The sequence below is a fragment of the Triticum urartu genome, chromosome 3A (assembly GCF_056163025.1).
Source record: "Triticum urartu cultivar PI428250 chromosome 3A, HENAU_Tu73, whole genome shotgun sequence".
Lineage (NCBI taxonomy): Eukaryota > Viridiplantae > Streptophyta > Magnoliopsida > Poales > Poaceae > Triticum > Triticum urartu.
In genome coordinates, this window is record NC_141875.1 from 549,495,593 (window position 1) to 549,567,681 (window position 72,089).

The 72,089-nt window shown below is 42.9% G+C and overlaps 2 protein-coding genes across 2 annotated transcripts; both read right to left on the reverse strand.

Moving 5' to 3' along the window:
* Positions 1-31,357: 31,357 nt before the first annotated feature.
* Positions 31,358-34,450, reverse strand: LOC125548099 (DNA repair metallo-beta-lactamase family protein). Its single transcript, XM_048711781.2, has 4 exons — positions 34,028-34,450; positions 33,721-33,929; positions 32,869-32,976; positions 31,358-32,605 (listed from the first exon to the last, which is right to left on the reverse strand). Exons 1-4 carry the CDS (start codon positions 34,323-34,325, stop codon positions 31,868-31,870), a joined length of 1,353 nt encoding a protein of 450 aa, XP_048567738.1. The 5' UTR covers positions 34,326-34,450; the 3' UTR covers positions 31,358-31,867.
* A 358-nt stretch (positions 34,451-34,808) lies between these two features.
* Positions 34,809-39,682, reverse strand: LOC125543160 (universal stress protein PHOS32). Its single transcript, XM_048706413.2, has 2 exons — positions 38,661-39,682; positions 34,809-35,247 (listed from the first exon to the last, which is right to left on the reverse strand). The coding sequence occupies exons 1-2, from the start codon at positions 39,448-39,450 to the stop codon at positions 35,240-35,242; spliced, it is 798 nt and encodes a 265-aa protein (XP_048562370.1). The 5' UTR covers positions 39,451-39,682; the 3' UTR covers positions 34,809-35,239.
* Positions 39,683-72,089: the final 32,407 nt, after the last annotated feature.

Below are 72,089 nucleotides of genomic sequence, written 5' to 3' on the forward strand. Positions count from 1 at the left end.
CCATTGGAAGAGCCGCCAGACGAGCCGATGCTGATGAGATTCTCCAAAGGGTTGGAGAAGTGACCCGGCGGCGTTGGGACATAATGAGGCGGAGCAGTAATTGTATGGGGCGGATCCATGGCACGCGGCTGAACCGGTGCACCGGGTGTTGTAATCCGTGGTACCTCTGGCAGGTTACTTCCCCTGGCTCCAGGTGTGTGGAAAAGATTCCTAGGATCGAGCGTCAGAGGCAGACGTGATTGGGTTTTCTGATGCCTCCTCCTCATGACCTCGTTCGACGCATTCAGATCCACCGAGAGCCGGAAAGTCTCCGCTTGAAGCTGTTGAGCACGAACGTCCAAAGCCGCCCACTCTGCAGCCATCCTGACTTCCTCTGCGGCCAGATTTTCCTTAGCTTGCACCATCTCTTCACGTACACGTGCTACCGCTGTGTCATGCTGGGCTTTATCTGCTGGCTCCACCACGGCAGTCAACAGGGTCGTTAGTTTATCCATGAGGTCCATCAAGATCTGAGTCGGGGGCGCACGGGGTCTCCTGACCCAGCTGCAGCCAACCCGGTAGCTGTGGAGTTCTGCCCGGGTTGTGTCCCTGCCATGAAGACTCCGGCCCAATTCGGCGGCTCAAGGGGGTCCGAAATACTGCTGCCATCGGAACAGCCCCCAAGCATGCCGTCCTGCAGCTGGTACAAAGAGTCCGTCTCGCCCGTTGATGATGCAGTGTCAGAACAGACAGCCGTCTCACCGCCCTCCACCGATCCTTCCGAGTATTCACCACCGTGGACGCAGCTACGAAAGCATGCTTCATGACAGATTGAACACGGGTGATCCTTGCGCGCTGAGCCGTTTCGATGAGGTTGGTCTGGACGTCCGGCTTAGGGCCTGACTCGCCGATCCGGCCGATGAAGACGTGGATTCCGCCGAATGGGACCCGGTACTCGTACTAAATTGAGCTGGACTCGGGGCTCCAGCCTTTGTCGTCGACGTAGAGTTTGCCGCGACGACTCTTGGTCATCCGGCCCACAACGTATCCCTTGAGCCCTTCGAAGTTGCCCTTCAAGAACTCAAATCCACCATGCGCTGGCCCCACGGTGGGCGCCAACTGTCGTGGAATTGTCACGACAGATGTCCTAGAGCAAGGAATTAGTCGTAGGGCCATCGCACTAGGAAGCTTAAAGGGGTTAATCGGGACAAAGGACATGAGAGAGTTTTTATACTAGTTCGGCCCCTTACGATGAAGGTAAAAGCCTACGTCTAGTTGGGTTTGGTATTGCTAGGGTTTCGATCTCCAAGAGGCTCAACTCGCCGGCTTGGTTATCGATTGGTTGTTTGTTGCCCTAAGCCGCCACTGGGTCGTCCCCTTATATACATGGGTTGACGCCTGGTGGCCTACAGAGTCCCGACCGGCTCATAGTCGTGTCCGGCTCGGTGACTTCCTTTACATGCCTTTCCTTACAAGTCTTTCTTTACATATGGAAGTTCATAATATCAGGCCTTAAACCGCCTCCAGGCCTTTGGGCCTTCTATAAGACTTAATAAACTACAATCTTGAATGTTTACTGGGCTTCTTGCGTAACCCGCCATTGAGGCTGACCCAGCCCCTCCTGGGCGGGTCTCAACTGATAGTAATATCCCCAATAGCACCGGTAGCTATGTGTTTGATCTCTCTCTCGTGTTCTTGAGGTGGTACGATCTTGATGTATCGCGAGATTTGCTATTATAGTTGGATCTTATGATGTTTCTCCCCCCTCTAATCTCTTGTAATGGATTGAGTTTTCCCTTTGAAGTTATCTTATTGGATTGAGTCTTTAAGGATTTGAGAACACTTGATGTATGTCTTGCGTGGGATACCCGTGGTGACAATGGGGTATTCTATTGATCCACTTGATGTATGTTTTGGTGATCAACTTGCGGGTTCCGCCCATGAACCTATGCATAGGGGTTGGCACACGTTTTCGTCTTGACTCTCCGGTAGAATCTTTGGGGCACTCTTTGAAGAACTTTGTGTTGGTTTGAATAGATGAATCTGAGATTGTGTGATGCATATCGTATAATCATACCCACAGACACTTGACGTGACATTGGAGTATCTAGGTGACATTAGGGTTTTGGTTGATTTGTGTCTTAAGGTGTTATTCTAGTACGAACTCTAGGATATATTGAACGGAAAGAATAGCTTCGTGTTATTTTACTACAGACTCTGAATAGATCGATCAGAAAGGATAACTTTGAGGTGGTTTCATACCCTACCATAATCTCTTTATTTGTTCTCTGCTATTAGTGACTTTGGAGTGACTCTTTGTTGCATGTTGAGGAAAAGTTATATGATCCAATTATGTTATTATTGTTGAGAGAACTTGCACTAATGAAAGTATGAACCCTAGGCCTTGTTTCCTAGCATTGCTATACCGTTTGTGCTCACTTTTACCATTAGTTACCCTGCTGTTTTTATATTTTCAGATTACAAAAACCATTATCTACTATCCATATTGCACTTGTATCACCATCTCTTGACCGAACTAGTGCACCTATACAATTTACCATTGTATTGGGTGTGTTAGGGACACAAGAGACTCTTTGTTATTTGGTTGCAGGGTTGTTTGGAGAGACTATCTTCATCCTACGCCTCCCACAGATTGATAAACCTTAGGTCATCCACTTGAGGGAAATTTGTTACTGTCCTACAAACCTCTGCACTTGGAGGCCCAACAATGTCTACAAGAAGAAGATTGTGTAGTAGACATCAAGCTCTTTTCTGGTGCCGTTGCCGGGGAGGTTAGCGCTTGAAGGTATATCTTTAGATCTTGCAATCGAATCTTTTTGTTTCTTGTTTTGTCACTAGTTTAGTTTATAAAAGAAAACCAAAAAAATGGAATTAAGGGTACCTCATATGCTTCATCTTTTTAATATCTATCATGAAAATAAGGATTCCGATAATTGTGCTCAAGTGTTAGAGGAAGAATGCATTAAAATGTTTGGCACTAAATCTTTGAATGATGAGCATGATTGCAATGTTGTTAGTATGAACTCCTTGAATATCCATAGTACTAATGATGATTGCACTAGTTATGATGAAAATGTCTCGTATAAACATGTCAATTTTTGTGGAGTGCATTGGGTTTGCAAGTACACACCAAGTAGGGAAGATAGATATTGCAAGAGGCATAAGCATTTAGAAACTAAATGGTTGCAAGAAAGGCTAAATGTTAGTGCTGAAAATTTAAAATTTCTTTGCCATACTTGTGAACTTTGCAACGAACATGGTCATTTAAATATCAAATGCAAATTGTTTCATGATCGAATCGTGTCCAAAAATTGTGATGACTTGATTTCCCTTGCACATTATAATGAACTTAGTTTGCTTTTGGGTTATGAAGAAATGAAACGTCAAACTAAGATTATTCCAGAATATAACCTCGAGAAATTCCTCGATATTGATCTAGAAGAAATTTATATGTATTGTGCTGTGAATTGCATTGAAAATCCTTATATTGCCAATTATATAAAGAAAATAAAACAAATAGAGGATGAAGAGAATACTAATGAAAGGGAAGTGACTTCCCAATATCCTCCTATTATTTCTTATGATGAATTAGGTAACGAGGAGAAGCCTTCTAATCAACCAATCCCATCAATAAGGAGCTCCAAAAAGAGGATTGAACCCACACATAATGTGAAGAAGAAAGAGAAAAGACAGAGAAACAAAGGTAAAAAGGTATCTCTCCCAAATGATGTTGCTCCTATTACTCATTGTGATGATGATAATTGCTATACTATTGGTGCTATCCATACTATTAATGATGAGAGTGATTATTCTTATGATATGAAAAGGCCCAAGCTTGGGGATGCTATGTTTGATGAAGATGATGTTTTTGAGAATATATTTGCTACAATTAATGTTTGCGCCAAGCTTGGGGATGCTACGTTTAATGAAGATGATATTTTTAGTCTCCCAAGTTTAGATATGCAAATTTATAATGATGATAGCATGCCTCCTACTTATGATGATAATTATGAAAGTGGATTTGGAGTGGTCATGACTTTATTTAGTGATGATTCCACTATCTTGGAAGAGGTTTCAATCGATTATGATGAGAACAAAGTTGCTATTTATGATAATTATCGTGATGATACATATGCTATAAAAAGTAGTGATGATTATATTTATAAAACTTGTCATGATTATGATTACCCTTTTTCTGAACATTACTCTTTTAATGTGGAAACAATTTATAGTATTCGAGTTTCTTATGATACTCCCACTATTCCGAATGAGAAGAATCTTGCTTATGTGGAGAGTAGTAAATTTTCTATGCTTGTAGATCATGAAAAGAATGCTTTAGGTGCTGGTTATATTGTTGAATTCATTCATGATGCTACTGAAAATTATTATGAGGGAGGAACTTATGCTTGTAGGAATTGCAATAATATCAAGTTTCCTCTATATGTTCTTAAAGTTTTGAAGTTATGCTTGTTTTGCCCTCCTATGCTAGTTGATTATTGTTCCCATAAGTTGTTTGCTCACCAAATCCCTATGCATTGGAAGTGTGTTAGACTTAAATGTGCTAGTCATATTCTTCATGATGCTCTCTTTATGTTTCAATTCTTATCTTTTATGTGAGCATCATTGAAATCATCATGCCTAGCTAGGGGCGTTAAACGATAGCGCTTGTTGGGAGGCAACCCAATTTTATTTTTGATCCTTGCTTTTTGTTCCTGTTTAGTAATAAATAATTCATCTAGCCTCTGTTATGATTGAGTTTTTATGTTTTAATTAGTGTTTGTGACAAGTAAAACCGTTGGGAAGACTTGGGGAAAGTCTTGTTGATCTTGCTGTAAAAAACAGAAACTTTAGCGCTCACGAGAATTGCTGCCATTTTTATTGGAGAGTGCTATTTAGTTAATTATTTTTGTAGATGATTAATAGATAAATTCCTCGCGTCCAGCAATTTATTTGAGAATTTTATGAGTTACAGAAGTATACGTTTGATACAGATTACTACAGACTGTTCTGTTTTTGACAGACTCTGTTTCATTGTGTTGTTTGCTTATTTTGATGAATCTATGAGTAGTATCGGAGGGTATGAACCATAGAGAAGTTGGAATACAGTAGATATTACACCAATATGACTTTATAATGAGTTCACAATAGTACCTAAGTGGTGATTTATTTTCTTATACTAACAGAGCTTACGAGTTTTCTGTTAAGTTTTGTGTTGTGAAGTTTTCAAGTTTTGGGTAAAGGTTCGATGGACTATGGAATAAGGAGTGGCAAGAGCCTAATCTTGGGGATGCCCAAGGCACCCCAAGGTAATATTCAAGGACAATCAAGAGCCTAAGCTTGGGGATGCCCCGGAAGGCATCCCCTCTTTCGTCTTCGTTCATCGGTAACTTTACTTGGAGCTATATTTTTATTCGCCACATGATATGCGTTTTGCTTGGAGCGTCATTTTATTTTATCTAGTTTTGCTTGCTGTTTGAATAAAATACCAAGATCTGAAATTCTTAAATGTTAGAGAGTCTTCACATAGTTGCATAATTATTCGACAATTCATTGATCTTCACTTATATCTTTTAGAGTAGTTTATCTTTTGATCTAGTGCTTCACTTATATCTTTTTAGAGCACGGTGGTGGTTTTATTTTATAGAAATTAATGAACTCTCATGCTTCACTTATATCATTTTGAGAGTCCTAAACATCATGGTAATTTGCTTTGGTTATGAATTTAGTCCTAATATGATGGGCATCCAAGAGGGATATAATAAAAACTATCATATAAAGTGCATTGAATACTATGAGAAGATTGATACTTGATCATCGTTTTGAGATATGAAGATGGTGATATTAGAGTCATGCTAGTGAGTAGTTGTGAATTTGAGAAATACTTGTGTTGAATTTTGTGATTCCCGTAGCATGCACGTATGGTGAACCGTTATGTGAAGAAGTCGGAGCATGATTTATTTATTGATTGTCTTCCTTATGAGTGGCGGTCGGGGACGAGCGATGGTCTTTTCCTACCAATCTATCCCCCTAGGAGCATGTGTGTAGTACTTTGTTTCGATAAGTAATAGATTTTTGCAATAAGTATGTGAGTTCTTTATGACTAATGCTGAGTCCATGGATTATACGCACTCTCACCCTTCCACCATTGTTAGCCTCTCTAATACCACACACCTTTCGCCGGTATCATACACCCACCATATACCTTCCTCAAAAAAGCCACCATACCTACCTATCATGGCATTTCCATAGCCATTCCGAGTTATATTGCCATGCAACTTACCACCGTTCCATTTACTATGACACACTCCATCATTGTCATATTGCTTTGCATGATCATGTAGTTGACATCGTATTTGTGGCAAAGCCACCATTCATAATTCTTTCATACATGTCACTCATGAGTCATCGCACATCCCGGTACACCGCCGGAGGCATTCATATAGAGTCATATTTTGTTCTAAGTATCGAGTTGTAATTCTTGAGTTGTAAGTAAATAAAAGTGTGATGATCATCATTATTAGAGCACTGTCCCAGTGAGGAAAGGATGATGGAGACTATGATTCCCCCACAAGTCGGGATGAGACTCCGGACGCAAAAAAAGAAAAAAGAAGAAGAGAAAGGCCATAAAAAAGAGAAGGCCCAAAAAATGAGAGAAAAAGAGAGAAGGGACAATGCTACTATCCTTTTACCACACTTGTGCTTCAAAGTAGCACCAATATCTTCATGATAGAGAGTCTCCTATGATATCACTTTCATATACTAGTGGGAATTTTTCATTATAGAACTTGGCTTGTATATTCCAGTGATGGGCTTCCTCAAAATGCCCTAGGTCTTCGTGAGCAAGCGAGTTGGATGCACACCCACTTAGTTTCTTTTTGAGCTTTCATACACTTATAGCTCTAGTGCATCCGTTGCATGGCAATCCCTACTCACTCAGATTGATATCTATTGATGGGCATCTCCATAGCACGTTGATACGCCTAGTTGATGTGAGACTATCTTCTCCCTTTTTGTCTTCTCCACAACCACCATTCTATTCCACATATAGTGCTATATCCATGGCTCATGCTCATGTATTGCGTGAAGATTGAAAAAGTTTGAGAACATCAAAAGTATGAAACAATTTCTTGGCTTGTCATCGTGGTTGTGCATGATTTAAATACGTTGTGTGGTGAATATGGGGCATAGCCAGACTATATGATTTTGTAGGGATAGCTTTCTTTGGCCATGTTATTTTGAGAAGACATAATTGCTTAGTTAGTATGCTTGAAGTATTATTATTTCTATGTCAATATTAAACTTTTGTCTTCAATATTATGGATCTGAACATTCATGCCAAAATTAAGAGAATTACTTAGAGAAATATGTTAGGTAGCATTCCACATCAAAAATTCTATTTTTATCATTTACCTACTCGAGGACGAGCAGGAATTAAGCTTGGAGATGCTGATACGTCTCCAACGTATCTATAAGTTTTGATTGTTCCATGCTATTATATTATCTGTTTCGGATGTTTATGTGCTTTATTATGCACTTTTATATTATTTTTGGGACTAACCTATTAACCCAGAGCCCAGTGCTAGTTTCTGTTTTTTCCCTTGTTTTAGAGTATCGCAGAAAAGGAAAATCAAACAGAGTCCAATTGACCTAAAACTTCACGGAACTTATTTTTGGAATAGAAGCAATCGAGAAGACTTGGGGAGTACGTAAGGGAAGCAACGAGGAAGGCACGAGGCAGGGGGGCGCGCCCTCCACCCTCGTGGCCCCCCTGACGTATTTCTTCCTCCTATATATACCAATAAACCCTAAAACCATCGGGGAGCAGAATAGATCAGGAGTTCCGCCGCCAGAAGCCTCTGTAGCCACCGAAAACCAATCTAGACCCGTTCTGGCACCCCGCCGGAGGGGGAATCCCTCTCCGGTGGCCATCTTCATCATCCCGGCGCTCTCCATGACGAGGAGGGAGTAGTTCTCCCTCGGGGCAGAGGGTATGTACTAGTAGCTATGTGTTTGATCTCTCTCTCTCTCTCATGTTCTTGAGGTGGTACGATCTTGATGTATCGCGAGCTTTGCTATTGTAGTTGGATCTTATGATGTTTCTCCCCCCTCTACTCTCTTGTAATAGATTGAGTTTTCCCTTTGAAGTTATCTTATTGGATTGAGTCTTTAAGGATTTGAGAACACTTGATGTATGTCTTGCGTGGGATACCCGTGGTTACAATGGGGTATTCTATTGATCCACTTGATGTATGTTTTGGTGATCAACTTGCGGGTTCCGCCCATGAACCTATGCATAGGGGTTGGCACATGTTTTCGTCTTGACTCTCCGGTAGAATCTTTGGGGCACTCTTTGAAGTACTTTGTGTTGGTTTGAATAGATAAATCTGAGATTGTGTGATGCATATCGTATAATCATACCCATGGATACTTGAGGTGACATTGGAGTATCTAGGTGACATTAGGATTTTGGTTGATTTGTGTCTTAAGGTGTTATTCTAGTACGAACTCTTGGATAGATTGAACGGAAAGAATAACTTCATGTTATTTTACTACGGACTCTTGAATAGATCGATCAAAAAGGATAACTTTGAGGTGGTTTCGTACCCTACCATAATCTCTTCGTTTGTTCTCCGCTATTCGTGACTTTGGAGTGACTCTTTGTTGCATGTTGAGGGAAAGTTATATGATCCAATTATGTTATTATTGTTGAGAGAACTCGCACTAGTGAAAGTATGAACCCTAGGCCTTGTTTCCTAGCATTGCAATACCGTTTGTGCTCACTTTTATCATTAGTTAACTTGCTGTTTTTATATTTTCATATTACAAAAACCATTATCTACTATCCATATTGCACTTGTATCACCATCTCTTCACCGAACTAGTGCACCTATACAATTTACCATTGTATTGGGTGTGTTGGGGACACGAGAGACTCTTTGTTATTTGGTTGCAAGGTTGTTTGAGAGAGACCATCTTCATCCTACGCCTCCCACGGATTGATAGACCTTAGGTCATCCACTTGAGGAAAATTTTCTACTGTCCTACAAACCTCCGCACTCACAGAACACCATGGTGTAATTTTCTACTGTCCTCACCCAACCTACAAATTTTCTACAATGCAGAATAATTTCGCAACTCACGCCACCTGGAACACCACGGTGTAATTGTAACACCCATGATGTGGCTATATCTCCCACGTGTCGGAGCGCGACTTAGAGGCATAACCGCATTGTAAGCATGTCGCAAGAGGGGTAATCTTTATAAATCCCATGTACTGAATAAGAAAGAGGTACAGAGTTGGCTTACAATCGCCACTTCACACAATACATAAATATAGCATTACATCATCCAGATACAATCAAGGTCCGACTATGGAACCAAAATAAAGACAACCCCAAATGCATAAGATCCCCGATCGCCCCAACTGGGCTCCACTACTGATCGTTTGGAAAGGAAACGTAGTAACGTCCTGAGTCCTCGTCGAACTCTCACTTGAGTTCGGTCGCATCCCCTGGAATGGCACCATCGGCACCTGCATCTGGTTTTGGAAGTAAATTGTGAGTCACGGGGACTCAGCAATCTCACACCCTCGCGACCAAGACTATTTAAGCTTAATAGGTAGGAAAAGGTTATGAGGTGGAGCTGCAGCAAGCACTAGCATATATGGTGGCTAACTTACACAAAAGAGAGCAAGAAGAGAAGGCAAAGCACGGTCAAGAAGCTACAAAGATCAAGAAGTGATCCTAAAACTACTTACGTTCAAGCGAAAAGAGACCATCACGGCTACACACGCTGTTGATTCATTTTAGTTAAGTTAAGTGTCAGGTTTTCTACAACCAAATATTAACAAATTCCCATCTGCCCATAACCGCGGGCACGGCTTTCGAAAGTTCAAAACCCTCCAGGGGTGTCCCAACTTAGCCCATCACAAGCTCTCACGGTCAACGAAAGATATTCCTTCTCCCAGGACGACCCGATCAGACTCGGAATCCCAGTTACAAGACATCTCGACAATGGTAAAACAAGACCAGCAAAGCCGCTCGAATGTGCTGAAAAATCCCGATAGGAGCTGCACATATCTCGTTCTCAGGGCACACCGGATTGTCCAAGATTCCGGTAGGCCAACCCAGAGTTGCCCCTGGTGGCCACCGGCTGCTGACAGGTTGGACCAACACTCAGAGGAGCACTGGCCCGGGGGTTTAAAATAAAGATGACCCTTGAGTCCACGGAACCCAAGGGAAAAAGGCTAGGTGGCAAATGGTAAAACCAAGGTTGGGCCTTGCTGGAGGAGTTTTATTCAAGGCGAACTGTCAAGGGGTTCCCATTATGACCCAACCATGTAAGGAACGCAAAATCAAGGAACATAACACCGATATGACGGAAACTAGGGCGGCAAGAGTGGAACAAAACACAAAGCATAAGGCCAAGCCTTCCACCCTTTACCAAGTATATAGGTGCATTAAAGTAAACAAGATATAATAATGATATCCCAACAATAAACATGTTCCAACAAGGAACAAACTCCAATCTTCACCTGCAACTAGCAACGCTATAAGAGGGGCTGAGCAAAGCGGTAACATAGCCAAACAACGGTTTGCTAGGACAAGGTGGGTTAGAGGTTTGTGTAGGATCGAAAGTATGTCTAGAGGGGGATGATTAGACTACTTGACCAAATAAAAATCTAGCCTTTTCCCAATTTTAGTTCTTGGCAGATTTTAGCTATCTTAGCACAAGTCAAGCAATCTCCACACAATTCAAGCAAGCATGCAAAAGAGTATATGAGCAGCGGAAAGTAAAGCATGCAACTTGCAAGAATGTAAAGGGAAGGGTTTGGAGGATTCAAACGCAATTGGAGACACAGATGTTTTTGTCGTGGTTCCGATAGGTGGTGCTATCGTACATCCACGTTGATGGAGACTTCAACCCACGTAGGGTAACGGTTGCGCGAGTCCACGGAGGGCTCCACCCACGAAGGGTCCACGAAGAAGCAACCTTGTCTATTCCATCACGGTCGTCGCCCACGAAGGACTTGCCTCACTAGCAGTAGATCTTCATGAAGTAGGCGATCTCCTTGCCCTTACAAACTCCTTGGTTCAACTCCACAATTTTGTCGGAGGCTCCCAAGTGACACCTAGCCAATCTAGGAGACACCACTCTCCAAGAAGTAACAAATGGTGTGTTGATGATGAACTCCTTGCTCTTGTGCTTCAAATGATAGTCTCCCCAACACTCAACTCTCTCTCACAGGATTTTGATTTGGTGGAAAGAAGATTTGAGTGGAAAGCAACTTGGGGAAGGCTAGAGATCAAGATTCATATGGTTGGAATGGAATATCTTGACCTCAACACAAGTGTAGGTGGTTCTCTCTCAGAAAATGTGTATTGGAAGTGTAGGTATGTTATGATGGCTCTTTCCACGAATGAAGAGTGGGTGGAGGGGTATATATAGCCTCGACACAAAATCTAACCGTTACACACAATTTGCCAAACTCGGTGGGACCGAATGGTTAAACTCGGTCGGACCGATTCAGCAAACCTAGTGACCGTTAGGATTTTCGGTGGGATTGAGATGCAACTCGGTAGGACCGATATGGTTAGAGTTAGGGCATAACGTAATCTCAGTGTGACCGATTACACAAACTCGGTGGGACCGATTTTGGTAATAAGCTAACTAGAGAGTTGGTCAGGTAAACTCGCTGGGACCGATTCGCTCATCTCGGTGAGACCGAAATGTTACAAAAGGGAAACAGAGAGTTTACATTGTAATCTCGGTGGGACCGATCGCTCATCTCAGTAAGACCGAAACGTTACGAAGGGAAACAGAGAGATTACAATCCCATCTTGGTGACACCGAGATCCCTATCGGTGAGACAGATTTGCCTAGGGTTTGTGGCAGTGGCTATGACATTTGAAACTCGGTGGCGCCGGATAGAAAGAATCGGTGGGGCCGAGTTTGACTTTTGGTTTAGGTCATATGTGGATGTGGGAAGGTAGTTGAGGATTTTGGAGCATATCACTAAGCATTTTGAGCAAGCAAGCCATTAAGCAACACCTCATCCCTCCTTGATAGTATTGGCTTTTCCTATAGACTCGATGTGATCTTGGATCACTAAAATATAAAATGTAGAGTCTTGAGCTTCAAGCTTGAGCCAAACTTTTCGTCCTTAGAATTTTGAGGGATCCACTTTCCTCATCCATGCCATGCCATTCATTGAGCTTTTCCTGAAATATTAATCTTGGAATAATGTTAGCTCAATGAGCTATATGTTGTTAGGAATTACCAAAACCACCCAGGGATAGTTGCACTTTCAATCTCCCCCTTTTTGGTAATTGATGACAATATATAGATCAAAGCTTCGACAAATGATAATAATAGTGAAAGATATTGTCGCTTTGAGAAGTATGTGAAAAGCAAGAGCTCCCCCTAAATTTGTGCATATCTTAAGATTTCCTTTGGATTGCAAATGCACAATGAATTAGGATCATGGGTTACTCTTCCATGTCACATACATCTTGGTGGAGCGCTCAAAATAATAAAGATTGAATACATGCACTCATCACCAAGCAAAGTGAATGATCATATAAGGATAAGTAAGATAATATCATCTAACAAGCATAAGTGTAGCTTATGATCAACCACATGATCATCAATGTCTCACAGATAATAGCATAGTATCTCAAGCAATCAAAAGACAAACAAAGTTCAACCACCAAAGCAAGAGAGAATAAAAAGCAACGCTCTCTCTCGAAGCCTATGATCTATACATGTTTCTCCCCCTTTGGCAACAAGTTACCAAAAAGTTCATAGAAAATGCATAGCACTAAAACGACTCTCAAGCTTGGTCTTCAGGTGGTGGCGTAGAGATGGCTCCTTGGACGAAGACTTCAGTTGATGTGGATGGAGCTGAAGGAGTTGGTGCTGGAGCTGGTTGCGCTGAAGCTGTAGCTGGTGCAGATGAAGTGGCTCTAGTGTCTGGAACAGGCACTGCAGCAGACCTCTGAGCTCTAGGCACTCTGGCAAATGCATCAGTGGTTGTCTTGCCCTTCCTCTCCTGCATATCATCTTGAAGTTGCTCCACAACAGACTGAATCTCAGTTACCTTCACATCCAAGTCATAGAATTTTTGCTCCATGATTCTTTCCAAGCTCTCCTGGTTTTGAGTCAGGGTGGCCAGTCCCTTCTCAATCCTCAGAGTGGATGCAATCAGGTAGCCAAGCTGATCTTGCTTGCTCTTCAGGAGATACTGAGATGCTTCTTCAGTAGTTGGCATCCTTGCAGCCTTTTCAGTTTTTGCCTTCTCCTTCTTGGCTTGTGCGTGCACAGAAGATGGTTCATCCTCATTCATAACCACAATGTTGTCCTCGAAGTCTGGATAGATAGACATGTGCTCCTTGTCCAGCAGATATGTACCAGTGCCCATCTTGGAGTTGATTAGCTCCTGGATCTGTGGGGCATACCCACAACTCCTCTTCTGATCTGCAGCTATCCTCTTGATAGTTTCAACTATTAGGCTCATGACTTTGAACTTCTGTGGGACATCAAAGATGTGAAGCAAGTTAATTGCATGGCCTCTGATCATCTTGTGATCACCTGACTTTGGCAAGAGAGTGTGCCTGAGGATCCAGTTGATGGTTGGCAAGCCTGATAGAAGGTAATGTACAGATCCAATCTTATGTGTCTCAAGAGCAGCATCTGGGATCTCCTTGTACATGTGTGCCATTGTGTTGTGATCCTTCTTCCTGTTGGCATAGACATCCAAGTCATCTTCACTCTCTTTTGGGGCATTGATCAACTTCGCCCATTCAGCAACCGTGGACTGGTACCTCGTACCTTCAGACATCCAGACAATCCTTCCATCTGGATAGAAATGAGTTGTGGAGTAGAACTGCATGATGAGCTCATCATTCCATTTTGTGAGCTTCTGAGCCACAAACTCATCGACTCCACAAGCCTTGAAACTATCATGTACACCTGGATAGTGATCCTCATTCTCCTTGATGTAGTCCCAGTCGACCCATCTCATGTCACACACTATGGGCTTCTTGTCAAGCAACACTGTCTCATAGAAGTCCTGTTGTTCCTTTGTGTGGAACCTGTAATCAACAGCAGTCCTTCTCCTGGTGGCATATGGATCTGACTCTCTCCATAGCCTCAACCCCGAGTCTCTCCTGATCTTCATGTTCTCAGCCACAGGATGAGCATCATTGTGGTCTGGAATCTTGGGTTTGAGCTTCCTCAGGACTTGTCCTTCATCATCTTCATCAGCAGCAACTTCAGGCACTGGGGCCTTGTTCTTCTCAGCAGCTGGTATACTCCTGGTATTCCTCTTAGGTGCACTCTTGGGCTTGGAGGCTGCTTTGGGTGCTTCTTTGGGCTTTGATGTTGCAGCCCCTGACTTTATAGCATCACCCATCAGCTTTTGTGCCTTGGGTGCTGGTGCAGCAACCTCTTCTTCCTCTTCCTCTTCAGAATCTGTCATGATTGAGGATCTCCCAAGCACTCTAGCAGTGCTTTTTTTGGTCCTCTCCTTCCTCTTCTTCCCTTCTGCAGCAACCTCTTTGGGTTCAGATCCCAAAGGGACTTGAGTAGATGCTCTGGCCTTAGACATTGGAATTCTCTTTGCAGGAACCTTTTGCTTCATGCCTGGCTTGGTGGCAGCAGCAGTGCTATATTCCTTCTTAACCACTTTCTTCTTGGAAGTGGCCTCATCCTCAACTGCCACATAGTCTTCATCCTCAGATTCAGAGGTCTTCTTCTTTCTGGCCCTTGTGGCAGCTTTGGGTAAGTTGCTTGGGGTGCTCCTGCTACCATCATCTGAACTACTAGAGGGACTAGTGCCCTCACTCAGGTGAACCTGCTCCTCTGACCTGTTCTGGCTGTCACTCTGATTAGACATATTGCAAACACTGACAGCAGACCCAGTGAATAGATATAGATGAGATAGAGTGGATGAGCATCACAAAATGCAGAGGTTTTTACAAAAGAATGAGTCAAAAACTTAGTTTTAGTTTTCCACAGAAAGCATTTCGGATCAACCGATTTGTAAACTCGGTGATACCAAAGCAGCTGTTGGAACCTAAACTAGTGAACTCGGTCAGACCGAGTCACAGTTCGGTGGCACCGAGACTGCTAGGGTTTCACAAAGTCCTGAACTCAGTCACACCGATTTGCAATTCTCGGTCAGACCGAAAATTACATGTGCAATGGCCTGAGCCGAATCGGTGGTACCGAGTTCCACAACTCGGTGGGTCCGAGATGGTTTCGGCGGAAACCTAACCCTAAATTTCAATTCACGACTAAACTACGGAGTGTTTTGACTGGATAAGAATGATCTCAATCGTGGCAAGATACATGGCGAACACAATGTGCTAGGAATCAGATAGGGATAGCATAGTGATCGAGTTCATACCCTAGTTCGGCGATGAACTCGCTACGGCGGCAACGGCGGGGATGATTCCCGTTGATGGCGGCGGAGACCAGCGGCAGGAGGCGGCTGGCAACAAGGAAGACGATCCGGAGACCCTGGAGGCAGAGCGGGCTAAGCGCGGGTCGAGGAGGTTCGGAAAGTTTTCCAAAATTTGACCCTTGGGTATATATAGCCCGACCCTGTCGGTGTGACTGAGTGGAACAACTCGGTGGCACCGAGATTCATAACTGCAATTAGTTACTGAAACTCGGTGTGACCGAAAGGTTCAAATCGGTTGCACCGAGATTGAAAACCTAGATCGACTTAGTGATCTCGGTATGACCGAAATGGATGAATCGGTCAGACCGAAACGCACAAAGAAGTTTTGGAAGTTTAAGTCTATGACGAATCGGGGACTCCGAGTGCTCCTCACACAGAGTGGTTCGAATCTGACTTGATCAAATTTTGTGATGTAGCATGAATAGAGTTTGAGACGAGAAAAGCATAGATAGCTAGAGAGGGTTCTTAGGCATTCTTGTCCATCCACTTGGCAAAAGAAAAGAAAACCAATCAATCAAAACAACAAGTGGATGTCCTCGAATGAGTAAAATATGCAATCAACATGCTCACACAATAAAATGGCAATTGAAATATGTGGCAAAGCATGCACAACCAATTCTAGCATCTATCAAACAATTTGCGATGACTAGGTCATCTATATATGAGTATATTGACTTAGGAGTCAAATGAGAACATTTGACCATAGGTCATACTCATCATTTAAGCACAAGTGGGGTTACCACTTTTACATAAAGCATTGTTGTGTTCACACCATTAGAGTTGCTTTAGCTCAATTCTTAGAGTAAAGCTCCCCCTAGATGTGATATCCCCCCTAAGAGGGATGAACTAACCTTGGGTTTTGTCGATGATGACTTCATGTAGATGTTGAAGATGTGGATGCTCAATGTTGATATAGATCATTTGAAGCTATCCATCGGAGTGAGTTGCACTTTCAATACCTACACGGGTTAGTCCCACAAAGAATAAACAAGGATATCCATAGACATAAAGTGATGCACACACAAGATGATGTCTATGAAAGCTTTTAGGTTACCTTGTCCCTTGTCTTACCAACAAGAGGGTTTGTGACTCCTTGAACTAGTGCAAGATGTGGAAGTTGATTGCACTTGTTCTTGCCAAGATGATAAGAGTGAAGTATGTTGGCGGAGTCACCCTCAAGAACTCTCTAGTTCTTCTTCTTCGGGATCCACACCATCTTGATGGGAATCCTCGGTGTTGTAGTTGTACTTGATGAAGTGGAACTTGAAGTAGTCTTGGGAACCCACTTGACCAAGGCCTTAGGAGCTTTTTCAAATGCATCAATTTCCTCTTGAAGCTTGTCCTTACCTTTTTGCTTGTGGTCTTGTGGTGGAAGATCATCTTGAGCTTGTGTCCCTTTGAAGGAAGTAGGATCATACTTCTCTTGTTGAGGAACAAACTTCGTCTTGGGGTATTGATCTTCTTCCCACTCAACTCCATTGGCATTGAACTTTCGTTCAAAACCAACACCATGATTCTTCCGGTGCCTTCCTTGCTTGCGTACAATTTCCTCGAATTGCTTACTTCCGGCAAGGCTCTTGTAAACACCTTTCTCTATAATTCCCTTCAATAAGGTATTTTCTTGCTCAAGTGTAACTTGGCTAAGAGAATCATTAGTGGAATCAAGAGAACTACTAGAAGCAACAATATTGGATTTAGCATGATTATTGTTACTACTAGAGGAAGAATCTTTCTTGTTCTTGTTACTAGACTTGACTTGAGGCATGTAAGTGGATAAGAGTAAACGCTTGGCAATGTAAGAAGAACTTTTCTTACGAATATCATCATTGATTGCTTTTAAGAACTCATGCTCTTGCTCAAGGTTGAGCTTTTCAAAGCGTAATTTCTCATGAGTCCTTAAAAGTTCTCGATGATCTCCTAAGATAGTTTCATGAGCTAACTTAAGAGTGTTTAGTTCTTTAGTTAGAGACTCAATCTTCTCCTTATCATTGTCATTCGTTTTATCTTGATTGGCATGATTAATTGACGTTTCATCACAGTATTCATCACTAGAGTTGTCAACAAGTAAATCATCATCACCTAACAAGTCATCTTCATCACTATTGAAATCAACATACTCGGGGTGTGATACCTTTGGGCCTTTAGCCATGAAGCATGTTCCAACCCCTTCATTTGGTGAGTCAAATATGTCGTAGGAGTTGGTTGTCACAAGTGCTAGATCGGCAACACCTTCATCTTGAGTATATTCGGAGTCGGAGTGATAGCTTCTCTCGGAGTGGTTGTCGGAGTCGGAGTCGGATACCCATTCACCAACATGAGCTTGATGTCTTCGTTTTGTGTAGCTCCTTGATGACTTGTCCTTTCTTTCCGAATCCTTGCTTCTCCGTGAGGGTCTTTGTTCATAACGATCATCTCTACTCCTTCTTTCTCTAGATGGTGATTCTTCTCTTCTACTTCTTCTCTTGGGAGAATCTTCTCTTCTCTTGTAGGGGGCCGTACACTCATTGGAATAGTGTCCGGGCCTTCCACAATTGTAGCAGTTTCGCTCTCGACTAGAAGATCTTTTGTCATTGTAGGACCTTGACTTGGAGCTTCTCTCTTTGCTTCTACTCTTGTAGAACTTGTTGAAGTTCTTCACCATTAAGCTCAATTCTTCATTGAAGGTTTGTTTCTCACTCGATGATGTGGGGGCTTCACATGAGGCTTTGTAAGCACCACTTGATTTGTTGTGAAGTTCCTCTTTATCCTTGAGTGACATCTCATGAGCAACAATTCTTCCGATGACTTCCGTTGGCTGAGATCTTTGTAATTTGGCATCATTTGGATCAATGTGAACACAGTATCATATTTTCCATCCAAGGCTCTTAGGATCTTCTTGATGATGAATCTATCGGCCATCTCTTCACTCCCTAAGCCGGCAATCTCATTTGTGATAAGAGCAAGCCTAGAGTACACTTCAGCAACACCTTCACCATCCTTCATTTTGAACTTGTCAAGTTGACTTTGAAGCACATCCAATTTGGATTCCTTGACGGAGTCGGTACCTTCGTGCATATCAATCAAAGTATCCCAAATTTCCTTTGCATTCTCAAGACGGCTGATTTTGTTGAATTCTTCGGGGCACAATCCATTGAAGAGGATATCACAAGCTTGAGCGTTGTATTGCAGCATTTTCAACTCTTCCGCGGTGGCTTCATGGTTCGGTTCTTTCCCGTCAAAGCATTCACCTTGCAAGCCAATACACACAATAGCCCAAACGACGGGGTTATGTCCAAGAATATGCATTTTCATCTTATGCTTCCAACTAGCAAAATTAGTGCCATCAAAGTAAGGACCTCTAAGGTGATAATTTCCCTCGCTAGACGCCATACTCTCCTAGGTTGTGAAACCAAGGCTATGACCGCCAAAAGCTATGGAAATCAAAGCAAATGGAGACCAAATCTCTGATACCACTTGTAGGATCGAAAGTATGTCTAGAGGGGGGTGATTAGACTACTTGACCAAATAAAAATCTAGCCTTTTCCCAATTTTAGTTCTTGGCAGATTTTAGCTATCTTAGCACAAGTCAAGCAATCTCCACACAATTCAAGCAAGCATGCAAAATAGTATATGAGCAGCGGAAAGTAAAGCATGCAACTTGCAAGAATGTAAAGGGAAGGGTTTGGAGGATTCAAATGCAATTGGAGACACGGATGTTTTTGTCGTGGTTCCGATAGGTGGTGCTATCGTACATCCACGTTGATGGAGACTTCAACCCACGGAGGGTAACGGTAGCGCGAGTCCACGGAGGGCTCCACCCACGAAGGGTCCACGAAGAAGCAACCATGTCTATTCCATCACGACCGTCGCCCATGAAGGACTTGCCTCACTAGTGGTAGATCTTCACGAAGTAGGCGATCTCCTTGCCCTTACAAACTCCTTGGTTTAACTCCACAATCTTGTCGGAAGCTCCCAAGTGACACCTAGCCAATCTAGGAGACACCACTCTCCAAGAAGTAAATGGTGTGTTGATGATGAACTCCTTGCTCTTGTGCTTCAAGTGATAGTCTCCCCAACACTCAACTCTCTCTCACAGGATTTGGATTTGGTGGAAAGAAGATTTGAGTGGAAAGCAACTTGGGGAAGGCTAGAGATCAAGATTCATATGGTTGGAATGGAATATCTTGACCTCAACACAAGTGTAGGTGGTTCTCTCTCAGAAAATGTGTATTGGAAGTGTAGGTATGTTCTGATGGCTCTCTCCACGAATGAAGAGTGGGTGGAGGGGTATATATAGCCTCCACACAAAATCTAACCATTACACACAATTTTCCAAACTCGGTGGGACCGAATGGTTAAACTCGGTCGGACCGATTCAGCAAACCTAGTGACCGTTAGGATTTTCGGTGGGACTGAGATGCAACTCGGTAGGACCGATATGGTTAGAGTTAGGGCATAACGTAATCTCGGTGTGACCGATTACACAAACTCGGTGGGACCGATTTTGGTAATAAGCTAACCAAAGAGTTGGTCAGGTAAACTCGGTGGGACCGATTCGCTCATCTCGGTGAGACCGAAATGTTACAAAAGGGAAACAGAGAGTTTACATTGCAATCTTGGTGGGACCGATCGCTCATCTCGGTAAGACCGAAACGTTACGAAGGGAAATAGAGAGATTACAATCCCATCTCGGTGAGACCGAGATCCCTATCGGTGAGACCGATTTGCCTAGGGTTTGTGGCAGTGGCTATGACATTTGAAACTCGGTGGCGCCGGATAGAAAGAATCGGTGGGGCCGAGTTTGACTTTTGGTTTAGGTCATATGTGGATGTGGGAAGGTAGTTGAGGATTTTGGAGCATATCACTAAGCATTTTGAGCAAGCAAGCCATTAAGCAACACCTCATCCCTCCTTGATAGTATTGGCTTTTCTTATAGACTCAATGTGATCTTGGATCACTAAAATATAAAATGTAGAGTCTTGAGCTTCAAGCTTAAGCCAAACTTTTTGTCCTTAAAATTTTCAGGGATCCACTTTCCTCATCCATGCCATGCCATTCATTGAGCTTTTCCTGAAATATTAATCTTGGAATAATGTTAGCTCAATGAGCTATATGTTGTTAGGAATTACCAAAACCACCCAGGGATAGTTGCACTTTCAGTTTGACATGGCAATATGGGAGGCATGATAAAGCATGTGGTAGGTATCGCGGCATAGGCATAGCAATATAGCGAGCAACTAGCCAGCAAAGATAGAAGTGATTTCGAGGGTATGGTCATCTTGCCTGCAAAGTTCTCCGAGTTGATGTAAGCTTGATCCTCGTAAGCGTACTCAACGGGTTCCTCGATCACGTACTCGTCTCCCGGCTCTACCCAAGGCAAGAACACAAGCAAGGGAAACACAATCAACCACGGTGCAATGCGCAAGCAACATGATGCAAAACATGGCATGATATGCGGGATGTAATATGCAATGCATATGCGTGCTTCGGAAGGGAAAGATTGAACCAGGCCTCAACTTGGCAAACCAAGAGTGCCGCTGGAAAGATGAGTTGATTTTAGTCAAAATCGATATAAAGATCACTGGAATCGGATGCACGGTTTGCAAAAGGCAAGCAAAACAATAATGGCACGATTATGCGATTAACAGCACGATGCCATCTAAAACGCAACAAGAAACTAAGCTATTGCACTCTAACATAGCAACAAAGTACATGGCAGTGATCCACTCAAGATGCTTGACAAAAGATGAATGCTGAGCTACGGCTAAATCACACAAGAGTAGGTTCAAAGTGCAAAAGATAACAGCCTCTCAGACTTAGTGAAAATAACAACATGATGGGAATTAACATCAGGAAGCAATGTTTAGAGCAAGATAACAACATGCTACAGGATCAGAACATAGCAACACAAGGCATGGCATGAAACTACTCAAAGCATATAACAAAAGTCCCTTACTGACCATAAGCCAAAAAGGATCAGAAGATATGATGGCACCCATGTAAACATAGCAAGTCTCGTTAACAGATTCAGACTTAGCAGAAAACTGGACATGGCAAAACAGAGTTACGTAGGCATGTTTGCGAGCTCGATGCACTCACCACAAGGCATTTCATGACTAACTAATCATACACCCAGCAAGAAGACATGTTCAAGAAGCTAACCATGGCAAGAACCATCTCATAGCATGCATGGATCAACTACAACACCCTTGGCAAAATTGATTAACACGTAAACAATCTGCCAGGAACATTTTATAGCAGAAGTAGAGTAAGATTGAGTCATGCTAGGGTACTCCATAATTGCAAACAAAGACATGGTTGGATAGAACATAACAATATCTCAAAATCATCCTTACTGAACATGCTCAAAAGAGGCATGGATCACTCTGTAGCAACAAGAATACATGGCATAAAAATAACATCAGGGAAATGACTTAGAAGAATTCTAAGTCCCTGAAATCAGCAACATCACGAGAGCTACTTTGCATGCTTGTGCTAGTCACCACATTTATCACAAAAATACATGGCATACACCCCTGTAAAGATGGCATGGCATAGCCCAAAACACATGTAGGGCTCAAGTTCATAGGAGGCACACAATAATCATGGGAAAAATGACAAATGCTCATAATCTGTTAAGAATTAGGAACTAACATTATGAAGCACTCTTCCAACAGTATTTTAGGCATCAAGATGGACTCAAACAAGCATGGTGCAATGGAACAAAATGAAGAGCACATCCAGACGAACAATTTGATATATCACACGTCCAAAGAGGAGCTACGCTGACAGAGTTATGATGTGATGAACAGGGCTAGAAAATATTAGGGACTTAGGGAAAAACGAGAGTCAACCCTAGGGTTTACTGTAGCTGGATCTAGATCTGGACGGCACGCGAACCGAGGATCGCCGGAAAAGGGGTCTCGTCGAAGAGGAAGCAGAGGGTGGCGGCCGGAGCTTGGGGCGGGGACGGCGAGGTCCTGGGACGCGGCGGCGGGCACGGACGCCGAGGCACGACCGGCTCCGGTAGGGAGGCGCGGCGGTGCGGTGAAGGAGGCGGCGGCGTCGCCGGAGTGGAGATCCAGCGCTGGCGGCGGCGACCGAAATGAGGTAGGCGCGGGCGGCGCGGCTGCCGGAGCGAGGTAGGCGCGGGCGGCGCGGCTACCGGAGCTCGCGGGCGGTGAGGCGAGGAGGCGGGCGCCCGCGGGTGCGATCGGGCGGCGTCGCGGGCCGGTGCGAGTGCGGCGATGTGGGCGTGGGCGAAGGCGACGTGGCGAGCGGCGACTGGCTGGCGCGGTGGAGGTGGACGTGTCCGGACGGACTGGACGTGTCCGGCGGCGCGGGGTGGAAGAAGGCTAGGGTTTGGACCCGAATTTTCGGAGGAGTGCACATATTTATAGGTAGAGGGAGCTAGGAGAGTCCAAATGAGGTGCGGTTTTCGGCCACGCGATCGTGATCGAATGACCGAGAGGATGGAGGGGGTTTAGATGGGTTTTGGGCCACTTTGGAGGGGTGTTGGGCTGCAACACACACGAGGCCTTTACGGTCCCTCGGTTAACCATTGGAGTATCAAACGAACTCCAAATGACACGAAACTTGACAGGCGGTCTACCGGTAGTGTACCAAGGACACTTGGCAAGTCTCGGTCCAATCCGAGAATATTTAACACCTGCACACGAAAAGAGGCAAAAGGGGGCGCCGGAGGACATAGGAGTGACGGAATGCAAAACGAACAACGGGGAAAAAGCTCGGATGCATGAGACGAACACGTATGCAAATGCGATGCACATGATGACATGATATGAGATGCATGACATGGACAAAAGCAAAACGAAGACAAAACCCAACCATGAGGGAATATCATAACTTAGTGCCGAAAATGGCAAGAGTTGGAATACAAATATGGCAAGCTACATACGGGGCGTTACAACACTCCACCACTACAAAAGGATCTCGTCCTGAGATCTAGGACTGGAAAAACTCCGGATATTCGGAACGGAGGTGGTCCTCGCGTTCCCAGGTGGCTTCACGGTCGGAATGATGTGACCACTTCACTTTCAGGAATTTGATAGACTTGTTGCGAATCTTGCGCTCAGTTTCTTCAAGGATAGCAACGGGATGCTCATGATAAGACAGGTATTCTTGGAGATCAATCTCTTCAAAGTTGATGGTGCGGTTAGGAGTCTTGGAACACTTGCGAAGCTGAGACATGTGAAACACGTCGTGCACATTTGCAAAGTTGGATGGAAGCTCAAGTTGATAGGCGAGATCGCCTCTTTTGCCAATGATCTTGAAAGGATCCACGTATCTAAGGGAAAGCTTCCCTTTGATACCGAAGCGACGAGTACCTTTCATTTGAGAGACGCGGAGGTAGACATGGTCTCCGATCTCGAAAGCCAAGTCACGATGCTTGCTATCATAGTAACTCTTCTGGCGCGATTGCGCCGCTTTGAGATTTTCGCGAATGACTTTGCACATTTCTTCAGCCTCTATGATTAAGTCATTGCCAAGAAGTTGGCGTTCACCAGTCTCTGACCAGTTGAGAGGAGTACGTCACTTTCTGCCATAGAGAATCTCGAATGGGGCCTTGCCCGAACTCGCTTGGAAGCTGTTGTTGTAGGAGAACTCAGCATATGGAAGACAATCTTCCCACTTCATACCGAAAGAAATGACACAAGCCCTGAGAATATCTTCAAGAATTTGATTTACTCGCTCGACTTGGCCACTAGTTTGAGGATGAAAGGCTGTGTTGACGCGAATGTTGGTGCCCATAGCCTTCTGAAAAGAATCCCAGAACTTAGAGGTAAAGATGCTTCCACGATTTGAAGATATCAACTGTGGAATGCCGTGCAAAGAGACAATCCTGGAGGTATATAGCTCTGCCATGACTGTTGTGATAGATTCTTTGATAGGAAGAAAATGAGCCACTTTAGTGAGCTTGTCGATGACGACGAAGATCATTGCCACATTTGGACTTGGGAAATCCAGTCACAAATTCCATCTCAATATGGCCAAACTTCCATTCTGGAATGGCAAGAGGTTGGAGGAGACCAGCTGGCCGTTGGTGTTCTGCTTTCACTCTTCTGCAGACATCACATTCATTCACGAACTATGATGTCTCTCACTGATTAGATATGGTGCGATCTATGATGTCTCGAACTGATTTACCGCTATCGTTTTGGGGTTATGCTTTAGATACAGCTGCATTCACGTTAAATAGGTCACCATCAAAATCTGTTCAGACGACATCTTATGAACTATGGTTTGGCAAGAAACCCAAGTTGTCGTTTCTTAAAGTTTGGGGCTGCGATGCTTATGTGAAAAAGCTTCAACCTGATAAGCTTGAACCCAAATCAGAGAAATGTGTCTTCATAGGATACCCAAAGAAAACTGTTGGGTACACCTTCTATCACAGATCCGAAGGCAAGATATTCGTTGCTAAGAATTGATCATTTCTAGAGAAGGAGTTTCTCTCGAAAGAAGTGAGTGGGAGGAAAGTAGAACTTGACGAGGTAATTGTACCTACTCCCTTATTGGAAGGTAGTTCATCACAGAAATCAGTTCCAGTGGTTCCTACACTAGTAAGTGAGGAAGCTAATGATGATGATCATGAAACTTCTGATCAAGTTACTACCGAACCTCGTAGGTCAACCAGAGTAAGATCCGCACCAGAGTGGTACAGTAATCCTATTATGGAGGTCATGTTACTTGACCATGACGAACCTACGAACTATGAGGAAGCGATGATGAGCCCAGATTCCGCAAAATGGCTTGAGGCCATGAAATCTGAGATGGGATCCATGTATGAGAACAAAGTGTGGACTTTGGTTGACTTGCCCAATGATCGGCAGGCAATAGAGAATAAATGGATCTTCAAGCAGAAGACTGACGCTGACGGTAATGTTGCTGTCTACAAAGCTCGACGTGTTGCAAAAGGTTTTCGACAAGTTCAAGGAGTTGACTACGATGAGACCTTCTCACCCGTAGTGATGCTTAAGTCCGTCCGAATCATGTTAGCAATTGCCGCATTTTATGATTATGAAATATGGCAAATGGATGTCAAAACAACATTCCTTAATGGATATCTTAAATAAGAGTTGTATATGATGCAACCAGAAGGTTTTGTCGATCCAAAAGGTGCTAACAAAGTGTGCAAGCTACAGCGATCCATTTATGGACTGGTGCAAGCCTCTCGGAGTTGGAATATACACTTTGATAGTGTGATCAAATCATATGGGTTTATACAGACTTACGGAGAAGCATGTATTTACAAGAAAGTGAGTGGGAGCTCTGTAGCATTTCTGATATTATATGTGGATGACATATTGCTAATTGGAAATGATACTGAATTTCTGAATAGCATAAAAGGATACTTGAATAAGAATTTTTCAATGAGAGACCTCGGTGAAGCTGCTTATATATTGGGCATCAAGATCTATAGAGATAGATCAAGACGCTTAATTGGACTTTCACAGAGCACATACCTTGATAAAGTTTTGAAGAAATTCAAAATGGATCAAGCAAAGAAAGGGTTCTTGCCTGTGTTACAAGGTGTGAAGTTGAGTCAGACTCAATGCCCGACCACTGCAGAAGATAGAGAGAAAATGAAAGTCATTCCATATGCTTCAGCCATAGGTTCTATCATGTATGCAATGCTGTGTATCAGACCTGATGTGTGTCTTGCTATTAGTTTAGCATGGAGGTACCAAAGTAATCCAGGAGTGGATCACTGGACAACGGTCAAGAACAGCATGATATACCTGAAAAGGACTAAGGATATGTTTCTCGTTTATGGAGGTGACAAAGAGCTCGTCGTTTACGGTTACGTCGATGCAAGCTTTGACACTGATCCGGATGACTCTAAGTCACAAACCGGATACATATTTTTATTGAATGGTGGAGCTGTCAGTTGGTGCAGTTCCAAGCAGAGCGTCGTGGCGGGATCTACATGTGAAGCGGAGTACATAGCTGTTTCGGAAGCAGCAAATGAAGGAGTTCATATTCGATCTAGGTGTCATACCTAGTGCATCGGGTCCAATGAAAATCTTTTGTGATAATACTGGTGCAATTGCCTTGGCAAAGGAATCCATATTTCACAAGAGAATCAGGCACATCAAGAGACGCTTCAATTCCATCTACGATCAATTCAAGGAGGGAGACATAGAGATTTGCAAAATACATATGGATCTGAATGTTGCAGACCCATTGACTAAGCCTCTCTCACGAGCAAAACATGATCAACACCAAGACTCCATGGGTGTTAGAATTATTACAATGTAATCTAGATTATTGACTCTAGTGCAAGTGGGAGACTGAAGGAAATATGACCTAGAGGCAATAATAAAGTTGTTATTTATATTTCCTTATATCATGATAAATATTTATTATTCATGCTAGAATTGTATTAACCGGAAACTTAGTACATGTGTGAATACATAGACAAACACAGTGTCACTAGTATGCCTCTACTTGACTAGCTCGTTGATCAAAGATGGTTAAGTTTCCTAACCATGGACAAAGAGTTGTCATATGATAAACGGGATCACATCATTAGAGAATGATGTGATTGACTTGACCCATCCGTTAGCTTAGCACTATGACCGTTTAGTTTATTGCTATTGCTTTCTTCATGACTTATGCATGTTCCTATGACTATGAGATTATGCAACTCCCGAATACCGGAGGAACACTTAGTGTGCTATCAAACATCACAATGTAACTGGGTGACTATAAAGATGCTCTATAGGTGTCTCCAATGGTGTTTGTTGAGTTGGCATAGATCGAGATTAGGATTTGTCACTCCGTGTATCGAAGAGGTATCTCTGGGCCCTCTCGGTAATGCACATCACTATAAGCCTTGCAAGCAATATGACTAATGAGTTAGTTAAGGGATGTTGCATTACGGAATGAGTAAAGAGACTTGCCGGTAATGAGATTGAACTAGGTATTGAGATAACGGTGATCGAATCTCGGGCAAGTAACATACCGATGACAAAGGGAACAACGTATGTTGTTATGCGGTTTGACCGATAAAAATCTTCATAGAATATGTGGGAGCCAATATGAACATCCAGGTTCCGTTATTGGTTATTGACCGGAGATGAGTCTCGGTCATGTCTACATAGTTCTCGAACCCGTTGGGTCCGCACGCTTAACGTCCGGTGACGGTCGGTATTATGAGTTTATGTGTTTTGATGTACCGAAGGTTGTTCGGAGTCCGGGATATGATCACGGAGATGACGAGGAGTCTCGAAATGGTCGAGACATAAAGATTGATATATTGGACGGCTATATTCGGACACCGGAAGTGTTCCAGGTGATTTCGGAGAAAACCCGAGTGCCAGAGGGTTACCGCCCCCCCCCCCCCCGGAACTAGTGGGCCTAGATGGGCCTTAGTGGAGAGAGAGGGGGGCTGCCAAGGCAGGCCGCGCCCCCCCCCCCTCCTCCTCGGGTTCAAATTGGACTAGGAGGGCGTGGCACCTCCCCTTTCCTTCCTCTCTCCCACTCCTTCATTCCCCCTCCTAGTAGGACTAGGAAAGGAGGAATCCTACTCCTACTAGGAGGAGGATTCCTCCCCTCCTTGGCGCGCCCTAGGGCCGACCGGCCTTCCCCCTTGCTCCTTTATATACGGGGGCAGGGGCACCCTAGAACACACAAGTTGACATTGTTTAGCTGTGTGCGGTGCCCCCCTCCACCATAGTCCACCTCGGTCATATCGTTGCAGTGCTTAGGCGAAGCCCTGTTTCGGTAGCTTCATCATCACCGTCATCACACCGTCGTGCTGACAAAACTCTCCCTTGACACTCAGCTGGATCTAGAGTTCGCGGGACGTCACCGAGCTAAACGTGTGCAGATCGCGGAGGTGCCGTACCTTCAGTGCTAGGATCGGTCGGATCGTGAAGACATTCTACTACATCAACCGAGTTGTCATAACGCTTCTGCTTATGGTCTACGAGGGTACGTGGACAACACTCTTCCCTTCTCGTTGCTATGCATCACCATGATAGATCTTGCGTGTGCGTAGGCAAATTTTGAAATTACTGCATTCCCCAACAGGAAGAGGGAGAAGGAGAGAAGGAAAGGGGGGCCGGCCCACTCTTCCCTGGGGGGCGCCCCACTTGGCCGCCTCCTCCTCTCTCTCACTATGGCCCATTAAGGCCCATTAACTCCCCGGGGGGTTCCGGTAACCCCCTGGTACTCCGGTAATTGCCCGAACTTATCTAAAACCATTCCGGTGTCCAAACATAGCCTTCCAATATATTAATCTTTATGTCTCGACCATTTTGAGACTCCTCGTCATGTCTGTGATCACATCCAGGACTCTGAACTACCTTCGGTACATCAAAACACACAAACTCATAATACCGATCGTCATCGAACGTTAAGCGTGCGGACCCTACGGGTTCGAAAACTATGTAGACATGACCGAGACTCATCTCCGGTTAATAAACAATAGCGGAACCTGGATGCTTATATTGGTTCCTACATATTCTACAAAGATCTTTATCGGTCAAACCACATAATAACATACGTTGTTCCCTTTGTCATCGGTATGTTACTTGCTCGAGATTCGATCATCGGTATCTCAATACCTAGTTCAATCTCGTTACCGGCAAGTCTCTTTACTCGTTCCGTAATGCAACATACCGCAACTAACTCATTAGTCACATTGCTTGCAAGGCTTATAGTGATGTGCATTACCGAGAGGGCCCAGAGATACCTCTCCGATACACGGAGTGACAAATCCTAATCTCGATCTATGCCAACTCAACAAACACCATTGGAGACACCTGTAGAGCATCTTTATAGTCACCCCGTTACGTTGTGGCGTTTGATAGCACACTAAGTATTCCTCCGGTATTCTGGAGTTGCATAATCTCATCGTCATAGGAACATGCAGAAGTCATGAAGAAAGCAATAGCAATAAACTAAACGATTATAGTGCTAAGCTAACGGATGGGTCAAGTCAATCACATCATTCTCTAATGATGTGATCATGTTCATCAAATGACAACTCATGTCTATGGTTAGGAAACTTAACCATCTTTGATTAACGAGCTAGTCAAGTAGAGGCATACTAGTGACACTCTGTTTGTCTATGTATTCATACATGTACTAAGTTTCCGGTTAATACAATTCTAGCATGAATAATAAAAATTTATCATGATATAAAGAAATATAAATAACAACTTTATTATTGCCTCTAGGGCATATTTCCTTCACCGCGAGACCCACGAGCGGAAGTGGGGCGGCTCATTCCACATGGCAGGTACACTTTCGCTCGTGGCAGGTACGGTTCCACGCCCATGAGGTGAGGCTCAACTTCCCCTTCGGCACACTCTGATCTACCTTGTCCCGCCAGAGCGGGGATGGTGAGCACTCGGATGGAGCAGGAGGACGGAGAGGCGAGGAAGCGCCTCAAGGCCGAGGCCTACATGGATAAGCTCCGCCGGCAGTACCCGGAGCTCGTGGAGGCGGAGCGGGCGATATTTGCCGTCAATGACGGTGAAGTTGTTGTCATCTCCAACGACGAGGGCGTCAACAAGGGCGGCAAGGAGGATATCGACGTTGAGGAGTGGCAGAGCGTTTTCGCCAACGATGACAGCACCGGCCCGGACCCAGCTAACACCGAGGGTGGCCTCACCCGGAAGGACCGGCTCGACCTCCACTACGGCCGAATTTAGTTTAAATTTATGTTTAATGTTCGGTTGCGAGGACTTTTTATATTGAACTTTATGTTTAAATGCATCAACTTTTGGTTAAAATTTGATTGAACTTGTGCAAATTTAGGTTTATTTTTGCGGGTTATGCAAATTTAGTTTTATTTTGCTGTTTTTAGGGGGTCGGTTAGAAATGTCCGCGGGATCCTATCTATATCCTCATACGTCGCACCACGTGACCCCTATATTCAGCCCTGGCTGCTGCGTGCGTGTGTGTGTGGTCAAACGTTCAACATTCTTGCCCATGGGGATGTATGGTAGGTATTCCTCGACGTCCCAACATTCCAAGTGTGCGCTCTCGGTTTCCCTCGACAAAGCCAGTTAGTTGTGTACCGTACCAAACCTGCACGCTGAAAACGCGGTCGAGATTCGAGAAAGCTTCCGTCCGTGTCCTGCTGCTGCTAGGACGAAATGACGAGCAACAAACTTGTAAGGTGGGCGTCAGGAAACTGTCCCGTCGATCTTATTGTGAGAAATGAGCAGCGCATCGGCTTGGAAAAGAAGCCTCAGGGGACATGCAACGACGACGTGACGACGCTTCCGTCCAGAAAAGGACCCGAGCGCCGACGAGCGACCGACCGAAGTCCAATCCCGGGTGCAAGCTTTGGGCGCTTTCGACGTCGGACAGTTGCATCGGCGCATCACACCGCACCACACACACCACGGAATTCTGATCCCGGAGGATGCGATCGTGTCGCATCGCATCGCAAGCAAGACGGGATTCCCTGCCCGCCTCGACGGAAACGTCTCCACCCTTTTGCCCCCCTGCTGACCTGGGCGCATGAGGCTTTATATCTTTCGGAATGTCCAAAGCATCCGCCATGTTAGCGGCAAGTCGGTGCCGAAAGCTCACGCCGTGCCGACAGTGGTGGCGCCATCGCCCATCGCCGTATCGCCTTCCGGTGCGTCTGCCCCAACAGCAGCCACGTCCGTGCGGCGGTTGGCGTTCAAAGCAGGGGAGATTTTCTCCTGCGCACGGCACGGATGCGACCCGAGCCCAACGAACTTGCTCCATCTGCCCCGATTTTTTGGAGGTGTCCGCCTGAGTTTTCTCCTCGGATGCTACTGTGCTGCCTGAAAGTTGCTTTACTGCCTAGAAACTTTTGTTGCATCCAACAAGTGCTCAAGAAAGCGCAGGGCTTTCTATGTTGCAAAGTACTACTAGTATTAATAAACTGCATCAGGAAGACAGTAGCTGAAATGCATCTTCTTGCTGACAGAACAAGGTTGCAAGAAAATGATGGCGCCGGTAGCACCCAGACCAGCAAGCTGGTTAATTGTACCACAAGAGTTCCCAGCCCACTGCTTTCAACCATCCATCTGTTAGTTACACGAGCTAAATAAATTTTACTTGTGAGAATAACTCAAGGGAGCTAGGTCGCTCACAGCCTCTTCCTATCCAGTTGTTAAACTTTACAGCAGCAGAATAAAATTTACTTGGAGAAATAACTAAAGGGACGATGGCAGATTCTTCATCCAGCTGCTGCCGATCTTTGCAGGACCAAGATAAAATTTACTTGGGGAGATAACTCAAGGGACGACGACATGTTCTTCATCCAGCTGCTGTTGATCTTTGCAGGACCAAGATAAAATTTACTTGAGGAAGGGAGATAACTCAAGGGGCGATGATAGGTTCTTCATCCAGCTGCTGTTGATCTTCACAGGAGCAAGATAAAATTTACTTGGGGAGGGGAGCTAACTCTCAAGAGACAGGGATGGGTTCTTCGGGTTCTACAATCTTTGCACCACAGGAATACCTCCTTTTCATCATTATAGCTCTGCTTCTGTACAGTGTTGGACTGGAGATCTTGACCATCCTTCTCCTCGGGGCTTTCGAAGCACCCGGTCTTCTCTTAGGCGTCGAGTTTCCAGCATGCCTGCCGTTCTTTACGGGCGTCGAGTTTCCAGCATGCCCGCCGTTCTTCACGGGCGTCTTGTCAGAGCACGCTTCGTCTCCGCAGAGATGGCCAAAGTGACCACGAGGATTCACGTAACAGTACGATGAGCTGACGATCCCTACGACCGTTGACGGGCGCACTGTCTGCATAAAATCCTCTAACTCTGCAAAACAAGCATGGTCGGTGTATGGCAGAGTGTAGGAATCCTTCTCAAATAGCTTTGGTGGTGACGAGGGATCATAGTTCATCTCTATTGTGCCCACTGCGCCCCGTCCTCGCCCTTTGCATTTGGTAGACTTTGCTGGTCCTTTGCCACTGAACTTGCTCTTTCCCTCGCTGTTTCTCCATAGCCAAGTGTTGCCTGAAGGCATGATTCCTATAGTTGGGCATACTGTGTTCAAAGCTTCAAGACTCTCGATGCTCAGGCCGTATCTTGGAACAGCCCGGACCCTCGTCAAGCTGGTCTGGGTGGTGAAGATCTCTCGATTGTCATCAATGCCTAGAAGGTGCATTGTCAGTAGGCGCTGGGGCCAGACCCAAATCTGACCAGGAAAGTGAGAAAATAATATTTTAGCCTTCAGAAGAAGAAGATCAATGTCTAGTGTTTATAAAGCAAATACAATAGCAGCGTGTGTATCAAAGTTCTGACGGCTACGCAGAATTTTAGACTAGATGACTGAGCAGGGGTGAGAACTTAACACCAATACTGAAGCATGTTTATGTTGAATAAAAGAATGGAAATAGGAAATTAAGAAACATATCAGGAGTAGAACATTGAGCATGTCAAGGAGAGGAGGCTTAGCACCTTCGTTTGTAGTGCTCTGGCTATATAAAGCAAGAGGTCTTCTTTGCCAAGAGTGTCAATGCCAAGAATAACTTCATGATCAGGATGAGCACGAATAAGGTCAACTATCTGCACCCAACACTAAGAAAATATTAGTATAGAACATCCAACATAGCATGATGGACAACTTAAAGGTCACATACGCAGAAACTTATGTGTAGGCGACTTGCTTACAAGTTGGGAATGACATCTTATTGCAGGTAAATCAATTAGCACTAGAACTCTAGACTATATCAGAGCACCCACCCCATTAGTAAAATAGGATGTGGGGCAGCTAATGCTGAACATGAGGAAGTACAACAGCTGTCCAACCAAATCCATGCCCAGTTAGTCTCTGGCCCCTTCAAGATGCAGCTATAGAAAACAATATGCCACTGGTTTTCACCTTTGACAGACATTTGGCTTGAGTGGCATCAACAGGCTATACCAAATTTCTTACTCAAATTCTATGAGCTCCATGTGAAATGCCGAAAGTATTGATGTATAAGCAGCATACTGTGTATATGAACTAGGTTGTAACTGACAGTCGCAACTGACACCAAAGGATGGACACCGAAAATTGCATATCAAAGTGCATCTGCTCATTCTGGAGACTTCACTGCTAGAATGGGGTCAGGCCTCCATGGCATTCTAAGAATTGTTTTCCTTAGGGATCCACAGCGTATAATCTTCCTAGTAATTTAAATCGCCACAGAAGGTGAGAGTGCACTTCTCTGAAGAAAATTTCAGACTAGTATGTTCTACGGTTGGCTGAAGTGACAACGTTGCGTACACGGGGCGGAAATTGGCACAATGGACGGAAGCAAATCTGACCTGCTGAGCGACGACGCGGCGCGGGGGGAAGTTGAGCGACGGGTGGCAGTAGGAGTTGTCCAAGTAGAGCACGTCGACGGTGTCCCCGGCGAGCGCGTCGAGGAGCGCCTTCTTCGCGGCCCGCGCCTTGTCGCACCCCAACTCCCACCGGAAATCCCCGGTGTAGAGCCTGCACCCGAGGTCGCCGCGGAAGAGGAACATGAGCGAGCCTGCACGCACGGCACGCGGCCACGGATTGGTCAGCGGGTTTACCGAGCGGCGGCGCGCGAGCGCATCAGGAGAGGAGGGTTTGGGGCGGGAGGTGTACCGGGGCAGTGGATGGCGGGGAGGGCGGTGACGTGGAGGGAGACGGTGCGCCCGGAGATGGGGGAGGTGAGGGAGAGCGAGGCGGAGGCGCCGGCGGCGATGGGGCGGATGAGGGAGGCGTCGACCCCCGGGAAGCGGGTGGGGAGGAGGCGCGCCGTGACGGGGGAGCAGTAGAGCGGGCCGTGGCGCCAGCCGGCCGCCGCGCCGAGGCCCCGGGTGTGGTCCTGGTGGAGGTGCGTGAGGAAGTAGGCCTGGCTGCCGCCGCTGAACTTGTCCACTGACACCAGCCCCTCGTCCATGGCCGCCGCTGAACTTGCCGCCAGTGCGCCGCCGCCTCCCCCTCCGCGGATTTGATTTTGGGGGGTGTTTTTGCCTTTCTGAGGAAGAGGGAAGGGGCGGGGAGAGACGAGACGCGCGCCAAAATGAAAACGCTAACCGCATAATTGTCACAGAGAAGCATGTCAACATTTTTTTCTTTTTTTTTCTTTTTTTGAGAGGCACGTCAACATTTTCGAAACAGCCACCGGGTCTCAGATTCTTACGCGAAAATTAACCCTAAAAAAGATTGATTCTTACGCGAAAGGGCTGGAGATGCTCTGAAATATAGCCGGCAGATATATATGAAGCGTTTATGTCATCAAGAATCAACGTTAATAATCACGAGACTGGATATTAGATTAATCTTTTTCATTTTCTCTCTTCCTTTTGTCCTACGTACCTACTTCTCCTTTTTGCTGTAGCATGTCAAAACGAAAACACTAACAGCATGTACCATGCGGTAATTGTCACAAAGAAGCATGCCAACCTTGCATTTATTTGAACACAGACATGTACATACAGAAAACTAGACAGCGTCCATTACCCAAGTATCCAATGCTGAAAACTAGGGAAGAATACAACAGGTACACATATTACACCGGTAAGCCTGGACTTGCAAAACATGAGAGGTTCATAAAATACAGCACATGCACACAGCAATAGTTCAGTCTACTTGCAGTCGACAACATAAAACATCACACGACGCAAACCAACAGAGACCCCCCGCCACCTGAGAGCACGGCGCTAAAGCCTGCCGGCAAAGCCAGATTACGGTATGCGCATGCTCGTGAAGCAGATGCTGGATACAGAGTTGCTTTGCTCAGGTACACAGGGATCGCCTAGGTACACAAGCCTCATTCATGGTTTCCTTGCGCTCCGGTTGGATGCCATTGCCTCAGTTTTCTGCAGTGAAGTAACAGCAAGTCGCAAGCCAACTTAGCGATTCAGTCAAAGTATGAATTTCAAATGAAACAGCATCTCACATATCAGGCAGCAACTGAAATAAATATGTGCGCAAAATAGGTGCGCTTGGCATAAAAGGGAGTTGAGAGCTCTTGAATATGAGAACATATTCAAAGGCACCATTGTAAACTACTGCTACAAGGAAAACGAGTAAGCTTGGTTTGTTCCAGTAGATGATTGTACATAACATACGAATAACAGGCTAATGTTCACAAGGACCAGATCATCTGAAACCATTACCCTCCCAAGTATGTTGCCAACACTCTGAACTTGTGAAGACCTTATAGGCAAATTCTAGTTCAAATTTACTACTTAGCACATCCTAAAACTCTTGCTGTTTATATAGGGAGAATTTACTTACATAGGGCCTAATTGGTTTACTAAACTTGGCCCTTGGGGGAAGAAACCCGAAGGCATTCTTTTAGGTTGAGAAAAGGCCCCAAACACGGCCCACCCACTACAGCAGGGACGCAAATCCTCTAACTTACGTGACCTAACTTTGCGTGGTTGACATGTGGGCCAGCTCAGCGCCCATTGGCGACCCTGACAGGCATGGGGAACAATACACAGCGAGGGGTCTTTTTTTGTTGGAAGAAACTGGGTTCAAGCCCTTGTCAGTAGCCCCACTTCTCTGGAGGTCTCACTGCAGCGCTAATCGCACGTTATCTTTTGGTTTACTAAACTAGCATATAACATACAAATAACAGACCAATATTCACAAAGACCAGTCATCTTCAGAATGTGAAGCCTTCACCCTCCCAAGTATGTTGGAAACACTCTGAACTTCTGAAGACCTTAGCACATCCTACAAATTTTGCTGATTGTAGGGAGAATTCTGATATAGGGCCTTACTGGTTTACTATACTAGATTTTTTTTGCTGCAACCAAGTATAGCATGCTAGATGCTACACACCCATAGCTGATGTCACAGCTTGTCCCACTTGCCAGCCCACGACGATAAGTGGAAATTGTGGCAACTGCTGCAAACTGTAATTACCAAAAAAGTGTGGTCCTGAGCTAATGAGACCCCTTGGTACCATGTCATTTGTTCCAGCGTACATAGAAAACTGACAGGTGTAAGGCTATGAACTGGATACATGGCTAACTATAAGGGTTCCCAAGACATGAGGTATGACGGTATTCAACTACAATGACCCAATAAAAAATCTGCAGACGATGAAGTGTAGTGTGAAGCAAAAAAAGAGAGAGAACAGTAATTAGAGAAAAGTGATATGCAATGCAGCAAGGGGAAAGTGAAATGAGATATGCATGGGTAAAAGTAACAGATGACCTAAAGGCAATCAAAGAAAGGGTGATCCTATCCATTTGTGACATAAGGGAAAAGGAGAGGAAACTGCACACACATTCCCATCATTGCATCTTATAAAGGTGTATAGTTTATCAATATTGCTTTACAACATGTAAGTCATGCATGTGAATTTCTTGGTGATTTTCCTTGTTTGCCTTCATTTATATTCCATTTACAAGTAACACAATCACTAACTATTCATCCCTCTTTGTCCAAAGTATCAAAGCAAGGATATATATAGCATGGTCATTTTCTCTTGTCCTTCTCTTGACTGTATGAACTACTTAATTCCACTCAAAGTTATGCATTATACTTTGAAATGGGTCAGGTGCCACGAAATAAATAACTCAGCTAAACATGGCAAAGGAAGTGGAAACAATTAGCGCGGGAGAAATTCTAGAGATACTGACATGGGAAAAATACCCTTCAGAATTTCAAAAGCACAAGTTGACTCTAACTATCGTGGTCCTACAAGAAATCTTATATGAAAAACGCATTCCACAGGGCTGATAAGCTGACAAAAAATTAATGTGAGGCGGATTAAACCTTTCAAAAGAGATATTAATGTTACACACATTTTTGCATTACTTTAATTAAATTGTAAAGTACCTTCGTGTTAACCATGAACAAACAATATAGGAAGCTACAAATGACCCAAGATGAGATTCTCCTTGATATTAAGTATCAATTTAGGTAAATAAGCCTATCTTTTGAATTTAGAATAAACCACTCAAAAGAGATACTAATGTTACACACATTTTTGCAATAGCTTAATCAAATTGTAAAGTACCCTCGTGTTAACCATGGATAATAAACAGTATAGGAAGCTACAAATGACCCAAGATGAGATTCTCCTTGATATTAAGTATCAATTTAGGTAAATAAGCCTATCTTTTGAATTTAGCACAAATAAGAAAGTATAGAACACAATGTTACCATGCTTGCTGTATAACCATGATATTACTAAAAAAACAGCTTCCACAGAAACTCCCGTATTAAATAGGAAAAAAAACAAAATGCAATTAATTCCATATGCAACTATCTTTTTAATCACATAGTAAAACTATAACGGTTGCATAAGAGATACTACTAAAGCTTGATTACATATACATCGTAAGTGTTTCAATTCAGCTACATGGTACAAACAAATAACCAGCGAACAAGATGATCCATAAAAGGAAGTGTCGTAAAAATATAATTATCAGCATTACCTTGCATTTTTGTTTTCCTTAATAGACAGCAGATTGCTGTGAATTCACTATTTATCTCATGTGCTAACTCTAGACAACTACAAATGCTAATTTTGAGCTAGTAGTACTTTGTTGCCCCAATGTTCTTCACCGAGTAGAACATCAAGAAATTCCGTCCTTGTACAATTGCTTACACAAGCATAAGAACTGAAATGTACTACTTCTGTCAAAAACACATGTCGTGTTGGACATTGGCACGGTGTCACGGTCTCTAACATGACATTTTGACCATCAATTTCTCTGAAAATATGTTGTTCTAAATGATAGTTCGATGTAGTACCATCAATTTGATGTTGCCAATTTCAGTAATTATTTCAACATTGATCGTTAAACCTATTTTTTTTTACTAGCCCAGATCCTAACTAACATGTATTTTGACAAGGAGGTAGAAAGAAACAACTACAGATGGCATCAACAACAATGGATGCAGTGTGTAGCAGCAGAGAATTTCATTTATCTTTCGAGAGCTCAAGAATTTGATTCACAGTTCAATATTTTTGTATACCAATGTGCTTTTCTCAAATCGCAGTATAGTTTATTTTTCATCCACAATTTTAAGAGCAGCGGGAAACCATTACAATTTCCAACAAAAGATCAACAGTTTTAATTGCTGAGTGACTGAAATAACTTAGTACTGAACTACTAGTTACCAAGGAATGTCTAATGTCTATACTAGTTTTGTTCCATACCATGCACTAGTGTAGTAAATCACTTCATCCAGCACCTCATGAATTAATAATCAATCAGCACAAACAATCAAAAATCATGGAGTTCAGGAAAGCAGGAGGGCGAACCTTTGTGTGCATCAGGCGCGTCATGATACACGGGCTCATCCTCAGGCACAGTGTGCAGCTCATCTGTCGCCGCTGCTGCCTCCCCGGGGACACCTGCAGCATCATCTGGGTAGCGCACAACCACAACCGGGCAGACACAGTGATGCACACAGTAATCACTAACACTCCCGAGCCTCCCCTTGCCGCCCTTGCGCGAGGCCCCGAATCCGCGGCTCCCCATGATCATGGCGGACAGGCCAAGGCGCTCGGCCTCGAGGCAGAGGCGCTCCTTCATGTCGTGGTCCTTGACGACGTGGATCTTAAAGGGGATCTGCGCGGCGACGAGCGGCTGCGCCAGGTCCTGCGACTTGGTGGAGGTGAAGGCGTCGAAGTCCTCCTCCCGCTTCTTCTGGAGCTCCTCCGCGGAGGCGGCGGCGGGGTCGGAGCCCTCGGCGGCGGCGGCGACGGCGGCGTCGTCCGCGTCGTCGTCGGAGACGGAGACGGGGATGGAGCCCCAGTCGGCGCCGTAGAGGACGGAGGTGGGGCGGACGTGGAGGAGCACGACGGCGTCGCCGGGGCGCAGGTAGTTCTGCACGGCCCACCGCACGGCGAAGGCGGACTCGTCGGAGAGGTCGACGGCGATGGCGATGCGGCGGTGGGAGGAGGCGTCCTTGCCGGCCAGCGAGGAGAAGAAGTAGCGCGGGGAGGAGGGCTGGATCGTGGCCGCCTGCCCCGCCGCGAGCCGCACCGGCGGCAGCGCCGGGGCCGGCGCGTCGCCGCCGGCCGACGGGGAGGAGGAGTTGGCCGCCATGGGGAGCTAGCTGGCTAGGGTTTTTGCGCTGACCCTTCTCGCCGGGTTCTCTCGGGTTTATTCCGGAATTTCTCGGTGGTGGATTTGATCCGGGGTGATGCTGATTGGGGGTTTTGGTTTTGAAATGGATGAATCGAGAGTAGGCTGGGAGGAAGGAATGGTCGTGTTGCCCTTTGTGCTTGCAACTGAGCTTTGTGATTGGGGGAGGGGGGACTGGATTTGCCTTGCCTTGTCGTACACGCAGCGCTGCCCGATGTTGTCGCTTTTTGTTCCGCTTTTCTTTAATCTTTCTTGAGTTTCCCCAAATCTTTCACTTTTTATTAGTAGTACAAATCGCGGAGAGGATAGTAAACACGCACATACATTTGCCCTCATGACACACGCACATCTCTCTATACGACTATAAGCATCTCTGAAATATACCTCATATTCAACGGAAACATCTCTTTCCACTAAAAAAACATTGTCCGAAAGCGATTAGTGACCAACCAAACAACGTTTCATAGTTAATAGAAATGTCTCCTCCCACAAAACAAACAACATAAAAAAAGTTCAAATAAATTCAGAAAAATGCGACCACGAGGGACCATCTTCGCTAATCCTCCACCTATTGTGCAGGTAGTATTTGACTAATCCTTTCAAAACCATTTGCTTATTTTCCAAAGCAGCTGCAAAGCTCCTATCAGAATCTAGAAGGTCGCAACTGGTAGCATTATTTGCTTATTTCATAGTACAAGTGGACTATACTAGCAGATTACAGCTTCTTACAAAAGAAAAGGATTATTTACATATTATTATGTGCATGATAATCATCACAGAGTTAGTGGGGTGCCAGTCCGATCGAGTATACCGCTGATTTTGGTCAAGAAACGCAGAACGCACTGACCGTTTCCCCTCCGTCTATTCTGGTTGCTGCCAGTTCATGAACCTACATACCTACATCCATTCCGTGTACGCGTTCGCTGAACGGGATAGCACTGGATGGGGCCGTTGACTGCCACCTCTCCGCACAAGATAGCTACCGGGGGGGCTCGATCTGGAACGTCACATCAGCGTCGGTTGCCCGCCGTTTGTTGTGTTGCGCGAGCTGTGCGCTTTACCAAAGCCCACGCGAACGGTTTTTGGTGCCTGCTGGCTTCTCCGGTCGTCCTCTTGGTTCCCGGCAGCTTCCTGCAAGGTTCAGCCCATTTTGTTCATAAAATACTAGAAATAAAAAACTTGTATAAAATGCGATGTCATGTATCTCGAATCGTATAATAAATCCTATGCATAGAAATAGAAAGAAAAGTCATTTGGTTCAGATCGTAGAAATATTTTCCTTCAATCTAGACAAACGTTTAGTTTCCTTCGAAAATATGAAAGATAAGAATAATTCATGTGTAGGAATAAGGCTCTATTATTCCTACAAACCAAAGGACTTTATAGAATTTTTTTCCTATAGAAATCATATCCTATAAATTTTCTACAAAAGTCTTACAAATGAAAGGAGGCCTCAGTGGGATACTCTTTCGAAGTCAAAAGAGTAATTCCCACTTAGGAATTAGCATGCGAAGTTAAAAGAGCAATCTTCATTTGGGAATTGACATGAGATGATGGTCTCTTTGACTCAGGGCCTTAGATTCAAAGGATTTTCGTGGAGAATTGGAATTCTTGATAATATTTTCTACATCGGTTATTTGATTTATATGATTGAATCCTATATGTTTTTTCTTGTTCGGTCGGACGGTCTGACATGTCAGAGTATATGCAAAGGCTTCTGCGTCAGAGGTTTCAACGTATGTCAGAATATACGACCCGTTCCAGAGAGTAAAACATTAAGCCGGACTCGTGTCAGATAGTCCAACTTCCCTTGGAATATCCAACCAATAACAAAGATCTTGCAACACAAAACAAAACACATGCATAACTTTCACATATGAACGCCGTTTTCGATGGTCTTGGGCTTGTTTTGAAGTTAACAACAAACTCAAGATCCTTAATGGAGAACAAACAAAGACCAAACAGAATGGAGGATGTAAGAGCATCTTTAAGAAAATCCCCATAAAATCTCTCCCTATAAGTGGTTATACGAGGTATCTGAATAATTTAGAAGAGGTTTGCATGTGCTTTAGCAGAATCTCTGTACATCTTCCCCTTTAATATATTTTTATTTCTCTTTAAACTAGCATACAAAGTAAATGAAGAATTGCATTTGGGCCCCTCAAAATTAAACCTATAATTGCAACCAGGTCCCTAGGGAACCTCAATTGTCACGCGGGGGGGGGGGGGGGCTGTTGCCAGAGATCCAGTCAGCGACGAGGTGGCCTCAGTTGGATGTCCCTCGAGGTCAGGGCGATGCAACGAGCCAACGACGGGTCGAGGTCGGGGCAGGGCGAGGCGACTAAACAGCGGGATGGCACAGCGGTGGGGTGAGATGGGTGTGGCGGCGGGGAGGCAAGCCGCCTCTGGCGATGGCGTGGGAGTTCAATGGTTGCCTCCGCCAGTTTTAGGGAAAAGCTTATGAGAAGACCTTTTACCATAGATAGAGGGGAGGTTGGGATCCCCTAAAAAATCGCGTTTATGAGATATGTTGGAGCAGTAATTGCCCAACTCCCCTTATACCAGGGTTTTTTTCATACGGGGAAGATTACTTGTTTGAGATGCTCTGACTAATGCAAATGTGCGAGCACTCTATGTATGATGTGATCAAGTGATACGTCCCAATGTATCTATAATTTATAAAGTATCCATGCTACGTTTACATTATTTATTTATGTTTTTGGCACAATATTTATTTGGACTAACCTATCCAGTGCCAGAGGCCAGTTTCTGTTTTGTATTGTTTTGGGATTTTCAGGTAAAAAATCATGGAGCCAGAATGAACATGATTTTTTGTGTTTTTTATGAAAAATATTAGATTGTTGAGCAAATAAATCATCATAAGGCGGTGCACGAGGGCTCCACACGGCCTCATGGCGCGACCAGGGCCACTCCCGTGGAGGCTCCTTAAGTCATTTGACGCCCTTCTTTCACCGCAAGAAAACTAATTTTATAGAAAAAAAAGCTCTCTTAAAATTTCAGCCTGATCGGAGTTATGGATATTTAAGAAACAATGTTCAGCCAGAAAACAAAAGCGAAAAACGGAAGACAGAAAAGAGAGATCCAATATAGGGAGTGACCCCCCTCTCCGGGGGGGGGGGGGAGGGGCAAGGAAGAAGAAGAAAGAGGGGGGGTCTTCCCCCTCGCCTTTGGTGGTGCCGGGACGCCGTCAGGGACATCTCCGTCATCACCATCACCAACAAATGTATCTCCGTTCTCATGGGGACGTGTGAGTAGTTCATCCTTGGGGCTGAGGGTATGTAGTAGTAGTTATGTGTTCGACCTCTCTCCCATGTCCTTGAAGGATTCCGATCTTGATTGTATCATGAGCTTTATTAATATAGTTGGATCTTATGATGTTCATCCCCCTTTTATTATTTCTGTGGTGAATCGATTCTTGCTCTTTGAAGTTTCTTTATGTTGGATAAAATACTTTGAATTTGAGATCATATGATGCATGTCTAACAATTAAATTGCATATACACATGGTGACAGTGGGGTACTCTATGCATAAATGTTGAATGATAGGTTGTCATGGTAGGATTTCTGGAACTATCCGTAGCACACATTGAGGTTGTTCAATATATGATCAAGATTGCACACCTACGTGATTTCATCCTACTTTCTTCAATAAAAATATAGACTTTGGAGTGGTTCTTTGTTGCACTTTTTGAGGGCATATTATGTTGTTTAACTATGTTAATGATGTTGAGAGTTTGCCACTAGTGAAAGTATGAAACCTAGGACCTGTTTTCAAGCATTGGGATACCGTTTTTATTCACTTGCTACGTTGGATATTCTCGGTGATGGATGTGCTATCACATGATGACTTCGTCCACGACTTGTCACCCTTTGGGCGATCTTATATGCTCGCAGGCAAGCTCTCAATGAGCAGATATTCCAAAGTCCACATGCCACTCATAGATTCATACCGAGATACATTACAGAGTTGAATGATTGCAAACCAAACAAGGCTACTGCGACAAGGCTGACTGTAGCAAGACAACCTTGTCCAAGGTGGATCCCACCGGAGCAAGGTATAGCCAAGATTAGAGTGGATGGCCGGTCTCGCGGACGTCCAATGATGGAGCCTACATCGCTGTGTGTCACGATTCTACCGGTATGTACTTGGGTGCTTCAGTGGTACGATGATCAGATATCACAGACCCAACAACCCTGGAGGCGTTAGCGTGCCGGGAAGCTTTGGCCCTTTCTATTAACCTCTCATTTTCGCATGTGCAAATTGCATCGGATTGTCAGGGGGGTCAATGATATAAAGCAAGGTACATGTGGGATGTATGGAGCAATTATCAAGGAAATTATAGACACTACATAGTTTCAGAGTTGCTCTTTCATCTTCGAAGGGCGAGACACCAATTTTGAGGCTCATAGCCTCGCTAGACATGCTTTTGGCGTGGGGACAGGTCGCCATTCGTGGCTTCTAAATCTTCCATATTTATCTTGTATTCCCATGAACATTACTGTGTAATCAATAAAGTGTGTTTAGACTCAAAGTAAATAAATAAAATAAGCCAAAAGCCAAAACCAAAAGCCCATATTTAAATGATTTTTTGACTTTTAAGCCAAAATAAAAAGAGCAATGCTACGCATCGGCCGGCGGATCTTTTTAAAAGATCGTCCGCCTCGATAGTCATTTGATTCGACGTTATCTAGCGGCACGGATATTTCCTCACCATCACAACAAAGGCATGGTTGTTGAATCCTTCTTTGCAAAACACCATATATTGCAGAAACATTTGTAACGAGATTCTATTATAGAGTTATTATTTTTTCATCGCAATTTTTATGTAACATGGGTGTTGTTGTGGAATGACTTCTAGAACACATATGATGTTGCATAATTATTTTTCTTAACTTTTTTGCAACATGGATGTCGTTGGAGAACGACTTCTGCAACACAGAAGATGTTGCAACAAAGATGATGTTGCAGAATTTATCTTTCCGTCTAATTTTTTTACAAAATGGTTATTGTTGTGAAAAAACTTCTGCAACACAGATGATGTTGCAGATTTTTTTGTCTTAACTTTTTTGCAACATGGATGTTGTTGGAGAACGATTTCTGCAACACAGATGATGTTGCAATAAAGATGATGTCGCAAAATTTATTTTTCTGTCTTAGCTTTTTTACAAAATGGTTATTGTTGCGAAAGGACTTCTGCAACACATATGATGTTGCAGATTTTTTTTGTCTTAACTTTTTTGCGACATGGATGTTGTTGGAGAACAATTGTTGCAACACGGATGATGTTGCAACAAACATGATGTCCCGGAATTTATTTTTCTATCTTAAGTTTTTTACAAAATGGTTATTGTTGCGAAAGGACTTCTGCACAGATGATGTTGCAGATTTTTTTGTCTTAACTTCTTTGCAACATGGATGTTGTTGGAGAACGATTTCTGCAACACAGATGATGTTGCAACGAAAATGGTGTCACAGAATTTATTTTTTCGTCTTAATTTTTTACAAAATGGTTATTGTTGCGAAAGGACTTCTACAACACAGATGATGTTGCAGATTTTTTTGTCTTAACTTTTTTGCAACATGGATGTTGTTGGAGAACGATTTCTGCAACACAAATGATGTTGCAGAATTTATTTTTCGTCTTAGCTTTTTTACAAAATGGTTATTGTTGCGAAAGGACCTCTGCAACACACATGATATTGCAGGAAAAAAATTCGAACTGGAACACCTAGCATTCCAAATTACCTCGGACCAACCAAATCGGCGTTCACTTGCACGGTAACATTTGGGGGGAGATTGGTCAGCCACACACGTTTGCTAATATGATCAGCACACACTAGTGCGCGTCGGTCCTAAGCAAACGGTTTTTAACCCCTTTCCGCGACGGCATTTGGAACCATCGCCAAGTGAGTGTGTGCGATAGCGTGTCCTTCGCACATGACCCAGAAATCATCGGGGATAGGCCCTCCTGGGACCCAGGCTGGGGCCGTGTGCGATCGGGCGAGGCATCGAAACCCAATCATTTCCGTAGGTATGTACATCCCACACGGTAATCTGAGAAAAATATTTCCGTAGGTATGTACATCCCACACGGAGAATCCGAGAAAAACATTTCCGTTCGTATGTATATCACACACAGTCAATCCAAGGAATATGTTTCCGTTCTCATGTACATCCCACATAGTCAATCCAGGGAACACGTTTCCGTTCGGATGTATATCCCACACAGTTTTATGTGTAGGCTCGTGTGTGAAAGTAGTAACTATCATACATGGTTTGCCATGGTTAACTGTTTGCTTTTATCAGCTATATCACACACGATTTGATGAAGAAAACTGTGTGGCATTGGGCTATCCATCGCAAGCGCTTTTTCTGCTAGAACCGTTTGCAAAGGTCCATGACACATTTAGTAGGTTTATTAGTTTACAATTAATAATTGCAGTATTACGCAAATTCACATTTCATATCGAACTGTTGTTTGCCAATTTCATATCAGGCACATGAATATATTATAACATCACAGTACGGTAGCTACATGAAAACAGCACATTACAACATATAGCTAGTTCAACTTCATAAGAACAATATATTCATTTCCCTAATCAAGATCATCCAGGCTCGTCTTATCCACCTCTGCTTTCAGTTCAGTAAGAACCCATTTTGCACGGGCCAACTGGGAAAGTGCTTCCTCCTTCGCCAATACCATCTTAGCAAAGTCTGATTTTAAAAATCTGAGCTCATTCTCCACCTTCAACTTTTTATCCCGCATCTTGAAATATGCTTCAGCTTTGACAACACTTTCTCTAAGCTACGTGTGTTCTCTTCCTCATATCCAGAGCTTCACTAGGCACATCTTCAAAGACAGTGGCCACTCTTGATCAACCCACTCCAAGTAAGAACACTTCCATTCCATCCTATAATATTTGAAACTAGATCGGTAACAATTGTAGGGGAAATGGGTTTATAGCAACATAGAAAATCATCAATGCTTATTTTGAAAAACTGAAGAAACATGTTAATTATGACATATCTTCTCAAAAAGATCAATGTGCAAATGAAATAATTGGTACTGAGAAAACAACCAAATTCTGGAGCATCAGAAGCTATAATTAATTACAACGACGCTACAAATTCTTACTCATGTACAATAAATAACAAATTGAACATTTTATGAGAAAGGTAAATATAACTGCAACAACATAGCGATAGTGTTTGGATGACAACAAATTGATACTAACACGTGTGTACATGCACAAATTTGGTAACATAGAACTAATAGCACTAAGGTCGTCCACTATGTATGCCAAAACTGGGTAAAGACAACTGTTGCTACATCTCGCACTAGTGCCCTGCACTGGCGAGCCGATGCAGCGGAAAAAAAATCAGGGACCCGGACTCCGGAGCACGTAGTTGCTCCGATGCCCCGTTCCTTCGTGCCATAACGATTTAGTATTTTACTGCTTGGCTGCTCGGATGTGTGGACCAAAGTTGGTTGCACAAACTGCTGAAGCGGTGTGATACGTCCATTTTGCATCATGCTTTTATATCGATATTTATTGCATTATGGGCTGTTATTACACATTATGTCACAATACTTATGCCCATTCTCTCTTATTTTACAAGGTTTGCACAAAGACGGAGAATGCCAACAGCTGGAATTCTGGGTTGGAAAAGGAGCAAATATTAGAGACCTATTTTGCACAACTCCAAAAGTCCTGAAACTCCAAGGAAGTCAGTTTTTGATTATATAAAAAATATTGGGCGAAGAAAGCACCGGAGGGGGGCCACCCACCATCCACGAGGGTGGGGGGTGCGCCCCCCTGTCTCGTGGGCCCCCTGGCAGGCCTCTGCTGCCCATCTTTGGCTATATGGAGTATTTCGCCCTGAAAAAATCATAAGCAAGCTTTCATGACGAAACACCGCCGCCACGAGGCGGAACCTTGGCGGAACCAATCTAGGGCTCCGGCGGAGCTGTTCTGCCGGGGAAACATCCCTCCGGGAGGGGGAAATCATCACCATCATCATCACCATCGATCCTCTCATCGGGAGGGGGTCAATCTCCATCAACATCTTCACCAGCACTATCTCATCTCAAACCCTAGTTCATCTCTTGTATCCAATCTTTGTCTCAAAACCTCAGATTGGTACCTGTGGGTTGCTAGTAGTGTTGATTACTCCTTGTAGTTGATGCTAGTTGGTTTACTTGGTGGAAGATCATATGTTCAGATCCTTTATGCATATTAATACCCCTCTGATTATGAACATGAATATGATTTGTGAGTAGTTACGTTTGTTCATGAGGACATGGGAGAAGTCTTGCTATAAGTAGTCATGTGAATTTGGTATTCGTTTGATATTTTGATGAGATGTATGTTATCTTTCCTCTAGTGGTGTCATGTGAACGTCGATTACATGACACTTCACCATCATTTGGACCTGGGGGAAGGCATTGTGAAGTAATAAGTAGATGATGGGTTGCTAGAGTGACAAAAGCTTAAACCCTAGTTTATGCGTTGCTTCGTAAGGGGCTGATTTGGATCCATATGTTTCATGTTGTGGTTAGGTTTACCTTAATACTTCTTTTGTAGTTGCGGATGCTTGCACGAGGGGTTAATCATAAGTCGGATGCTTGTCCTAGTAAGGGCAGTACCCAAGCAGTGGTCCACCCACATATAAAATTATCAAAGTACCGAACGCGAATTCATATGAGCGTGATGAAAACTAGCTTGACGATAATTCCCATGTGTCCTCGGGAGCGTTTTCCTTTATATAAGAGTTTGTCCAGGCTTGTCCTTTGCTACAAAAAGGATTGGGCCATCTTGCTGCACCTTATTTACTTTTATTACTTGTTACCTGTTACCAATTACCTTATCACAAAACTACCTGTTACCGATAATTTCAGTGCTTGCAGAGAATACCTTACTGAAAACTGCTTATCATTTCCTTCTGCTCCTCGTTGGGTTCGACACTCTTACTTATCAAAAGGACTACGATAGATCCCCTATACTTGTGGGTCATCAAGACTCTTTTCTGGCGCCGTTGTCGGGGAGTGAAGCGCCTTTGGTAAGTGGAATTTGGTAAGGAAAAATTTATATAGTGTGCTGAAATTTACTGTCACTTGTTACTATGGAAAATAATCCTTTGAGGGGCTTGTTCGGGGTATCTTCACCCCGACCAGTAGAGCAAAGAGTTGCTCCTCAACCTACTGAACCAACTGAAAATGTTTACTTTGAAATTCCTTCGGGTATAATAGAGAAAGTGCTAGCTAATCCTTTTACAGGAGATGGAACATTGCATTCCGATTTGCACCTAATCTATGTGGATGAAGTTTGTGGATTATTTAAGCTTGCAGGTATGCCCGAGGATGTTATCAAGAAGAAGGTCTTCCCTTTATCTTTGAAGGGAAAGGCATTGACATGGTTTAGGCTATGTGATGATATTGGATCATGGAACTACAACCGATTGAAATTGGAATTTCATCAGAAGTTTTATCCTATGCATCTGGTTCATCGTGATTGTAATTATGTATATAATTTTTGGCCTCACGACTGAGAAAGCATCGCTCAAGCCTGGGGGAGGCTTAAGTCAATGTTATATTCATGCCCCAATCATGAGCTCTCAAGAGAAATCATTATTCAAAAAAAATTATGCTAGGCTTTCTCTCAATAATCGCTCCATGCTCGATACTTCTTGTAGTGGATCTTTTATGATGAAGACTATTGAATTCAAATGGGATTTATTGGAAAGAATTAAACACAACTCTGAAGATTGGGAACTCGACGAAGGTAAGGAGTCAGGTATAACACCTAAGTTTGATTGTGTTAAATCTTTTATGGATACCGATGCTTTTCGTGAATTTAGCACTAAATATGGACTTGACTCTGAAATAGTAGCTTCTTTCTGTGAATCATTTGCTACTCATGTTGACCTCCCTAAGGAGAAGTGGCTTAAATATCATCCTCTCATTGAAGTAAAAGTAGTTGAACCTATTAAAGTTGAAGAAAAGACTATCACTTATAATGTTGATCCTATTGTTCCTACCGCTTATATTGAGAAACCACCTTTCCCTACTAGAATAAAGGATCATGCTAAAGCTTCAACTGTGGTTCGTAAGAGTAATACTAGAACACCTACACCCTCCGAGCAAATTAAAGTTGAACCTAGTATTGCTATGGTTAAAGATCTCTTGGTTGATAATATTGATGGGCATGTGATTTACTTTTGTGATGAAGCCGCTAGAATTGCTAGACCCGATACTAAAAATAAACATAGACCTGTTGTAGGCATGCCTGCTATTTCTATTAAAATAGGAGATCATTGCTATCATGGCTTATGTGATATGGGTGCTAGTGCGAGTGCAATACCTCATTCTTTATATGAAGAAATTATGCATGATATTGCACCTGTTGAGATAGAAGGTATTGATGTTACAATTAAGCTTGCCAATAGAGATACTATTTCACCGGTTGGGATTGTTAGAGATGTTGAAGTCTTGTGTGCGAAAGTTAAATATCCTGCTGATTTTCTTGTTCTTGGTTCCCCACAAGATGACTTTTGTTCCATTATATTTGGTAGACCCTTCTTGAATATTGTTAATGCTAAGATAGACTGCAAAAAGGATATTGTTTCTGTTGGTTTAGGGGATATGTCTCATGATTTAATTTTGCTAAATTTCGTAGACAACCCCATGATAAAGAATTGCCTAGTAAAGATGAAATTATTGGTCTTGCTTCTATTGACATGCCTCCTAATGATCCTTTGGAACAATATTTGCTAGACCATGAGAATGATATGTTTATGAATGAAATAAGGGAAATAGATGAAGTATTCTTTAAACAGGGACCTGATGTCTACTACACAACCTTCTTCTTGTAGACGTTGTTGGGCCTCCAAGTGCAGAGGTTTGTAGGATAGTAGCAAATTTCCCTCAAGTGGATGACCTACGGTTTATCAATCCGTAGGAGGCGTAGGATGAAGACGGTCTCTCTCAAGCAACCCTGCAACCAAATAACGAAGAGTCTCTTGTGTCCCCAACACACCTAATACAATGGTAAATTGTATAGGTGCACTAGTTCGGCGAAGAGATGGTGATACAAGTGGTATATGGATGGTAGATAATAGTTTTTGTAATCTAAAAATATAAAAATAGCAAGGTAACGAATGATAAAAGTGAGTGTAAACGGTATTGCAATGTGTTGAAACAAGGCTTAGGGTTCATACTTTCACTAGTGCAAGTCCTCTCAACAATAATAACATAATTGGATCACATAACTATCCCTCAACATGCAACAAAGAGTCACTCCAAAGTCACTAATAGCGGAGACCGAACGAAGAGATTATGGTAGGGTACGAAACCACCTCAAAGTTATTCTTTCCAATCAATCCGTTGGGCTATTCCTATAAGTGTCACAAACAGCCCTAGAGTTCGTACTAGAATAACACCTTAAGACACAAATCAACCAAAACCCTAATGTCACCTAGATACTCCAATGTCACCTCAAGTATCGGTGGGTATGATTATACGATATGCGTCACACAATCTCAGATTCATCTATTCAACCAACACATAGAACCTCAAAGAGTGCCCCAAAGTTTCTACCGGAGAATCACGACGAAAACGTGTGCCAACCCCTATGCATAAGTTCATGGGCGGAACCCGCAAGTTGGTCACCAAAACATACATCAAGTGAATCACGTGATATCCCATTGTCACCACAGATATGCACAACAAGACATACATCAAGTGTTCTCAAATCTTTAAAGACTCAATCCGATAAGATTACTTCAAGGGGAAAACTCAATCCATTACAAGAGAGTAGAGGGGGGAAGAAACATCATATGATCCAAATATAATAGCAAAGCTCGCGATACATCAAGATCGTACCACCTCAAGAACACGAGAGAGAGAGAGAGATCAAGCACATAGCTACTGGTACATACCCTCAGCCCCGAGGGAGAACTACTCCCTCCTCATCATGGAGAGCACCAGGATGATGAAGATGGCCACCAGAGAAGGATTCCCCCTTCGGTAGGGTGCCGGAACGGGTCTAGATTGTCTTTCGGTGGCTACGGAGGCTTCTGGCGGCGGAACTCCCGATATATTGTGCTCTCGGATGTTTTTAGGGTATATGGAGATATATAGGCGGAAGAAGTACGTCAGGGGAGCCACGAGGGGCCCACGAGGGTGGAGTGCGCGCCCAGGGGGGCGCCCCCTACCTCGTGGCCTCCTCGAAGCTTCCCTTACATGGACTCCAAGTCTTCTGGGCTTCTTCTGATCCAAAAATAAGTTCCGTGAAGTTTCAGGTCAATTGGACTCCGTTTGATTTTCCTTTTCTGCGATATTCTAAAACAAGGAAAAAACAGAAACTGGCACTGGGCTCTGAGTTAATAGGTTAGTCCCAAAAATCATATAAAATAGCATATAAATGCATATAAAACATTCAAGGTTGATAATATAATAGCATGGAACAATCAAAAATTATAGATACGTTGGAGACGTATCAGCATCCCCAAGCTTAATTCCTGCTCGTTCTCGAGTAGGTAAATGATAAAAATAGAATTTTTGATGTGGAATGCTACCTAACATATTTCTCTAAGTAATTCTTCTTTATTGTGGCAAGAATATTTCAGATCCATAAGATTCAAGACAAAAGTTTAATATTGACATAAAAATAATAATAATACTTCAAGCATACTAACCAAGTAATCATGTCTTCTCAAAATAACATGGCCAAAGAAAGTTATCCCTACAAAATCATATAGTCTAGCTAAGCTCCATCTTCACCACACAAAATATTTAAATCATGCACAACCCCGATGACAAGCCAAGCAATTGTTTCATACTTTTGATGTTCTCAAACTTTTTCAATCTTCACGCAATACATGAGTGTGAGCCATGGATATAGCACTATAGGTGGAATAGAATGATGGTTGTGGAGAAGACAGAAAGGAGAAGATAGTCTCACATCAACTAGGCGTATCAACGGGCTATGGAGATGCCCATTAATAGATATCAATGTGAGTGAGTAGGGATTTCCATGCAACGGATGCACTAGAGCTATAAGTGTATGAAAGCTCAAAAAGAAACTAAGTGGGTGTGCATACAACTTGCTTGCTCATGAAGACCTAGGGCAATTTGAGGAAGCCAATCATTGCAATATACAAGCCAAGTTCTATAATGAAAGATTCCCACTAGTATATGAAAGTGACAACATAGGAGACTCTCTATCATGAAGATCATGGTGCTACTTTGAAGCACAAGTGTGGTAAAAAGGATAGTAGCATTGTCCCTTCTCTCTTTTTCTCTCATTATTTTATTTTATTTTTTTATTTGGGCCTTTCTCCTTTTTTATGGCCTCTTTTTTTCTCTCTTTTTTATTTGGGCTTCTTTGGCCTCTTTTATTTATTTATTTTCGTCCGGAGTCTCATCCCGACTTGTGCAGGAATCATGGTCTCCATCATCCTTTCCTCACTGGGACAATGCTCTAATAATGATGATCATCGCACTTTTATTTACTTACAACTCAAGAATTACAACTCGATACTTAGAACAAGATATGACTCTATATGAATGCCTCCGGCGGTGTACCAGGATGTGCAATGACTCAAGAGTGACATGTATGGAAGAATTATGAACAATGGCTTTGCCACAAATACAATGTCAACTACATGATCATGCAAAGCGATATGACAATGACGGAGCGTGTCATAGTAAACAGAACGGTGGAAAGTTGCATGGCAATATATCTCGGAATGGCTATGGAAATGCCATAATAGGTAGGTATGGTGGCTGTTTTGAGGAAGATATATGGTGGGTTTATGTTACCGGCAAAAGTTGCGCGGTAGTAGAGAGGCTAGCAATGGTGGAAGGGTGAGAGTGCGTATAATCCATGGACTCAACATTAGTCATAAAGAACTCACATACTTATTGCAAAAATCTATTAGTTATCAAAACAAAGTACTACGCGCATGCTCCTAGGGGGATATATTGGTAGGAAAAGACCATCGCTCGTCCCCGACCGCCACTCATAAGGAGGACAATCAATAAATAAATCATGCTCCGACTTCATCACATAACGGTTCACCATACGTGCATGCTATGGGAATCACAAACTTCAACACAAGTATTTCTCAAATTCACAACTACTCAACTAGCATGACTCTAATATCACCATCTCCATATCTCAAAACAATCATCAAGTATCAAACTTCTCATAGTATTCAATGCACTTTATATGAAAGTTTTTATTATATCCCTCTTGGATGCCCATCATATTAGGACTGAATTCATAACCAAAGCAAATTATCATGCTGTTTAGGACTCTCAAAATGATATAAGTGAAGCATGAGAGTTCATTAAATTCTATAAAATAAAACCACCACCGTGCTCTAAAAAGATATAAGTGAAGCACTAGAGCAAACAAACTACTCCGAAAGATATAAGTGAAGATCAATGAGTAGTCGAATAATTATGCAACTATGTGAAGACTCTCTAACATTTAAGAATTTCAGATCTTGGTATTTTATTAAAACAGCAAGCAAAGCAAAAGAAAATGACATTCTAAGAATAGCAAACATCATGTGAAGAAGCAAAAACTTAGGATCAACCGATAGTTGTTGAAGAAGAAAGATGGGATGCCAACCGGGGCATCCCCAAGCTTAGACGCTTGAGACTTCTTGAAATATTATCTTGGGATGCCTTAGGAATCCCCAAGCTTGAGCTTTTGTGTCTCCTTAATTCCTCTCATATCACGGTCTCCCTAAATCTCAAAAGCTTCATCCACACAAAACTCAACAAGGACTCGTGAGATAAGTTAGTATAAACCATTGCCAAAACCTTATCATACTCTACTGTAGCAAATCACTAAAATTATTATTAAACATTGCATACTAAATTTCTCTGCATATTTAATAGTCCTATCCTCAAGTAGAATCATTAAAGAAGCAAACATATGCAAACATAACAGCAATCTGCCTAAACAGGACAGTCTGTAAAGAATGCAGCAACATCCAAACTTCCCTAACCCCAAAAATTATGAAAGAAAATTCCCACTGTAGTAAATTTATCATATATTAATATGCAAAAGGTTTCAACATTTTATCACATTCTGACTTTTCTAGGGAATTATTGCAACAGCGGTAAACTTTCTGTTTTCAAACAGCAACATGTGGACTTCTAAAATAGGCATAGTCAAGGCTATCAATGCCACTTTTATTGAAATAAAAGATGAAAAACATTGTTCTAAATAACAGCAAGCAAATCTTAACAAAATAAATTGAAGCTCCAAGCAAAACACATATCGTGTGGTGAATAAAAATATAGCTCCAAGTAAAGTTACCGATGAACGAAGACGAAAGAGGGGATGCCTTCCGGGGCATCCCCAAGCTTAGGCTCTTGGCTATCCTTGAATATTACCTTGGGGTGCCTTGGGAATCCCCAAGCTTAGGCTCTTGCCACTCCTTATTCCATAGTCCATTGAATCCTTACCCAAAACTTGAAAACTTCACAACACAAAACTTAACAGAAAACTCGTAAGCTCCGTTAGTATAAGAAAATAAATCACCACTTCAAGGTACTGTAATGAACTCATTCTTTATTTACATTGGTGTTAAACCTACTGTATTCCAACTTCTCTATGGTTTGTAAACTCTTTTACTAGTCATAGATTCATCAAAATAAGTAAACAACACATGAAAAACAGAATCTGTCAAAAACAGAACAGTCTGTAGTAATCTGGATCAAACGTATACTTCTGGAACTCATAAAATTCTCAAATAAATTGCTGGACCTTAGTAATTTATATATTAATCATCTTCAAAAATAATTAACTAAATATCACTTTCAAAATAAAAATGGCAGCAATTCTTGTGAGCGCTAAAGTTTCTGTTTTTTACAACATGATCAACAAGACTTTCCCCAAGTCTTCCCAAAGGTTCTACTTGGCACAAACACTAATTAAAAGCATAAAACCACATCTAAACAGAGGATAGATGAATTATTTATTACTAAACAGGAACAAAAAGCAAGTAACTAAAATAAAATTGGGTTGCCTCCCAACAAGCGCTTTCGTTTAACGCCCCTAGCTAGGCATGATGATTTCAATGATGCTCACATAAAAGATAAGAATTGAAACATAAAGAGAGAATCATGAAGAATATGACTAGCACATTTAAGTCTAACCCTCTTCCTATGCATAGGGATTTTGGGAGCAAACAACTTGTGGGAACAATAATCAACTAGCATAGGAGGGCAAAACAAGCATAACTTCAAAACTTTAAGCACATAGACAGGAAACTTGATATTATTGCAATTCCTACAAGCATATGTTCCTACCTCATAATAATTTTCAGTAGCATCATGAATGAATTCAACAATATAACCAGCACCTAAAGCCTTCTTTTCATGATCTACAAGCATAGAAATTTTATTACTCTCCACATAAGCAAAATTCTTCTCATTGAGAATAGTGGGAGTATCATAAGAGACTCGAATACTATAAATTGTTTCCACATTAAAAGAGTAATGTTCAGAAAAGGGGAAATCATAATCATGACAAGTTTTATAAATATAATCACTACTTTTTATAGCATAAGTATCATCACAATAATCATCATAAGTAGGAGGCATGCTATCATCATTATAAATTTGCATATCAAAACTTGGGAGACTAAAAATATCATCTTCATTAAACATAGCATCCCCAAGCTTGGGCCTTTTCATATCATAAGCATAATCACTCTCATCATTAATAGTATGGATAGCACCAATAGTGTAGGATTTATCATATTCTTCCAAGCAAGTGCCAAAAAGATTTTCAAGATCATAAGAAGTATCATTATCTTCCACAATTATATTTTCATGAGGCACAATAGTAATAGGAGCAGCATTATTTGGGAGAGATATCTTTTTACCTCTATTCCTTTTTCTTTTCTTCTTCTTCACCACATCATGTGTGGGTTCAATCCTTTTTTTGGAGCTCCTTATTAATGAGATTGGTTGAATAGGAGGCTCCTCCTCGTTACCTGATTCATCATAAGAAATAATAAGAGGATATTGGGAAGTCTCTTCCCTTTCATTAGTATTCTCTTCATCTTCTATTTGTTTTCTTTTCTTTATGTAGTTGGCAATATAAGGATTTTCAATGCAATTCACCACACAATACATATAAATTTCCTCTAGATCAAATTGAAGAACTCTATCAAGGGCAAATTTTGGAATATCCTTAGTTATACATTTCATTTCTTCATAACCCAAGAACAAACTAAGTTCATTATGATGTGCAAGAGAAATCAAGTCATCACAATTTTTTGATACGATACGATCATGAAACAATTTGCATTGGGCACTGAAATGATTATGTTCATTGCAAAGTTCACAAGTACGGCTAAGAAAATTTAATTTTTCAGCACAAACTTCTAGCCTTTCTTGCAACCATTTAGTTTCTAAATGCTTATGCCTCTTGCAATATCTATCTTCCCTATTTGGTGTATACTCGCAAACCCAATGCACTCCACAAAAATTGACATGTTTATAGGAGACATTTTCATCATAACTAGTGCAATCATCATTAGTATCATGGATATTCAAAGAATTCGTACTAACAACATTGAAATTATGCTCATCATTCAAATATTTAGTGCCAAACATTTTATAGATTTCTTCTTCTAGCACTTGAGCACAATTATCCTTTCCATCATACTCACGAAAGATATTAAAAAGGTGAAGTGTATGAGACAAACTCAATTCCATTTTTTATAGTTTTCTTTTATAAACTAAACTAGTGATAAAACAAGAAACTAAAAGACTCTATTGCAAGATCTAAAGATATACCTTCAAGCGCTAAGTTCCCCGGCAACGGCGCCAGAAAAGAGCTTGATGTCTACTACACAACCTTCTTCTTGTAGACGTTGTTGGGCCTCCAAGTGCAGAGGTTTGTAGGATAGTAGCAAATTTCCCTCAAGTGGATGACCTAAGGTTTATCAATCCATAGGAGGTGTAGGATGAAGATGGTCTCTCTCAAGCAACCCTGCAACCAAATAACAAAGAGTCTCTTGTGTCCCCAACACACCCAATACAATGGTAAATTGTATAGGTGCACTAGTTCGGCGAAGAGATGGTGATACAGCTGGTATATGGATGGTAGATAATAGTTTTTGTAATCTGAAAATATAAAAACAGCAAGGTAACGAATGATAAAAGTGAGCGTAAACGGTATTGCAATGTGTTGAAACAAGGCCTAGGGTTCATACTTTCACTAGTGCAAGTCCTCTCAACAATAATACCATAATTGGATCACATAACTATCCCTCAACATGAGTCACTCCAAAGTCACTAATAGCGGAGAATGAACAAAGAGATTATGGTAGGGTACGAAACCACCTAAAAGTTATTCTTTCCAATCAATCCGTTGGGCTATTCCTATAAGTGTCACAAACAGCCCTGGAGTTCGTACTAGAATAACACCTTAAGACACAAATCAACCAAAACCCTAATGTCACCTAGATACTCCAATGTCACCTCAAGTATCCGTGGGTATGATTATACGATATGCGTCACACAATCTCAGATTCATCTATTCAACCAACCTCAAGTATCCGTGGGTTCAATCTTGCGGTGTCCTTTCCCGGTGACAGTAAGGGCAGCAAGGCACGTATTGTATTGTTGCCATCGAGGATAACAAGATGGGGTTTTCTTCATATTGCATGAGTCTATCCCTCTACATCATGTCATCTTGCTTAAGGCGTTACTCTATTTTTACTTAATACTCTAGATGCATGCTGGATAGCGGTCGATGAGTGGAGTAATAGTAGTAGATGCAGGTAGGAGTCGGTCTACTTGTCTCGGACGTGATGCCTATATACATGATCATACCTAGATATTCTCATAACTATGCTCAATTCTGTCAATTGCTCAACAGTAATTTGTTCACCCACCGCAGAATACTTATGCTCTTGAGAGAAGCCACTAGTGAAACCTATGGCCCCCGGGTCTATCTTTTCATATCAATCTCCTACTACTTAGTTATTTACTTTGCTATTTACTTTGCCTTTATTTTACTTTGCATCTTTATCATAAAAATACCAAAAATATTATCTTATCATATCTATCAGATCTCACTCTCGTAAGTGGCCCTATAGGGATTGACAACCCCTATTTGCGTTGGTTGCGAGGATTTATTTGTTTTGTGCAGGTACGAGGGACTTGCATGTAGCCTCCTACTGGATTGATACCTTGGTTCTCAAAAACTGAGGGAAATACTTACGCTACTTTGTTGCATCATCCCTTCCTCTTCGGGGAAAACCAACACAGTGCTAAAAGAGGTAGCAAGAAGGATTTCTGGCGCCGTTGCCGGGGAGGTCTACGCAAAAGTCAACATACCAAGTACTCTTGATAACCCACAAGTATAGGGGATCGCAACAGTTTTCGATAAGTAAGAGTGTCGAACCCAACGAGGAGCTAAAGGTAGAACAAATATTCCCTCAAGTTCTATCGACCACCGATACAACTCTACGCACGCTTGACATTCGCTTTACCTAGAACAAGTATGAAGCTAGAAGTACTTTGTAGGTGTTTTTGGATAGGGTTGCAAGATAATAAGGAGTACGTAAATAAAAAGTAGGGGCTGTTTAGATAAAGAAACAATAAAGTAAATATAGCGAGTGTGGAAAAGTGGTGGTAGGAGTTGTGAAATTGCCCCTAAGCAATTGACTACTTTACTAGACCGATAGCAAGTATTATGTGGGAGAGGCCACTGCTAGCATGTCGTCCCTGACTTGGAATTCTATGCACTTATGATTGGAACTATTAGCAAGCATCCGCAACTACTAATGTTCATTAAGGTAAAAGACAACCATAGCATTAAGATATATTGGCCCCCCTTCAATCCCGTATGCATCAATTTCTATGCTAGGTTGAAGCTTCTGTCACTCTTGCCCTCCAATACATAGTCCTATCAATATACAACTAACCCTATGGTGTGATCCACGCACGCTCTCATATGATGGTCACCAAAGGACAGCAACATAACCACAAGCAAATTAAATCAATCATAGCAATTCATCAACCACCGATAGGATAACGAAAATCTACTCAGACATCATAGGATGGCAACACATCATTGGATAATAATATGAAGCATAAAGCACCATGTTCAAGTAGAGGGTACAGCGGGTTGTGGGAGAGTGGACCACTGTAGATAGAGGGGGGAAGGTGATGGAGATGTTGGTGAAGATGGCGGAGGTGTTGGTGTAGATCGCGATGATGATGATGGCCCCTGGTGGCACTCCGGTGCCACCGGAAGCGAGGGGGAGATAACCCCCCTCCTTCTTCTTCTTCCTTGACCTCCTCCATCTATGGGACAAGGGTTTCCCCTCTGGTCCATGGCCTCCATGGCACGGGAGGGGTGAGAGCCCCTCCGAGATTGGATCTTTCTCTCTATCTCTCTCTGTTTCTGCGCTATCAGATTCTTCTCTTTCACCGTTTCTTATATTCCCGGAGATCCGTAACTCCGATTGGGCTGAAATTTTAACACGATCTCTATCCAGAAATTAGCTTTCTTGCGGCGAAATAAGGGCACCAACCGCCTTACGGGTGACCCACGAGGGTCAGGGGCGCGCCCAGGGGGGCAGGCGTGCCCCCTGCCTCGTGGCCACCTTGGGCACCATCTCGCGTGGATTTTTCTTCCCAAAATCATATATATTCCAAAAAAATCTCCATCAGTTTTTATCCTGTTTGGACTCCGTTTGATATGGATATTCTGTGAAACAAAAAACATGCAACAAAGAGGAACTGGCACTGGGCACTGGATCAATATGTTAGTCCCAAAAATAGTATAAAAAGTTGCCAAAAGTATATGAAAGTTGTAGAATATTGGCATGGAACAATCAAAAATTATAGATATGACGGAGACATATCAGCATCCCCAAGCTTAATTCCTACTCGTCCTTGAGTAGGTAAATGATAAAAAAGATAATTTTTTATGTGGAATGCTACCTAGCATAATCTTGATCACATATCTAATCATGGCATGAATATTAAGATACGAGTGATTCAAAGCAATAGTCTATCATTTGACATAAAAACAATAATACTTCAAGCCTACTAATAAAGCAATCATGTCTTTTCAAAATAACAAGGCCAAAGAAAGTTATCCCTACCAAATCATATAGTCTGGCTATGCTCCATCTTCACCACACAAAATACTCACATCATGCACAACCCCGATGACAAGCCAAGCAATTGTTTCATACTATTGACGTTCTCAAGCCTTTTCAACTTTCACACAATACATGAGCGTGAGCCATGGACATATCACTATAGGTGGAATAGAATGGTGGTTGTGGAGAAGACAAAAAGGAGAAGATGGTCTCACATCAACTAGGCATATCAACGGGCTATGGAGATGCCCATCAATAGATATCAATGTGAGTGAGTAGGGATTGCCATGCAATAGATGCACTAGAGCTATAAGTATATGAAAGCTCAAACTGAAACTAAGTGGGTGTGCATCCAACTTGCTTGCTCATGAAGACCTAGGGCATTTGAGGAAGCCCATCGTTGGAATATACAAGCCAAGTTCTATAATGAAAATTCCCACTAGTACATAAAAGTGACAACAAAAGAGACTCTCTATATGAAGAACATGGTGCTACTTTGAAGCACAAGTGTGGTAAAAGGATAGTAACATTGCTCCTTCTCTCTTTTTCTCTCATTTTTTTCTTTTTTTTTCTTTTTTTGTAGGCTTCTTTGGCCTCTCTCTCTCTTTTATTTTTTGGGGCTTCTTTAGCCACTTTTATTTTGATAACCTCACATGGGACAATGTTCTAATAATGATGATCATCATACTTTTATTTACTTACAACTCAATATCTAGAACAAAGATACGACTCTATATGAATGCCTCCGGCTGTGTACCGGGATGTGCAATGATCTAGCATAGCAATGACATCAAAAAACGGACACCATGAAAACATCATGCTAGCTATCTTACGATCATGTAAAGTAATATGACAATGAATGCTCAAGTCATGTATATGATGATGATGAAAGTTGCATGACAATATACTCGGAATGGCTATGGAACTGCCATAATAGGTAGGTATGGTGGCTGTTTTGAGGAAGGTATATGGTGTGTTTATGGTGCCGGCGAAAGTTGCGCGGTACTAGAGAGGCTAGCAATGATGGAAGGGTGAGAGTGCGTATAATCCATGGACTCAACATTAGTCATAAAGAACTCACATACTTATTGCAAAAATCTATTAGTCATCGAAACAAAGTACTACGCGCATGCTCCTAGGGGTATAGATTGGTAGGAAAAGACCATTGCTCGTCCCCGACCACCACTCATAAGGAAGACAATCAATAAATACCTCGTGCTCCAACTTCGTTACATAGCGGTTCACCATACGTGCATGTTACGGGAATCACAAACCTCAACACAAGTATTTCTACAATCCACAACTACCCACTAGCATGACTCTAATATTACCATCTTTATATCGCAAAACTATTGCAAGGAATCAAACATATCATATTCAGTGATCTACAAGTTTTATGTAGGATTTTATGACTAACCATGTGAATGACCAATTCATGTCATCTATCTAAATAGATATAAGTGAAGCAAGAGAGTTTAATTCTTTTCTACAAAAGATATGCCCGCGCTCTAACAAATCTAAGTGAAGCAAAAGAGCATTCTACAAATGGCGGTTGTCTATGTAAAGAGAAACAGGCAATCCAAACTTCAAATGATACACTACAAAAAATACACTTCCGTGATGATACGTGTTTGTCACAGTAGGTCGCTTTTTTGTCATGCATGTACATCCATGACAAATTTATGACAGAATCAAGATAGTCATACCTGTGCTGTCGTAGAAGTGTTCCATGACATTACCAAAATTATCATCACAGAAGTGTCCACTTCCATGACGATAAATCGCGTGTCACAGAAGTGCTTTCGTCAAGGGTGACCGACATGTGGCATCCACCGTAACGAAACACCGTTAAGCTATCGGGTTGGGTTTTGGATCTGATAACCCGTTAACAGCCCCGACCAATGGGGATTTTCCACGTGTAAAATCATCATTGGCTAGAGGAAACACGTGTCGGCTCATCATCGGGACAGATGTCATCCACTCACTGGACAGAAGGCGCCTATGATACGTCGACACGTGGCATGACCCAACAAGTTTAAATGGGCCGGCCCAACTAAAGGCCCACAAGATTTTGCGGACCATAATGGGCCGGCCCAGCTAAAGGCCCACGAGATTTTGTGGACCATAATGGGCTTGCCCAGCTAAAGGCCCACAAGATTTCGCGGGCCATAATGGGCCGGCCCAGGTACAAGCCCATAAGACTTTTGTGTGCCATAATAGGTCGGCCCAGGTAAAGGCCCACAAAATTCTTGCGGATCATAATGGGCCGGCCCAGCTAAAGGCCCACGAGATTTTGCCGACATTAATGGGCCGGCCCAGCTGTAGGCCCACAAGATTTTGAGGACCCTAGTAGGCCGGCCCGTTAACTGGCTGCCATGTTTTGGGCCAAATGCCGGCCCATATTTGATACGGTCTATTAATGGCCTGCCATGCTCCGGGCCTAATAGTGGCCCATATGAGATCCGGCCCATTAAAAGCCTACCACGTTCTGGGCCAAATTACGGCCCAGATCAGGTCCGGCCCTTTAAGAGGTTTTGGGCCTAATTATGGCCCATATCAGATTCGGCCCGTCAACTGGACACTATGCTTTTGGGCCCACTTGCTAAAGGCCCACTTAGTAATTCGGCATGATATTAGTTTTGGCCTATTAAGGGCCCGTTTAACATTTCGGCCCTATATTAATTTCAGCCTGTTAAAAGCCCGTCATATAGTTGGGCCTAACTACGGCCCGGTTTGCATCCAGCCTGCTCGCAGCCGATATCTGATTGGGCCAAACAAGGACCGAGACAATTTTTTGGCCTGTTAAAAGCCCGTGATTTGATTCGCACAATCATGGGCCGGGGTTCATTTCGGGCTGCTGTCGGCCGTGAGCTGATCGGCACGTTTCAGGCCCAACCTACATCGTGATTGCATGACGGCCCGATTATGTACCATAATTTTACGGTTTGGCCGGTTTACTGCGAAGACAGGATATATATACAGTAAAATAACTGCAGCATCGCGAATAAGAAAAAACCTATACTATACAATAAAGAAATTATGGCATATTACATCCACTGGGCATCAAAGTTCGCCACTATGATAATAAAGCACAAGCAGACAACAGATTACATACACTGGGCATCAAAGATCGCCACCAGTGCAAATAAACACGCCGACAAAATAATATACAAAACCGACATCACTTCAATAAAGTTCAAGAAAGGTTAGCCCTACTGGGGAGCTGCAGCGCAAGCAGCTAAGCAAGATGATGAGACTGCGCTTGTTCAACACTTATATCTTCCTCACTCTGAAAGATAAACAAGCAGACAGATGACATGTTTTGCACATAAAAGTATCAGTGCTGACAATTCATCAGATTTCTTACTGACGAATAAAGTGACACAGTTTAACTTTGCATTAACACAATATGGTATTGTTCAGGTCAAGACATGGCAGGAAATGACATTGTGAAGGAGTTGGCAGCTTCACGACACCACTGGATTACAGATCAAGAACTCATAAGTATCAATGGTTAGTGTGCTGTCAATTTATACCATTTCAGATTGGCAAATAAAGAGACGGTTTAAATAATAGTAGAATGATATGACATTTTTCATAGTTAAGACATTGCAGAATATGACATTGTGTTGTAGTGGGTAGGTTCACCACACCACTGGATTACAGATGAAGAACAGAAGCATACATGGAGTGCAAAATAAGATCACTTGCTCTGTATAGTTTAATTTACATGGTATGAAGAAGGAACTTGGTTGTACAACTGAAAACTTAAATTGAGAAAGGACGAACTTTTGTTTATGAACTACATATAATAAACTTTAAACAAGCAATTTTATGCAAACACCAAAAATAAACAGCTGTTGCAGTCATGCCTAACCAAATATATACAACAAAGTTTGAAGGCTTGAGATGGACAAACTTACATTATTGGTGAAGACATGCTCTATAAAGGCCTTGTCCATGCTGATGGGGGGGGGGCAATTCAAGAAGTTTACCACAGAATCTTCTTCAAAAGCATTGCCTTTATTCTACATTTTGTTAAGAGTAAATATAGATGTGATAATATACGAAAAAATGGAGAATATTTAAGATAAGATGAAGAGTGATGCTACATAACCAAGTAGCTATAAATGTAAGTGGAGCGATACAGGAAAAAGGTATAGCCAAGAGCAATGCACAACTAAACTTCTTCAGTACCAACCTTATGGTAAGAGTAAATATAGATCTGATGTGTAGAAAATGGAGGGCAAAGGAAAATAACCTGCGGAGTGATGGTACATGAACAACTACCTGTCATTATAAGTACACTGATAAAGGACAGCATGTACTTACAAGAACAATGCAGAGCTAAAAAAACATTGGCATTGGATATATTCTACACTAATGTAACCATTCATACAGATCAGATAATTTGGAGCGAACAATTGATAAGCAAGCTATCATGCATACTGCTGTCACATAATGAACCAGGTATGTATGCAAGTACAGTGATACAGGACAACATGTACTAACAAGAGCAAAGCAGCGGGCAGCATATTTGAGATATCCTGTCGTTCTTGTCAAACCGGAATTCTTCTTCGAGCAGATTTCCTGCAAAAAAGATCCATAAGGCACATGCGGAAAAGTAGAAGTTCAAATTGGCATGTGATTTCATAGACAGTACCTCATCCTGGGAACGAGACCAGTGCATAACAAGGTTTTTTCATTCAATGTCTTCTAAATTTAGCACATGAGACTTCACCAAGAATTCGTTTATAGACTTGCCATCAAAGTGTGATTTCCTCAGGTAACACCGATACTGCTGCAATGCTTCCTTGAAAAGCACAAGCAAGCTTTGCTCGTCATGACTATCCAGATTGACCCTCGCCTAGTTACAACAATGTAATGTAAATCATTCATGTGTTCAATCAGCAGAAAACAGGAAAATAATAACCATGAATAATAGCACTTACACGTAAGTTGGGCAGGAAGATGTGAAAATGGTGTTTGTCTTCACAATAATCTTCCCATGATGGGAATATATGCACGTAGTCCCTAACGACATTGAAAGCATTATCTTTTAAACTGGGAATAAATGGAATGGGGTTCCAATCTGCAGGAATTGGCCGTCTCTGCAGTTGGGATAGGTCTTCGGCCAGTGGACCTGCTGTACTTTTTGCTGGAGTGGGATTTTTCTATGGTACAGCTAGTGCTATGGCAAATGAAATCAGTATACCTTTTGCTGGAGTGCAGGTCCTGTGTGGTGGGGCTAGTGGTGTGGCCAGTGAAGTATGGGTACAGTCTGCTGGAGTCGGTCCTACATTTTGTGTCACTGGTTGTACAGCGAATATAAGTGGGGTGCTGTCTGATTTCTCCGGCACCACCGCGTTTTTCAAGGACTTTGCTAGTGCTCCTTCAGGTTCGACAATCACCCTCTTCCTTTTTGATGTCTGATGCACAAGAACATCATTTGAGTGAAAAAACATGGTATGATGACAGATGGAATATGTATTGATAATGGATGGGCATGGCATCTCGACATATATGATGAGTAAACTAAGTAGATGGCGGTGCAACAAAGTAGAAGAAATGCAAGACAACATATGCAAGATACCCACAATCAATAAAACATTGCCAAATTAGAACAGACACATTGATGGGTGAACAGGACAGGCCATCTGCCTTTGACTCCTCGAGGTTAGAATAGTCATTAGGATGATATTCTGAACAAGAATCAACAGGTGGGGAGCGTATGAGTTTCATTGCATCCAGAATGGCACTCAATGCCTTGGTGCCAATTTTGTTTCATTGCATCCAGAATGGCACTCAATGCCTTGGTGCCAATTTTGTAAGTCATTGCAGTGTTTAGCTTCAAGAGTGGACTGCTGCTAGTGCGACACAAAGCAGCTACACAGATCATAGTGTAGATATAACGGGAAAACCTTAAGCATCAGAGTAAAATCAGCAAAGTGGAACTTGCTGGAATATATGTGCTAGTATCGCCGGTACGGCTAGAAAGGCTTCAGATACCAGCTCTCTTCAAGTGAAGGTGCGGTACTGTTAATATCAATGTAACTCTCAAAGGCGACACAGCTCCCCGCATTTCCTTGCTATTCTTATAGGATTCAAGTGGGCAGGCCACTACAAATCCTATTCCTATGTTTACAAGATCCTATGAATCAAAGAGGCTCAAAGTGTCCATCACAACCGACCGTATAGACCTCTACACTACAAATGTCCCTGCTCATCTTCAGTACAAGGAACATACTGTACTACTATCATACTCCCTCCGTTCCAAAATATAAGTCTTGGTAGAGATTTCCACTATGGATCACATGCAGATGTATCTAGGTACATTTTAGAGTGTAGATTCACTCATTTTGCTCCATATGTAGTCCATGGTGGAATCTATACAAAGACTTGTATTTAGGAACGGAGAGAGTACATATTAAAGAAGAACGGAAGAGGAACATGGTAAAGAAGAGCAAGAAGATTTTGGATAGTAAAATGTTGGTTGCGCAATGCCCACACATGATGAATCAGAGCGCATTAAGAATGCAACTCCTAGCTGTCTCTCGACCATTTCAGGCGGTTGGATGAAGATCCTACGTCTCCTAACCCTTCTTCTTCCTCGTCTCTGATTCTTCCCATACAGAACACCGCACGGGCCGCCGGCCGGACCACCGGCCCCCATCGCCTATGTTCCTCCGCCACCCCCACCCCCACCCTCACCCCAACCCCCACCCGCGTCGAGTTTTCTTCGTTCGGCGAGGCCCCACAACCACCTGAGCCCCTTCGATTGCACCGGCGAACTCCGGCGAGCTCTAAAAAATCAACTGACCCAATTTTGAAATTTAGTCTACTGTGATTTAACTAGTGTGGAATATAAAAGGGGAAAACCATAAGCAATGCGAGTATGGTGTTGAGCGTGCCATGGCAGATCTGAAGGTGCAAACTGGACAAAGGCAACTTCGCAACCAAGACAAGAAATCAGAGTAAAGCAGTGGCGATCTATTTTCTTGCTGCGATAAATAAGTTGAGCAGATACGAAAGAGTACCGCCTCTGGTGCGGCGCCGTGTACGCATCTGCTGAGAATTTGACGGTGCTGCGGTAGCGATGGCTATCGGCAGCGTGGAAGCAGATCTAGGAGGGTAGACAGTGGCGGCGGGGCGCGGTGGACAAGACGGTCGTAGGAGCGGCGCCGGGAAGGTGGACGACGGCGGGGATGAAGCGAGAGGACGGGATGCAAGGATCCCGGTCTGAAGCCGTGGATGAGAGAGGTCGATCTCTTGTAATGGACGGCGGCGTCGGGGTATCAGCTCCGGCATGGTGGAGGAGGACGGAGGTGGATGGGGTGGCGGACGGCAGCGAACGGAGGAGGGTGGGGTGGAGAGGGTGTTTTGGCGCCCACGGAGTACGAATGGGGAAAAGGGAGGTAGAGAGGAAGGGGGAACCATGTATTCTGGGCGCACTTGTCTCAAATGCGAGGAAATTTACAAACTTAGCCCCGTTTCAAATTTCTACTACATCACAACAACACTAGTCAGTTGGGGATAGGACGGTAATCTCGCATACACCGAATATTTGCTGATGAGAGTTTGTTTTTGGCGCCCATCGTGTATGAATATGAATCGGGGAGGGAGTCGATTTTGGCCGAGGACACACTGTGTTTTGGCGCCCACCGTGTATGAATCCGGGTGAGAGGCGGTTACGTCACGTTTGGGTGAAATTACAAACCTACCCCTATCGAAACCTATAGAAATCCAGCATATAGGCTTTGCATGGCAGGGATATGCAGCAGTGATTTCCATCTCGCAGATTTTGGTTCCGGGCGGTTACTGCAACTTTCCCCGCTTCGTTCAAATTTTGCAGAGTGCATGTTTACCGTGCCAACTCAATTCGAATCCCGTTTGTATTATATTTTTTCCGGGCGGGATCCATTTTCAATTGGAATTACATTTTATATACATCATTTTTTATATATACTTTCAAAAGCACAACACCATTTATACATAAATATGGTTTACAAATGGCATGATCTCAGATTCATAAGGTTGTATCCATCAATTTGGATTTTCAAATATTTGAAACCACTTTATGTTGAAATCCAATGTATGCATTCCTCGCTAACTGTCTCTAATTAATGTGTGTTTCATGCGGGTTTTTTTTACTTCTCAAACATGTATAATGTGTTTCACACACGCAACATATAGTGTAATCCCGTTTAGACATTAATTGCATATAAACCATGCATTGTTTGTAATTGAAGAATCTATGGATCACCAATATTGATAAACTATATAACATTACACGTGTGCCCAAATTCAGATGAATATGCATGTTTGATACACCAATTTGCGTTATGATATTATCGATGTCGTGATCTCCAATTTAAATATTTGAATCCCCTTTAATCCAGATATTTGTCTCATATAGCTATCACTCATGCTTATATAGGACTATCTCTCTGGACCTATACGCATTCATCGTCTCTCAGGTATCTCTCGTGCTACCTGTATGTCGACAATGATCTTTTATCTTCGTAACATACTGACGGTACTCTCTCCCTCGACCTTCATCACTCTATCTCTCTCTAAGTATATCTCGCTCCCTTCTATGTGTCTCTAACTATGATTCTCCATGTGGACTCTCTTTCTCTCACACAAACACAAAACTTTGTCCCTCGGGGTCTCATTTCTCTCTACTATTCCCATGTGTGCCACTCGCACACCCCTCATACAGAGATGTCTTTCGCTCCTTAGATATGAGAACCTACGACTCTTCCTCATCAATATCTCTTTCTCACACACAAACACAAACTCGGTCTCCCAGGGTCTCATATTTCTCCATTGTTCTCTTGTATGTCGCTCACACACACCCTCTCTCCCTAGAGATATCTTACGTTCCCTCGTATGTCTCTCTAGCTATCACTCTCGTTGTGAAATATCTTTCTCTCTCGCAGACACAAAACCCCGTCTCTCTGGATCTCATTTCTCTCTGATATCTGTTTGTATGTGACTCACACGCACCCTCTCTCTATCTCTCTCACACCCACACACATAACCCAGCCTTCTGATCCACTCGACTCCTATCTCTAACGCACACTAGCTAGCATATTTATCTGTTTCTCCATCAACCTTCTTTCTCGCCCTCACTCTTGATTCCTATCACGCACACTACATATGTTTCTCTCTACATGCAGTCAAGTGCCCTCTCACACACATATATAACTTCACCCATTGAACCACCCGACGGTCATCTCCAACACCCAAACTAGCGGATGTCCCTCTAGCTAGCATCTGCATCTCTGTATCTATCTGTAGTTTCTCCGTCAACATTTCTTTCTCGCACGGAGTCTTGCTTCCTATCACCCACACTATATATGTCTCTCCATGCATATGCATTTATAGGTTGGTCTCTTTTGCACAATCGTTGCGCCTCACTCCCTCTGCTCGCCATAGATGCATGCTCCAGCCCACGCCACTATCTCTTAAAGACAAAAACACATGCTCAATTGTCGGGACTTCTTCCATGCATTCTCACATGCATGCATATTGTCATACCGATCCGTCTCTCCCATGTCGTTGGTCTTATGACTTATGTCTTCTTTCTTTTATCTCGATCATGCGCGCGCACACACACACATCCCACGTATACATGTATACCTCTCGCACATGCACGTTCAAGGTCTCTATGTCTCCATACGTAGTTAATTACCCTCAATCCTAATGCCACATCGAATCGTTCTCCTCTTTTGTGCACATAACTTCCGCCTAGGTGGGTAAAACACACACTCACACTTAACAATCTCCTTCTAGCTACCCCCCGCCTCTCACTCTTCCCCTATATCCCCGAAACCAATAAGACCATCCCTTAGTTTAATTCCCGCCTACATGCACCATCGATATATAGTAGTCTTCCTCGGTGTCTCTCGAACAAACACGTTCTCTCGAAGTCGACTCCTCTCATGCATATAGGTCCTAATGCGTTTTTTGAGGCTAACTTTGACCAAATGTTAGAGCAATAATATATGACATGCAACTTACACAAAGCATACCTTCAATTTTGTATGTCAAAGGAGCTTCCAATAATATAATTTGCATAGTATACATCTCATGTGCTATTAATCTTGTCAATAGTCAAAGGCTGTCTTGAAAAACACATTAGGCCCTATATAGATGGAAGGAGGGAGTAGGTCCCATGCAAAAAATGAGAATAAAATTCAAACATCTGGGCATCGTGGCTCGGTCGATAACATTGAGAAACTTGGTTTTAAAATCATGAAACTTGGCATGGTGTCATGTCATGGTAGTACCATGCCGTGGTAAAAAAAATTGGCCGAATAGGAACAAATTTTGGTATAAGCTTCTTGCAAATCGGAGCTTCTCTCAAGAAGGCTCGTGGTTCTGGGAGGGAACATGTCACCTTTGTGTGCATAATTAAAATTTGAAATACAAGCACAAGCAACAAATGTCTTGCCTTCGGATCTGTGATAGAAGGTGTACCCAATAGTCTCCTTTGGGTATCCTATGAAGACACATTTCTCCAATTTAGGTTCGAGCTTATCAGGTTGAAGTTTTTTCACATAAGCATCGCAACCCCAAACTTTAAGAAACAACAACTTTGGTTTCTTGCCAAACCATAGTTCATAAGGCGTCGTCTCAACGGATTTAGATGGTGCCCTATTTAACGTGAATGCAGCTGTCTTTAAAGCATAACCCCAAAACGATAGCGGTAAATCAGTAAGAGACATCATAGATCGCACCATATCTAGTAAAGTACGATTACGATGTTCGGACACACCATTACGCTGTCGTGTTCCGGGTGGCGTGAGTTGCGAAACTATTCCACATTGTTTCAAATGAAGACCAAACTCATAACTCAAATATTCTCCTCCACGATCAGATCATAAAAACTTTATTTTCTTGTTACGATGATTTTCCACTTCACTCTGAAATTCTTTGAACTTTTCAAATGTTTCAGACTTATGTTTCATCAAGTAGATATACCCATATCTGCTCAAATCATCTGTGAAGGTGAGAAAATAACGATACCCGCCGCGAGCCTTAACATTCATCGGACCACATACATCAGTATGTATGATTTCCAACAAATATGTTGCTCGCTCCATAGTTCCGGAGAACGTCGTTTTAGTCATCTTACCCATGAGGCATGGTTTGCAAGTACCAAGTGATTCATAATCAAGTGATTCCAAAAGTCCATCAGAATAGAGTTTCTTCATGCGCTTTATACCAATATGACCTAAACGGCAGTGCCGCAAATAAGTTGCACTATCATTATCAACTCTGCATCTTTTGGCTTCAACATTATGAATATGTGTATCACTACTATCGAGATTCATTAAAAATAGACCACTCTTCAAGGGTGCATGACCATAAAAGATATTACTCATATAAATAGAACAACCATTATTCTCTGATT

Excerpts from the sequence above, each read along its gene's own strand:
- LOC125548099 (XM_048711781.2), bottom strand. The coding sequence starts at position 34,325 with ATGGACGAGGGGCTGGTGTCAGTGGACAAGTTCAGCGGCGGCAGCCAG. Across the intron at positions 32,977-33,720 it reads GCCGCGTCGTCGCTCAGCAG|ATAGTTGACCTTATTCGTGC; the intron begins GTCAGATTTGCT and ends TGTTGGGTGCAG. Across the intron at positions 32,606-32,868 it reads CCAGAGCACTACAAACGAAG|ATTTGGGTCTGGCCCCAGCG; the intron begins GTGCTAAGCCTC and ends TTTCCTGGTCAG.
- LOC125543160 (XM_048706413.2), bottom strand. The coding sequence starts at position 39,450 with ATGGCGGCCAACTCCTCCTCCCCGTCGGCCGGCGGCGACGCGCCGGCC.